Source organism: Neophocaena asiaeorientalis, unplaced genomic scaffold (genome assembly GCF_003031525.2).
Source record: "Neophocaena asiaeorientalis asiaeorientalis breed wild unplaced genomic scaffold, Neophocaena_asiaeorientalis_V1.1 scaffold124, whole genome shotgun sequence".
NCBI classification, from domain to species: Eukaryota; Metazoa; Chordata; class Mammalia; order Artiodactyla; family Phocoenidae; genus Neophocaena; species Neophocaena asiaeorientalis.
This window is the reverse complement of record NW_020174135.1, coordinates 6,115,664-6,187,752: the sequence shown is the minus strand read 5'-3', so window position 1 is coordinate 6,187,752 and position 72,089 is coordinate 6,115,664.

Below are 72,089 nucleotides of genomic sequence, written 5' to 3'. Positions count from 1 at the left end.
TTTTCATCTAAAATGACAATTTGCATGTCACAAAATCCTCTTCCAGATACTTCCTGTGCCATAGTTCAGCTAGAAATATTTAAGCTTAATGATTCTGTCTGTTCTGGGAACTGGTAGATTTTCTATCCTGAGTTAAATAATACTGCTAATAATGAAAGTAACAGCTAGTGTTTGTTGACTGTAAACATGTAAACCAGACAAGGAGATACTTGTGTGGATTATCTCATTTAATTCCCATAATAACCCTGTGAGGCAAGTGCAACTATTATCCCATTTCACAGATACCTTAAGGCAATACATGAGAAATCTTATAGCATTATTGTTAAATAAGGAGGGTTTGGTGTTAAACAAGCTACTTTTATGAGAAGGATATCCATTCAGGAATTGGTGAGCTCTGTGGCTGTGTGTTATTTTGTTTCCCCATCACCCGATGTTGGTTCCTAGCAAGTCTATGAATGAATGAATATGAAAGCCCAATATCCCTGCAATTACAGGTCTTCCTGGAGGACACATTTTATGTTAGGATATATCCTCTGTAAACAGTCAAACAGCATCACTTTGCTAATGAGTAGAAAATAGATCAAATCATCCTGCAGGCACTGTTTTAATAAAAGAGTATACTTTAAGGTTGATAAAATATCCATAACAATATAATTCCCCATTTTAACTTTCTTTAATTGTACCGTTCAGTGACATTAAGTACACTCACGTCGTTGATCAACCATCATCACAATCCATCTCCAGCACTTTTTGTCTTTCCAAGCTGAGACTCTGTACTCATTAAAAAGTAACTCCTCATTCTACCAAGATGGTGCTTTTTAAAAGAAGCCAATTTGGCAGAATATTAAAACTAAGGCGAATGAAATTACACTGTAATAAATAAGACCTAATCCTAAAGCCCAACACATTTGTATATGGTTTGTGAGGAGCTAACTGAAAATATTTTCCTTTTTATGCCATAATTTATAGATTAATTTTACTTTATTTCCATTCTCAAAAGTTTTTTTTACTATAATTTTATGTGTTCAGTTAATATTCTGATCAATGAGTGTTAGTACTAAAATCAAGAACGATTGTTAGGGTACATGTGGGAAAATAGGTTCTATTGTACTTTTATAAGTAAATAGGTATCATAGAGTGTTAAATAAAGGACATAAAAATAATGCTGTGTCATTTATATCGTGGAGGATATGATAGCATGGAAGAAGTACTATCCTTGATGATGAAAATGTACCTGTGGATAATTGAGCTGGTTTGGTGATAAAAGCAGCTCAACAAATCAGGAACAATACTGATTCTAGTGAGTTAAAGTCTTAAAATTACAGAGCAAAAGAAGGCCTAGAAATATATTGACTCAATTAAATAAAAAAACTTTATATCATTTGACATAACATTTTGTGTATTTTAATAGTACTTTGGATGTACCTTATAACTCTTTAGATAAATACTCCTGTTTTTAGAAATGTGGTTATGTACCTCTATTAGCTGGTCAAGGAAAGTCCTTGAACAAGCTGGGCGTCACTCAATTTAAATAGTTAAAATAGCAATAAAACGTCATTTGATACTGATTATGCAAGTTCCATATATAGAGAGCTGAGGATCTCTTTTAATGCTTGTTTCCACTTAACTAACTAAAGTGGAAAAAGGAATGAATCAGTTTATTTTGATTTATGGAATGTCATGACCTATTTGGATAAACATTATTGAGATCATTGCCTTGAATTTCTGAAAACCTCTTACAGCCTAGGCACTTTTTTTTTTTTTCTCTTGAGCTCCCCATCAAGCTCTTTTGCATTTCATTTAGGTAGTAAAAGCAGTGGAGCCGCATCATTTAGTAATTTATTTCACCCTCCATAAATTCTACTTTCTGCTTTCAAGGGTACAATAGCATTAGCTTTTTGTTTTTTTTGAGACTAAAATGTCTTAGGTTTGAGAACTAAGCAAGTTGTCTGTAAATGTATGTTGTAGTCCATTTGTTAAATCTGTAGTAATAAATGTCCACATTTGGTAATTCTCAGTAATAAAATGTGTAAGCACAGAAGACATTTAAATTAGTAGAAGGACTTTTTCACATGTTACAATATTGTTTATAAACTGTTGTCACTGTATGTGGTGTAGTATTAATGTACCCCAGGTCTTAATAGGTTTCGTTTATGGTCGTCCTGCCCTAAAAAGTTGCAAGAGAAATAAATGTGTTTTTTGTTTTATGGAGGTTCATATGGCCATTTTATTAGCTTCCCAGCCTTGGGGTCAGGTGTATTTTATAAGAGGAACAAGCATTCACAGTAACCTGTCATCTGCAACGCTGGTTTTAGCGTTTCTTCCTTTGGACTCCTTAGCATTTCTGTTAATACCCGGCTCTGACGACCCTGTTGTATTAAATGTGCCTTGCAGAGGGCTAGCCCCTGAAGATGGCCTGTTAATGAAATTTGCAAGGCATATTTTTTATAAATTGGTCTCAATTTTAGCATTTGTCTGAATTCATATTACACAAGCAAACAATCTGTGATTTTATTGAAATGTTGTCTGGGCGGCGACAGAATAAAAGCCCAATTTTATAAGTCTGGGGGAAGTATATTGACTTTGTCATTTAATTACTCTTTTTATGAACAATAACCTTCTAATCCTGCTTTCCTTGGCATACTGCTTCCTGATTAATTTTGTTGTCATGGGAAACTAGAGATCTTGACTTTTTAATCACTTAACTATTTCAGAGGGAAATGGTTGTTTTTATCTATATACGTGTGTGTATCTATAAGCAATATGAAAACAGTCAATTTGAACTAATTGCTATTAGGGGAATTCCATAATTTAAACATTTCTTTTAGATGCATGGAAAATAATATATCATGCTTCTTCCCTTGCAATTTCTTCGGAGGAAAGAGGTAATGCATGGGTATATTAATTTTTAACTCCAGAGAACTTTTAAATTGTTCGCATAAACATATGAGGAAATGCTAGGCTCTGCTTCCCACCTTTGTTGAGGAAGATTAAAGGAAAAGATTCAGATAAATGTTCTTTAATCCCTTCACAGCTCTAGAAAACCCCTACGTCCAGAAGTCTCTGGAGCTACTTGGTATGTTATCATAGAAGAGACAGTTTATTTAGGAATACATCACTGGAAAAGGATAAATTTTTCAATATTAATTATTAATAAAAATGATCATGGACAAAAGAAACTGAGAAAAAGTGTATGAGTTGAAAAGTGGTCATTTAAAGCTATTTTCTATAAGTTGACAAGGATAATGACCACAAATAACAATAATACTATTTATTGAATTCACCTCACATATGAAATAGCATTTTCTAATTTAATCCAGTATCTGAGTCCTGATGTGAATTTACCTCGTTAGAGTCAGTGTCACTCTGGTTCAACATGCTTTTATCTATTGGAGTCCAGGCAGGAAAAGAGAAATTACTCTAGATATTTCTAGTCAAGGGAAGTTCCATGTAGGAGTTGGTTATGGAAAGGCTAGAGGAGCAAAAGAGAAAAGAGAGATATTATCAAAGATCACAAAGCTTTTACTGCTAGGATGGAAACCTACAGCCCACAAGACCATTAAACTGCTGGACGTTCAGGTTTCCAGCATAGCTGCTGTTGGAAGAGTGTCACCAACGAACAGAAAGTGGGTGAGAATAGATTCGCCTTTTCCCCCAAATAGTATGCTGCAGATTAGGAATCTGCAAATTACTAGGATTTTAATTTTAGTAATTCCACTTATAATACTATGGGCAGTCCTGGACCTTTTGCCTCTATGGCCTTGATTTCCAACATTTATAAAATGAAATGGTTGGACTAGACCATTTTAAAGAATTGTTTCACATCTAAATTTGTACACCATCATAGGAACTCTTATTTTAAAAGAGCCAATTATGGTTTTGGGAGAAAAAAAAGTGTCCAGGGCCTTCCAATTTCTGATTTTGGTAGGGCAATGACTTCCATTTATAGTACTACTCTTAAAAAAATTTCATTGAGGTATGATTGACACATAAAATTTTGTACATATTTAATATAAACAACTGGGTGGATTTAGAGATAGATATATATAACCATAAAACCATCACCACAATCTGTGCCATAAACATATCCATCACCTCCAAAAGTTTCCTATTCTCTTTATTATGTTTCTCCTCCTCCTTAATATTATTATTATGTTGCATTAGAGGACTTAAGCTATATGCTCTTAATAAATTTTTAAGTATACAATTTATTGTTGCTAACTATAGGCACTATGCTATATATTAAATCTCTAGTTGTTACTCATCTTGTATAATTAAAATTTTGTAGCTTATGACTAATACCTCCCCATTTTTCCCTCCCCCTAGACTCCAACAACCACTGTTCTACGGAACTATATATATAGCATTTTCTTTATCAGTTCATTCGTCAGTAGATATCTAGGTTGCTTTCATGATTTGGCTATTGTGATTAATCCCGCAATGCATTTGGAAGTACAGATACCTTGTCAAGATCGTGATTTCAAATTCTTTGGATGTATACTCAGAGTGGGTATTCAGGTCCTTCACCCATTTTATAAATCTAATTATTTATTGTTGTTGAGTTGTATATATATATATTTTTGAGTTGTATATATTTTATATATAAACTCTTTATTAGATGTATGGTTTGCAAGTGTTTTCTCTCATTCTGTAGCTAGCCTTTTCACATTGTTGATTATTTCCTTCACTGTACAGAAGCTTTTTAGTTTGATATGATTTGTCTGTTTTGCATTTGTTGCCTATATTTTTGGTGTCATATCCAAAAGATCATTTTCAAGGCTAATGTCAGGAAACTTTTTGCCTTTGTTATATTCTAGTTGTTTTATGGTGTCAGGTCTTAAGTCTTTAATCCATTTTGAGTTGATTTTTGTGTGTGGTGTAAGATGGGTCCAATTTCAGTTCTTTGCATATAGATGAACAGTTTCCCACACCATTATTGAAGACTATCTTTAGCATATTGCATATTCTTGGCAGCCTTATCAAAGAACAGTTGACCACACATGCTTGGGTTTATTTCTTCGCTCTCTCTTCTGCTCCACTGATTTACATGTGTTTTTATGTCAGTACCATACTGTTTTGATTACTGTAGCTTTGTAATATATTTTGAAATCAGAAAGTGTGAGGACTGCTACTTTTTCTTCTTGCTCAATATTGCTTTGGCTATATGGGGTCTTTTGTAGTTCCATAAAAATTTTAGGATTTTTGGTTTCTGTAAAAAAAAAAAAAAAAGTATTGGTGTTGTAATAGTGATTGCATTGAATCTGTAAATCACTTTGGGTAATATGGACATATTAACAATAAGAATTTTCCCAATCCATGAACACAGGATGGATATCTTTCTATTTATTTTTGTCTGCTTTAATTTCTTTTCTCTACGTTTTATAATTTTCAGTATATTTCTTTCACTTCCTTGGTTAAGTTTATCAGTAAGTATTTTATTATTTTTATGCTATTGTAATTGGGATCTTTTCCTTAATTTCCTTTTCAGATTTCTTTTTCCTTAGTGTATAGAATCATATCTAATATTATGATAATTTTTTGTCCTGAAACATTGCTGAATTTATTTATTAGTTCTGAGAGGTTTTGTGTGTGTGTGTGTGTGTATGTATCCGAAATCCTTAGAGTTTTCCACATAAAAGATCATGTCATGAGCAAACAGATCGATTTACTTTTCCCTTTTCAGTTTAGATGTTCTTTTATTTCTTTCTCTTACCTAATTGCTCAGGCTGAAACTTCCAGTATTATGTTGCCTAGAAGTGATAAGAGTAGGCGTCCTTGTCTTGTTCCAGATCATAAAGGAAAACCTTTCAGTTTTTCATCACTGAGTATGAGGTTAGCTGTATGATTTTTTATCTGTGACCTTTATTGTGTTGAGGTAAATTCCTTCTGTTCCTTATTTGTGGAGAATTTTTATCATGAAAGGGTATTAAATGTTGCAAATGCTTTTTCTGCATCTTTTGAGATGATTGTGTGATTTTTTTTTTTTATCCTTTATTCTGTTAATATGGTGTATCACATCGATTGATTTACATATGATGAACTATTCTTTTTTTCTCTCTCTCTTTTTTTTCTCTCTTTTTTTTACGGGCCCAGCCGCTCCGCGGCATGTGGGATCCTCCCAGACCGGGGCACGAACCCACGTCCCCTGCGTCGGCAGGCGGACTCCCAACCACCGCGCCACCAGGGAAGCCTGATGAACTATTCTTGATTCCAGTTAGGATAATTCCACTTGGTCATGGTATATAATTCTTTTGATGTGCTGTTGAATTTGGCTTACTAGTATTTTGTTGAGTATGTTTTCATCTACATTTATTAGTTACTGGCCTGTAGTTTTCTTTTCTTGTAGTGTTCTTGTCTGGCATTGATATTAAAATAACACTAGCCTCATAAAAAAGTTTTCAGGGGGTCTCTATTTTTCTTTTTTTGAACAAGTTTAGAAGGATAGGTATTAATTCTCCTTTAAATATTTGGTAGAATTCCATTGTGAAACTATTTGATCTGGAGCTTTTCATTGTCAGGAAGTTTTTGGTTACTGATTTAATCTCCTTATTTGACATTGGTCCATTTAAACTTTCTGCTGGTATTTCTTCATGATTCAGTACTGGTAGGTGGTATGTTTCTAATAATTTATCCATTTCTTCTAGGTTGATCACTTTGTTGGCATATAATCATTCATAATACTTGCTCATGATTTTTTTAAAGTTTCTGTGGCATTATTGTAATGTTTACTCTTCCATATCTGATTTTATTTCATTCTTTTTTCTTTTTTGGAAAAAAATATTTATTCATTTATTTAAAATTAATTTTTAATTGAACAAAAGATTCTTTAAATTCTATAGTGCTTTAAAAACTTCAGAAGTTTCACACACATGATTTTATATAATCCCATAATAACCATTTTTTCCCCTCTACCCTTAATATTACCCCTCTCCCCTTCCTTTTCCCCACTGGTAACCACTAGTTTGTTCTCTATATCTGTGAGTCCACTTTTTTTGTTCTGTTTTATTCACTAGTTTGTTGTATTTTTTGGATTACACATATAAGAAATATCATACACTATTTGTCTTCCTTTGACTTATTTCACTTAGCATAATGCCCTCTAAGTCCATTCATGTTGCTGCAGATGGCAAAATTTCCTTCTTTTTTATGGCTGAGTAGCATTCCATTGTGTGTGTGTGTGTGTACACACACACACACACACACACACACACACAATATCTTCTTTATCCATTCATCTGTTGATTTACATTTAGGTTGCTTCCATACCTTGGCAATTGTAAATGATGCTGCTATGAACATTGAGGTGCAGATATCTTTTTGAATTAGTGTTTTTGTTTATTTGTTTGTTTTGGATACATACCCAAAAGTGGAATTGCTGGGTCATATGGTAGTTCAATTTTTAGCTTTTTTGAGAAAACTCCATACTGTTTTCCACAGTGGTTGCACCAATTTACATTTCTACCAACAGTGCACAAGGGTTCCCTTTGCTCCACATCTTCACCAGCATTTGTTATTTGTGTTCTTTTTGATGATAGCCATTCTGACAGGTGTGAGGTGATATTTCATTGTGGTTTTGATTTGCATTTTTCTGATAATTAGCAATGTTGAGCATCTTTTCATATACCTTGAGCTATCTGCATTTCCTGTTTCAAAAAAGTCTATTCAGTTCTGTCAATTTTTTAATTGGGTTGTTTTTGATGTTGAGTTGTACGAGCTGTTTATATATGTTGGATATTAACCCCTTATTTGTCGTATAATTTGCAGATATCTTCTCCCGTTCATTAGATTGTCTTTTTGTGTTGTTGATGGTTTCCTTTGCTTTGCAAAAGCTTTTAAGTTTAATTAGGTTCCATTTGTTTATTTTTGCTTTTGTTTCCTTTGCTTTTCCTTTTATTTTTTCTATTTTGTCTCAGTTATTTTAGCTAAGGATTTCTTGATTTTGTTGATATTTTCAAAAATAAACTTCTAATTTCATTGACCTTTTTTATTGTTTCTATTCTCTATTTCATTTATTTCTCCTCTAATCTTTATGATTTTTTTCCTTCTCTTAACTTTGAGCTTAGTTTATCCTTTTCTAGTTCTTTGAGGTATGAAATTTGGTTGTTTATTTGAAGTCTTTCTTCTTTTTAATGTAGGTTTTTATCGTTAAAACTTCCCTCTTGCTGCTGCTTTTGCATCCTGTAAGATTTGGTGTGTTGTGTTTTAATTTTTGTTTGTCTTGAGATATGTTCGAATTTCCCTTTTGATTTCTTCTTTAGCCCTATATTTGCTCAAGGGTGTGTTTTTAAATTTCCAAGCATTTGTGAATTTTCCAGTTTTCCTTTTGTTATTGATTTCTAGTTTCATTCCACTGTGGTTGGGAAAGATACTTGGAATAATTCTAGTCTTCTGAAATTTGTTGAGTCGGTTTGTGACCTGACATTTGATCAATCACAGACAATGTTCTCTATATACTTGAGAAGAATGAATATTCTGCTGCTGTTGAATAGAATGTTCTGTACACATCTGTTATGGCCATTTGCTTTATAGTTTGTTCAAGTCTGCTGTTTCTTTATTGATTTTCTGTCTGGATGATCTACGATTGAATGTGGGATATTGAAGTCTTCTACTGCTACTGTATTGATGTCTATTTCTCCCTTCAGTTATATCAGTGCTTGTTTTATATATTCAGGTGCTCTGATGCTGAGTGTATATATATTTATAACTGTTGTATCTTCCTGATTAATTGACCCTTTTATCATTATGTAATGTCCCTTTAGTCTTGTGACGATTTTTGACTAAAAGTTCATTTTGTCTGACATAAGTACTGCCATTTGCTTTTCCTTTTGTTTACCATTGCATGGAATATCATTTTAAATCCGTTCACTTTCAGTCCACGTATGTCCTTAAATCTAAAATAAGTCTCTTGTAGACAACTTAGAGTTGGATCTTTGTTTTGCTCTTGTTTTTGTTTTTCATCCAATAACCACTCTATACATTATGGTTGGTGAATTTCGTCCAGTATATTTAAAGTAATTATTATAGGTGAGGGATTGCTTTGGCCATTCTGTTAAATTTTTTTCTGTCAGTTTTGTTTTCCTTTGCTGTCTTCCTTTTTGATTTTCTTTGCTGTCTTAGTCCATTCAGGCTGTTATAACAAAAATACCATAAACTGGATGGCTGATAACAAACATTTATTTTTCACATTTTTTGAGGCTGGGATGTCCAAGTCACTGCCAGGTTCAATGTCTAGTGAGGGCCCACATTCTGGTTTAGAAACAGCACCTTCTAGTTGTAACTGCAATGGCAGAAGGGTCTAGGGAGCTCTGTATGGTCTTTTATAAGGTCTCTAATCCCACTCATGAGGACTCCATCCTCACGGTCTAGGCACTTCCCAGAGATCTCCCTTCTTAGTACTATCACACTGGGCATTAGGTTGCAACATAAGATTTTGGGGGACACAAACATTTGGGGCATAGCAGATTTGATCTTGTTCTTTGTAGTGATATATTTGATCCTTTTGTCTTTCTCTCTTTTTAAAATCTGTTGTAGAATTTTTTTCTTTGTGGCTACCATGTGATTTTTAATAAAAATTCTGTCTTTGGGGAGTTTAAGTATAATTCAGATATAACGTGTCAAGACTTTTTTAGTTCACTGATTACTACCATTATAATCTATAAATTTTTTGGACTTTCTACAACCTTAATCATGACATCACAAAAATATATTTTATTTCTTTCCTGCACTTATTCTTCTGTTTCTTTTTTAGGTTAAGAAAAATATTATACTTAAAAAATTATTGAGGAGACACATATTTCTTTTTTATCACAGACCAGGATATCCAATAAAATGCTAAATAGAAATAATAATAGTGTGAATTGATTTTTTCCTCTGTCTGGGGGAAAATGATCTAAATAATCCTTCATTATATATGATCACTGACTTAATGATTCTTTTTCTTTTCTCAGACCCCTATTGATTAAAGAAGTTTCCTGCAATGACTACTAACAGCAGTACTTCTACTGAGGTAAGGTTATTATTTTTTTTTCATTTATTTGCGTTAACGTGGTGAATTATATCTGTTGATTCTCAAATGTTAAATTTTTTACTTTTACTGTTGCTGCATTGCACTCCAGTTTCTCATGATGGGTTCGATTTTCTGTATTGCTGGACTTGATTTGCTGATATTTTGGTCAAGATTTTCCCATCTGTATTTATAACAAGGGTGGATCTGCATTTTGTTGTTATTGTTGAAATGTCCTTGTCAGAACTTGATATTAAGTTTAAAACTGTGACACAGAATGAGTTGGAAAATGTTTTCCTCTTTTGCTCTCCTCTTCAAATATTTGTATGGTATTGGTGTTGTTACTTTTAAAAATATTTAGTAGAATTTACTGATGAAGTTGTTTGGACTTGAACTTTTCAATGTAGGACAGGTTTCAATAATCAATTTACTTTCATTAACAGATACTGAATTATTTAGGATTCTATTGTCAAGTTATGTTATGGTTTTCAAGGCATTTATTCACATCATTTTTACTTTCAAACTTGATGATTCAAGGTTGGTTATAATTTTTGTTGGTGTCTGTAGTGATGCTCCTTTTTTGGGGGGGTTTCTTTGTTTAAAGACTCTTATGCTTTTCCAACTGAGCTAGCTGAGTGCCCCTGGCTTTCTTTCTATTTTAAATTTAAACAGTATTGCTTGGGTTTTTCACGTTAACTGCTAATACAAAAACTATTCTTGGCTAGTGTTTTGTTCTCTATTTTATGATTTTAATTTTATTGATTTCTTTTGCTTTATTGTTTGGATGTTGCTTTCCTGTTCTTTTTTTGTGCTTTCTGAAATGAAATTTGAAATCATTGCTTTTAAAACTTTCTCATGATGTCTATAAATTCCCCTCTAAGCAGCTCTTTAGCTGCATGTAACAGGTTTTAATATATTTTCATTAACATTCAGATTAAAATCTTTTCTAATTTTACTTGTGATTCCTTTTTTATTATGTTCTGTTGGTTATTTGGAAATAACTTCATTTCCAAATTGTCGGAGATCCTTCCTCCTACCCCCTGCTTTTTAATTGATTTCCTGTTTTTTCACCAATGTCAGAGAGCATCCATTGAATGATACCAACCCTTTGTAATTTATTGAGGCTTGCTCTATAAACCAACACAAGGCCAGTTGTGGAAAAAATGTATATGTTTTTGAAAATTATATGTACTCCATTTTAAAAATGATTCTGCTAATCATAGGGATTATATGTAGGGCTACATTGTCCATGTTATTGTTATATTAAATGTTTCATATATGTTTCATGTATTTTATGTTTCTTGCTATCTATTAATCATTTTTATTTATTTTCCAATATACTAATTTAATAGATATAAATACATTTACCATTGTTTAATAGTTTATAAAATATACTCTTGGCTTACTTAGCTTGGTCTTCTGGGGATGGAGAATATTTTTCTTTATGCATATTAAATTATGATTCTAGTAGCTTAACTTAGAACTGCTCTAAGTTTTTCAATGCTATCTCACAAAATGCATTGCCTGAATCTTGCAGATTTTGTTCACAGCTATCAAATTAAATTCTTGATTTGGGACTTTTGTTGTCTTTAAGTAATGATTTCCTAAATTGTGTGAAGTTAGCTGCAAATAATAGAAACCCACACTTACTGCCTGAATCTAAAAGGGCAGTGATGGTGAGAGGTAGGTAAAGGATCTGATGAATTTCTAGGCAGTGGCTCTCACATGGCTACTTCTCTGCTTATGTTTTTCGAGTCTGATTATTTTATGAGCATCTCTCTGAAGGCTCATGTGGCTTGCTATACTTGGAAGGTGTGCAGTGGCTGGAGTGTATTGCAGTGAAAATGACCAAAACTGGCCCAAAGTCCTGATGACATTTCAGGTCCAGTGCTCACCAGCAACTAGTCAGATTGGTGTGTGTAACCTTTAATTTAGTCTCTGGTTAGCTCCACATGGCTCTCAGTCCATTCTTGAAATAATCAGCTCTGACGGGAGGCCCAGTTCACCTGGGGCGTGTAAGGTTATCGAGACTGTACAGTAGGGTGGGTGATATTTCAGAATCTTAGAACAAATTGTGAAGAGGGAGAAAATGAGCACATTGTACTTGACTCTGTTAAATGTTATATCATATTTGATTTAAGATTATTTTCACACTAATTTAAAGGTTTAGAGTATCTTTCTTTTGGCTGTCATCTCGTTTACATTATATATATTTGAGCGTTATGATACCTGCAAATTTGATACAGAAAATTATATTTGCTAAGTAATGAAATAGTATTTAACATAAAATAATGTATTTCCACAGTCAACAAAAGGTTCCATTTTATTCATAAATGAGAAGATAAATTTGCGAAGTATCCTGTAAATGAAAATGAATTCCTCTGATATTTTTAATATCTCCTGTATTTTCTTTCTCTGAGGGCACTCACTTTATTACCTTATGTCTTGCTATTAGTATCATCCAGTTAAGGGACTAGAAACATTTATTTGATATAAATTGTTATATATGTAATAGATACCTATGAATATTAATGATTAAGAATGTCATATTCATTATTGACATTCTTCTTTGGAATGTGAGAAATGAATGGTTTTAGAGGCATCTCAAGTACATGATTTTTTATATAAATTAAAATACACCTTGAACGGTATATAACCTGTCATTTTTTAGGTCAGACATAAAACTGCTAATCTTTAAATTCAGTTCATGTATTCTGACTCTTTTATACTTCACTATAATGAGACAAGCATTTCAGAGAAGGCAAATAATAACATTACTATGAAAATGTTTGCTGATAGAGCCTATTGTGTTCAAGTAAATTAGCATAAGTAATTATTCTCCAAAAGAGTCAGTTTCATTTTCATTGTTCCCAGTTGTATATTCAACATAGCTCTCATTTTCTTCAGGCATTAGAAAATTTCAACAGCTGGGTAAATTTTAATAAACATAATTAACACTTGTTCACAAGTGGTTTTGACTAGGCTTATGATTATTTGTATAAGTATCTGGGTAGAGAAATGCATTCAGTGCAATCCCGGGTCCCAGGCAAAGTATAAAGTTGGCAAAGTTTGTCTTCAGTATTTTATCCACCTTATTTTATAGATAAGTATATCTTTTTCAGAATTTCTACTTCAAAAAGCCCAGTTATTATTTACTTTCCTTCTAGTTTCTCTCTCTGTAAGTTACAGTAGGATCAGACTAGGGTTAGGTAGCATAGGATGCAAAAGTAAGGCTGCCTAGCCTTAATTAGTTAACTATACTAAACCCAGTGTCCTCAACTGTGTAACCTCGGAAAAACATTCCAGTTCTCTAATTCCCATCTGTAAAATGGACATTATAATAGTACCAAATGCAAACTTTGCGATGAGAATGGAATGAGATAAAGCATATCAAGATTTTAACATAGCACCTGGAGAAAAGTAATTATTGATTGAATGTTAACTGCTGTATTATTACAGCGACTAACCGTGCTCAAACAGTCTCCAACAGTGTAACTCCTCACACATAAAATAAGTGGGTCCTTCTCTCAAATGGCAGTGCCTGTTGGATGTTATCATTTGAAAAGTAGGCTTTGCTTCTTGCAGTCTTTCAGTGAACCAGCCTTTTTCCGCATCTTCCTTCTTCCCTAATGATGATGCTAATGGTAGTGATGAGGGTGATGATCTCTTTTTAGAGGTTTATTATAAATGACTCTTTGAAGTCTCTCTTGCTCCCATAATGCCATCTCATTAGTGCACAACTAATTTGGTAATGTTGTCAAACTAATTTAGGCTGGCTGCATGATAGTTCCATGTCCTTTCTTTCAGTATTCACCTTTTAAATGAAGTTTAATTATCTTTATATCAGTGAATAAGAAATAAGGTTGAGTATCACCTGAGAAGTGCCAGCTAGAAAGGTGTGTCACAAGAAAGAGGTTCTCCTAGTCATATCCTTTCAGCAAGTACCTATCGGTCTGGTACTATATTCTCTGGTTCTGCTTTTTCTAGAAACAAATGCAACTTTTCAGTCATTCTTCGCTATGCTTAAGTGATTATCCTAATAAAACATGAAGATTTGCAGCAAATTTTAGTTAACTTGTTAAGAAAGCTCTCAAAAGAATAATCGGTATTTCGTTCATTATTTGTTACTTCATTTACTAAGTGTTATTTCATTTGGAAAAAAAAAAAAAACTGAAACAATCAGAAACCACCCTGCACAGGTTTTTAACCTAGTCACGTATTTACCCACATATTCTGCCTTCTGAATGTATTGTAATCCCATCTAAGGACTCTTCCAATTGGAATCTAACCTGCTTCTGAGGAAGAGATGTGCTCATGTGATCTTGCATCCCTTTTGTGTACATGTGTTTGTAATATGTGGTGTTCTTCAAGGCGTGGAGCTCAGGGCAGGGGTTCCCTGCCCAAGTACCCAAGGGGGAGGGACTGTTCGCAAAATCAGATTGTTTTGACTCGATTGAATCCGTTTCATCAGCATAGAAAATAGCTTCTTAACTCATAGTAAAATCAACCCTTTCTTTTACGTTTCAATTTGGATACATTCTTTCTTGTCTTTTTCTTGTTGTTGTCGTTGTTTGTTATTTTAGTATAAATACCAAAAAGTATTTATATTTTGCTTTTTGAGAAAATTTTTACACATCTTTAAAATCTACATCTGGCTTTACAGAAATTCCCTGAATGATGTCTGCTATTTGCAAATTAAAAACTGGGGAAATAGTTATATTTCCTTAGATTGTGTCAAGTAGTTTCACTAACACGTTTTCTCTTCTGCAATGTAAGGTCACATCAAAATAACATGTGATCCTAAGAATTGTACTTTCAGGTATACAGTCTATGAGCACAGTGGCTAGCATGTAAAAGATATTTCAAAAATGTTATTTCTCTTTGATCAAGTTTCTACAGTTAACAATTTTTTATGACTAGATTAAATCCTAAAGCTTCTGCTATTTCAGGGCTCTTTCAAATATATTTTAGGGTATTTGTTCACTTTCTATGGATTATTTACGCAAGATAAAACGGAAGAAGTAGCAAATCAAATTCTACCTACAGTCTTGGTCCTGAAATACCATGTATACAAAACAATCTGTCAGCAATGTTTTATTTCTTAATAAAATAGAAGATTATGAAAGTACCTTCCAAAGAGCAGTGATGTAGCAGAAACCATGCCATTGGATCCCTTATTAAATAACAGCTAGAATATTTAATCGTTAGAAAAATGTTTGTCTTCAGGTGTGAGAACTGTTAGTAGAAATATATATCCCTAGTATGGCCGGATTAATATTTTCCCTGATACAGTAGAATTTAATCTGATAGAACACGCTCTGTAGAAGATTTTATATCTCTCACAGTGAGCCGTTCTCACGTTTCTCAGGTAGAGGATCTATTCATTTCTCTGTCCAGATACAGAAAGATCTTACATCAAGGCAGTTCATCCAAATTCCCATTTGTACTATTAGAGTGGGATTAAAAGTCCTAAAACTAGAATAGAATTAGATGGCCAGATGCTTAAGTGAGTTGCCCCTCCTCAGGTAGGTGTGTTTCAGCTCCCAACCAGTGTCTATAAATCAGTCATTTAAAGAAATATTTCAAAATGTAATGCCCCTACAGTAATCTTTAAAGAGTGTTAATTAAGCCTTTTATACTAGGAAGCAAAAGTCTAATCAGAGTTGTGCTCAGGCATTTATTCTCTGTATACCAGTTATTATTTTAGACAATATCTATATGATATTTCAGAGTAAAATAAAACAGTATATACTGTTATAGGAGGCGAAGTTGTACTAATACTTTCATTTAAAGCTGATTAATTTTTATAATACTCTAAAGGGTATTGTTAATAAAGCAGCACTAATAAAAACTTCTGAATTGTTAGTATGTGAAGTCCTTATTCAAATCGTATTTAACAGCTTTTCTGGCTCTCTGTTGATGAATGATATAAGAGGGGAAAGTGTTCATAAGAAAATATCTTTTCTCTTTTGTTTTCCTTCCTCCCTTTCTCTCTTTCCTTCTCTCCTTTCCCTCCTTCCTTCCTTCTTTCTTTTTTCTCATTCAACTAGCTCCTTACCCATTTCTAGCCTTTGGCTGTGAAAATGTATTTGCTTATTACTGGTATCCCTTTTGGCAGATACTAACTATTCAGTTTTACCCAATGTCTAATTATCCTTTTGCCAGAATATTTTAATCTTTCATTAATGTGTTTCCTCGGCCTTTGTGAACTTTTATATTCCTTTTTGAAACATCTTAATGGTGTTTTCACAAGGAGAGGTGATAAATATGTGTGTTCAAATCATTATGTTTTAACTGAAGTTTATTTCATTCCAGTTGAATTAGATTTTATTTTCATCCCTTTTGTTTGTTTTGTTTTGATGATGTTGGTGAGTGTAACGTAGAATAAGCCCAACGTATTTAAAAATGAGATCTCATTTCTCTTGACCCCATGATGAAATAAGATAGTATGACCCACGTATTGAGATGGAACGAGGGAGTGGAATGTCCACAGTCTGTGCAATGTTAACTTCACAGAAATGACATGTTTTTAAAAATAATCTCCATTCAAACCTCAGATAAATGCACTGATACTGTTTGACAGCTTGTATCTATAAATATTGCTGTTGAATTTTATTGGTATTCAGCCCTACTCCATGAGAGCTTGGAAGGTGGGAACTATGACCGAGGATCTTACAGCGTTCGTTGGTACTTAGAAGAATAGGAAGTAGTAGTACAACAGCAACATGATCTTTTCTCCAACGACCCAAGCATGTTTCTCTTCAGGAACAGAGTGTGCTGATAGCAGCAGGGCTTCTCGGCACGACTTTGCATCGATGCTCCTGAACTGTATGATAGAGTGGAAATTTGGAATATCAAGGGTTCTTGTTCTTCTTCTCTAAGAAACATACAACCTCAAAAAAGTACTAATTTTTCCTACATCTGAATTGTCTCGTTATTATATAATGGAGAAAGCGTAATATTTTATTTTCTTTCTACTCTTATAACCTTCACTGAAGAGAATGGAAAAAGCATACTTGAATCCTGAGTTCTAGGTAAAAATATAAGCTTTCTGTTAACTCTGAGAATCATGTAAAATCAGGGGATCTTTTTCAAAGTTTTAAATAAATTTATGAGAGGCATTTCCATCACTGATAGCAAATTTCTTTGTTTTTAGGACAGCTAATTATGTCTTTTAGGTTGGCAAAATTAAAGCTGTGGCATGAGAATTTTGTAACTATGAATAAGAAAGACTAGATTTTGGGAGGAAGTCATTTGGGAAAGATAGTGTTGCTTTCAGAGATACGGGCTGGGAATTAAGTGGGAAGAAGATGGTGAAGGGAAGAGCACGGCATCCGTCCAACATCTACCCATTGGCTCTTTGGTGATTCTATCCAGTATCATGGATTTAAACACCATTTAAATCCATAATTACCAAATTTATATCACCAACCCAGATCCCCTTCCTGTACTTTGGACTCATCTCCATTTCCTTCTTGATATTTCCATGTGCATGTCTAATATACATCTTATTACTAATATGTCCACAGTTGAATTCCAGATACACCTTTTATACTAATGCCCTACCTGTTTAGTTTATCAGATAATGGCAACTCTAACCTTTTATTCGCTTAGGGGGAAAAATAAACTTTGAGTCATCCCTGATTCCTTACTTTTTCCGTAAACCACAACTCAAATCATTTGGACAATCTTTTTGGCTCTCGTTTCAAGACCTATCCATAGCCAGATCACATATCTCTATCATGTATCTATCTCTGCTCTCACCACCATCCAATCCACTGTCAGCAATTACCTTCATTTGTGCGATTGCATGCTAACTTCTGCAACTTCTAACGGTGTCCCCAAGTGTTTATTTAAAATAGGAACCATAGAGGTCATTTTAAAAAGTAAGTTACAGGTACAGAGAATGTGGAATAGCCTTGTTTTGCTCCCTTCTCCACCCTAGTGCAATTATGAACCCTAGACATGATGCAGGAAACATCTGAAGGTTAAAAGTGAAAAGCTGAAAGAGACAGGAAGAACCTCTAACTTCAAGGTGTCTTACAACCCAGTCCCCAACAGTGGATGGCAACCCAGGTCTAGCATTTTCAGACTGTTAGTCTAGCAAACGTAGGCAGTATAGGTAGGTTCATTTCTCCCCAGGATCAAAGAGAGGGAATATGGCAGCCCTGTTGGCAAACGCTCTCCTCCACTAGGTCTAAGAATCCCCTCCATGTTGAGAGATGCCAGGTGTCAGGGCTTCCCCAGTGAAGAGGCTCCTGCCAGGGACCAAGCACCTGCCCAGGGAAGCCTCTTTGTAAGGACCAGCTAAAGAGTCTCTTCTTTCAGTGGACCCACCAGAATGAATGCTAATGGATATGAAGACATTTTGAGGGTTGGCTAAAATGCTCTAAAGTCAGAGTGTGGTGTTTTTGTGCAACTCTGTGAATATACTAAAAGCCATTGAATTGTATACTTGAACAAATTTTATGGTGTGTGAATTATATCTCAATAACCCTTTTTTGTTTTTGAAAAACCAATGGGATATTACTATACACCTATCAGAATGGATAAAATTTTAAAAAATGCGTAACACTAAAAGCTGCTGAGAAACTCTTTCACTCGTACATTGACAATGGAAATGTGAAGTGGTAGAGCCTCTTTGGAAGCAGTTTGGTCACTTCTTACAAAATAAACATACATTTAACCATATGTCTAAGCCATTGCACTCTTGGGCCTCGATAACAGAGAAATGAAAATTCATGTTCACACAGAAAGTTGTAAATGAATATGAAAAGCAGCTCTATTCATAATAGGTCCAAGTTGGAAACCACCCAGATATCCTGTAACAGGTGGACGATTAAACAAACTGGATACAGCCGGGGTATGGAATGCTACTTATCAGTAAAAAAGAACGGACTCTGTATGCGTGCAACAACTTGGATGGACCTCAAGAAAACGACACTGAGTGAAATAAGCCATCTCAGTTTACTGAATATGTGATTCCACTTCTACAACATTTTTGAAATGAGAAAGCTAAAGAAATGTAGAACAGATTAGGTAGCGGTTGCCGTGAGTTAGGGAGAGGGACAGGTGGGGAGTACGGAAGATTAGTCTGGTTATAAAAGGGCAGTATAAGGAAGCCTTGTGCTGATGGAACTGTTCTGTATATCGACTGTGGTCCTGGTTACACAAACCTACACAAGTCATAAAATTGTATAGAACTAAATGCACAGATAAGCACACACATAAGTGACTGTAATTAAACTGGGGAAATATGGGGAAATAGGATCAGTGAATATTCTGGACACTATCCCAGTTGTGATATTTTATTAAATTTTTACAGAATATGAATATTTGAGGAACTAGGTAAGGGTGGACAAGATCTCTGTATTATTACTAACAACTGCATGTGAATATTATTTCAAAATACAATTTTAATTTTAAATAAGTCAAATCCATGTTATGTTTTGTCTGAAAAAGGCTTCAGTGGTTTTTTATTCCACACTGAATAAAAATCTAAACTCTTAGAGTAGCCTCACAGAGCCCTCTGTGATCTGGCCCTATCAGCTCTCAGGTTCAACAAGTCACCCACTCATTCGCACACGTTCAACCTCCCTAGACTCTGCAGGTGCTCAAAAATTGTAAAGCATTTGCACAGCCTTTTGTCTCTGATTGGAATGTTCTTCCTCCATACATTCATATAACTTCCCCTCTTACCTAACGAAAGCCTTTGTGTATTGGCCACGCCCTCAGATTGCCTCGTCCCCTTCTCTTACTCTAGCTATTGCCGTGGCAACCAACTCTGCGCAGCTGTATCCTGACAGCACCGTGTGTCTGTAACATGCGCTCTGGTGTTTGTCTTCCACTTCATGAGATGCCAGCAGGACACATCTCAGTTGCGCTGATGCACTGCAGACTTGCAAGTGTAGGACATTACATCTCACGGAACCTCCCTTTCCAGTGTGTGATGGGAGCTGGTGTCTAAGCATTGCCTCAATTGATCCCTTGGGCAGAGAATGCTGAGACACACTCCGCATGACTTTTCAGAGGATTCCTGGCAGTTGGGTTGGATTTCCTCCCTTCCTTTCCTTCCCATTGCTGTTTCTTGCATCATTTGCCGAAGTAAATTGCTTGCAAACATCTAATTTGTCTGATTATCCAGTCTGGAGTACAAAAACTTAGAAATCTTTGCTCTCTGAAGCCTTACTCAGATCTGTTTTTTTCTTTTTCTCCTCTACAATACTTTCCATATTCTAAGATAATATATAATTGCCTGATGTATCCTTTCGAACCTTAGTTATCTGCCTTTTCCTGCTAGAAGGTAAGTTCCATGGGAGAACAGAACTTTGTTTTATTCAATAATATATCTTAAGCACGTACAAAAGTTCCTGGCATTTCGTATTATTTTACAAGTATTTGTTTAATAGGGTAACTTGTTTGAACCTCTCTTTTCTAAAGAGAGAGAACAGGTTTTTCATGAACATCTTAAGAGAATCATACATGATTCTGTGCATAAACAGTACTACGTTGAGGCCACAATTTAAAGGGAGGTACGGAGTAGGGAAGGTTGACGTAGTTCATCTTCAGCTCCTCTCTGGCCCCATTGTTAGAACACCTGGAGACAGATACATTTTGCATGGGTTTTGGCATTCTCCTAGTAGATGCTGGAAGATGTGGTCTCAAAGGGAGTGAGTAAAAGATAAGTGGGAGTTGGCACAAAAGGGAAGAACAGGCACCATCAGATGTAATTGAGAGACGAAATCCAGTAAACAACCAGCATAGAAGCTCAAGACAGTGAAAACGGTAAGCTGTTGTTCTCATTCAGGTGAATTACAACTGCCTGAGGTTCTGTGGCAATTTCAGAAGGTTGCACCACATTTTTCATTTTAAAGAAAGTGAAACCACTTGTAAAATAGCATCCATCAACTCAAACCACCCCAAACCTGGAAATAACTAAAAAGCTCCCTATTCCACGGAGAGGAAGAGATCTAATCCAAGGCTCAAAAATTACAGCAAAGTCTAGCTTCTCTATGAATAGACATCTAATATAGTTTGGCTTAATGTAGGAAAAAAAAAGCCAAAATTAAAACTTCTTAAGATTAAAGAGATGGCCTAAAGGGAAAAAATTGGAAAAAGAAACAAATTTCTTTTCTCTTATTAAACACACAGTTAAAACTAGTTGATACTTCAACAGACACTAAAATCACACATTCAAAAAAGAAACTGTTTCTTGAGATCCACATATTTCCAGGTTGACAATTTATGCAATTTCACATCATTTTATAAGCTATATAATTTATATATATGTAAAATTACATAATTAAGTATAATTTAGGTTTCATTATTATGTTCAAATGTAAGAATTTAAAAAATTTGTTAAACAGGAAAGAATTATTAAAACACTCACTTGCTTTCTGTTATGAGGTCAGAAAAGTGTGTGACTAAGGTAAACATTTTCAGACAATAACGTTGCCTTTCGATAGGTGCAGTTGTAAGCTTGAGTGAAAGACTGTTGTGGTTTTCTGTTTTATTTTGTTGTTTAATTAAAACAACAGACTCTCAGCATATTTGTAACTGAATGGGAATATCAGTTAATATAATACAAAGGGAAAGACCATCCTAGGATCGTCCAGAAGATATTGTATAGTTAGTACGTTCCCTATCTACTTACTGTTGATTAAGCATACCAGGTTTAGTGACATTACAATTCAACTTACATATATCTTTTTCAGTAGTGATGCAAATATTTTCAGTGTAGAGGGACAAGTAACTCCAGAAATTATGGCTTGTAGCCCTGTTGACGTCAATTAGCTTCTTTTTTTCTTCAATCAAACCCAGCAATCTTGTCCTTCTGTTAATACCCTAGATTCTATGATGCTCTTTGAACTGATTATACCATTTTACTGGTTCCCTTATCCATCATCAATTACTGAGCTCATGGAAATTTTGTTTCTTGGTTTGAGCCTTTGATGATTTCCAAAGTCAGATGAATGATGGAGATTTATTCTCTAGTGGGTGAGGCACAACAGAGAATCTGATTTGCTAGTTCTTTGTTTATCTCTCTTCTGCACTCAAATCAATTAAGAGATCTATCCCAGTTGGGAAAGAGAACAGATCGTTTGAGATTTGAACCAGTACTCTGGATTTCTTTTATTAATTTATGCATTTTTTACTAAGATGTTATATGTATTGAATAAAATACACTCATTTAAAAGTATAGGTTGTTGAGTTTTAATAATCGTACGGAATCACCCAGCCATAATGATAATCAGGATATATATATATTTTTCTTATTCTAAAATGTTTCTTAGTTCCATTTTGCAATCAATCTACTATTCGTACCCCTGGATCCAGGACACAGCTGATCTACTTTCTTTTATTATAAATTTTCCTTTTCTAGGATTCAGTATAAATTGAATCATACTGTACACGATGTTTTATGTTTAGCTTTTTCCCATTAGCATGGTGTTGCTCTATGTATTAACATTTCACTGATTTGTATTTCTGAGTAAAATATTACTGAATATATTGGGGACCTGAATGGTTGGCTAAACTGTCACTAGTTTATACATTAGACAGTTGGGCATTTGTGGTTTTTTTCCCCCACTTTGTGGCAATGTATAACAATGTTGCCATAGATGTTTACCTACTCATCTTCATATGAGAACACAGTTTCTTTTCTCTTGGGTGAAAACTTAAAAGTGGAATCGCTGGGTCAGATAGTAAGTGCATATTAAACTTTATGGCACTGCTGTATTGTTTCCAAAGTGGCTGTACCATTCTCGTTTCGTCCCAGTGCTATATGACAGCCCCAAGCTCTGCATTCTTACCAATACTTGGTATTGTTAATCTTTTGAACTTCAGCAATTCCAGTAGGTAAATAGTATATCTCATTGTGTTTTTAGTTTGTATATCTCAGAGAACAAATCACGTGACTAATGGTGTTTAACATCTGTTCATATATATGCTTATTGGCATTTCTGGAGTGTTTACTCAAATATATATTTTTAATCCTTTTTTTTCAAATGAAGTAAAATTGACATAACATTACATTAGCTTCAGGTGTAAAATGTAATGATCGACTATTTGTATATATTGCAAAACGACCACCAAAATTAGTCCAGTTAAAATCCATCACCATATATAGTTACCAACATTTTTCTTGTTACGAGAACATTCAGATTCATTCTTCTAAGTACTTTCAAATATACCATAAAGTTTTAACTATAGTCACCACAGTGTATATTGCATCCCCATGACTTAATTTATTTTATATTGGAAATTTTTACCCTTTGACTTCCTTCACCCACACTTTTACTCTGCCACCTCAGGCAACCACCATTCTGTTCTCTTTATCCATGAGATCTTTTGTCGTTGTTGTTGTTTTTTAGATTCCACATATAAATGAGATCATATGGTATTTTCTCTTATTTTACATAGCAGAGTGCCCTCAGGGTCTATTCATGTTGTTACAAGTGGCAAGGTTGCCTTCTTTTTTTATGGCTGAATGATATTCCTTTGTATGTATATAACATGTTTTCTTTATCCATTCATCCCTAGATGGACATGTAGGTTGTTTCCATGTATCGACTATTGTAAACAACGCTACAATAAACGTATGGGTGCATACATCTATTCAAATCAGTGTTATCATTTTCTTTTGACAAATACCCAAACATGGAATTGATGGATCATACAGTAGTTCTGTTTTCATTTTTTGAGATACTTCCACAGGGCTTTCCATAGTGGCTACACCAACGTACCTTCTCACCAACAATGCACGTGGGTTCCTTTTTCTCCACGTCTTCGCCAATACTTGTTATTTCTTGTGTTTTTTTGATAATAAGCATTCTATCAGACAGAGGTGTATCTCATTGTGGTTTTGATTTGCATTTCCTTGATGTTTAGTGATGTCGAGCACCCTTACATGTACTTATTGGCCATATGTATGTCTTCTTTGGAAAAATGTCTATTCAGATCCTTCATTGTTTAATCCCATAGTGAGGGTTTTGTTGTTGTCGTTGTTGTTAAGTTGTATGAGGTCTCTAGATTTCGGATATTAACCCTTTATCAGGTATATGATTGGCAAATATTTTCTCTTATCCAGTATTGCCTTTTCACTTTTTATTGATAGTTTCCTTCGATGTGCAGAAACTTTTTAGTTTGATGTAGTCCCACTTGTTTATTTTTGCTTTTGTTGCCTTTGCCTTGGTGTCAGATCCAAAAAATCATCACCAAGATTTATGCACAAATACTCTGGACATTGTCTTTTATGGGTTATTTGTTTTATTACTTAATTGTAAATGTTCTTTATATCTACTAGATAGTCTTTTGACATTTTACATTAAGCCTGTCTTTTGCTTATGAATTTTTCTTAACTATGTTATCAAAAAGAAAAGTTTGCTTTAAAGTTTTATGAACCATATTGTAAACATTTTTCTCTTACAGTTGTATTCTTTTGTCCTTTATAAGAAAGCATTGCCTGGCCCAATGTTAGGTAAAGTTTAATAGATTAGCTATTACAACTAGTACTGTGAACCATTTTAAGTTACTTTATGTGCATGTTTACATGTATAATGTAAGGTCAGTGTTTTTGTTTGTTTGCCTTGAAAACACTGTTGGTTCAGGAATATTTGACTAAAAGAATACATTTCCCCATTTAATTACTTTGGACTATCTGTGAAAAATCTAATGACCATACAAATGTGGGTTGATTTTTGGAATATCTAATTTGCTCCATTGATCCTTATGTTATTAACACTTTAATGTTATTGAAAATGGAATATCATTTTAAAATTTCATTTTCTGAGTGTTTTGTTTTAGAAGATAAAAATATAACTGAGCTTTGCATTTTGACTTTGAATGCTGTATCCTTGCAAAATTCACTTATTATTTCTAGCAGCTTTTTTCTTTTTTAGATTCTTCACATTTTTCTAAGTACACAATCATGTTGTCTATAAATGAGGATATTCCTTTCCGGTTGGTTTTTAGTTTGTTTTTTATTGCCTGATTACATTGGCTAGAACTTCTACTACAATGTTAAATACCAGTAGTGTTAAATCATATTAATTTTCTTGCTTGTTTAGATAGAAATCATTGAGAATTTCACATTGTACTTATTCTGCATCTATTGAGATGATCGTGTGCATTTCTCCTTTATTCTACCATCAGTAGATGAGTGGATAAGGAAAATGTGGTATGTTACATTCAATGGAATTTTATTCAGCCTCAGAAAAGAAGGGAACCCTGTCATATGTTACATATGAATCTTGAGGACATTAGACTAATTGAAATAAACCAATCACAAAAGACAGATATTTTATGATCCCACTTATATGAGATATCTAAAATAGTCAAACTCTTAGAAACAAGAGTAGAATGCTGTGTGTGCGGGGAAGGGGGGAATTATTGGTCGATGGATACAGAGTTTTCATCTTGCATAATGACAGAGTTCGAGGTTTGTTGCCCAACAATGTGCATACAGCTGATTTTAGATAGTAAATTTAATGTTATGTGTTCTTAACAACAATAGAAAAAATCACGTGATATAATTCTGCTAGGCCTTTTCCAAGACAGGTGACTACTCTAGAATTTTTGCATTGCTACATAACATGTAAAATTGACTTGTCAATTTGTCAAAAATATCCTGGTATTTTGATTGGAATTGCAATGAATTTATAGATTATAGTACATCTCTTTATCTAGGTCTTTAAAATCTCTCAGCAGTGTTTAGCAGTTTTTCATGTAAAGACCTTGTGTAACTTATATTAATTTTATTCTGAAAGTAATTATTTTTATGCTATTGTAGAATTTGATAGCCTAAATGTATCACATTTTAAAGCAGATTGTATATTTAGCATATAATCAGTACATTTTGGTATTTTATATACAGAAATAAACAAACTACAATTATGTGTATATATGTATACACATGTATATAATATACATACATAATACATAATACACGTGACATGTATGTTATGCATGTGTATACGTATTTATAATATTTTGTATAGAATATTGTGCTGTATTGTTGCTTTGTTTTGTTCCTTCCTTCTGAGTGAATTGAAGTTATTTCCTAAATTACTGTATTTGGCAATAAAAATAGGAGGTGATTATTTATTTCACCAATCCTGAGTGGGACCAGCCTATTTCTTTGATAAGATTGTTTACCTATGTTTTCCAATGCCCAATGCACCAAGGACTGGTGCATCTCTTGCTGAAGGCTGATCTCTTTGATTATATCAGATTTTGTGTTCAGAGAGGATAAGACTGCTTTCACATTTAGATTCAACCACTGCAGGTTCAGGATCTAGGAACCAAAAGAATGAATAAGACAGTCTTTCCTGTATTTCCATACTGCTTTACTTGTATTTCTCACATCCATTGTGTGTGTGTGTGTGTGTATGTGTGTATTTGGGGGAATGGTGATGGCAGAGGGAATTGTCAAACTGAGGAGACTGTAGATGCATTTAGGAAACTTGCAAATTCCAGTCCATCCTGCCATCCAAACAGTGGTCCATAGTGTGGCTGGCCTGTTCTTAATTGGCCAATCTCCAGTCTTGGGTGGTCTTCTCCTCAGCCTTGCACATACAGGCATCTGATCCCAAGACACTTGTTCATATATAAAGCTCTCTCTCTGGAAATCTGTTCACTTAGGCTTCCTTTCATCCTTTTCTCTTTAACAGGTCCATAGGTAAATATGATATTTATTGCATCCTTATTTTTATTGGTACTAATCAGAAGAAAGAAATTCTACATTCTTTCACATCTATTTGGAAGACTATCCTATTTATTTGTAAGGTTTTTTATACCTAGGTCTTATTATTTTTATTTGAATAAGTAGAGAATCATAAATGGAAGGAACTGAGAAAATGTCTAAAAGTTCAAGTGTTAAATTTTTCCACATTCCCAAAAGTCATTTGGTTTCTAAGAAAGTACTTTTGCTGTGCTTCTTTGTATCTTACAGACATTGGTTTTTATAATACAGAAGCTCTATAAAGTTATTTCTTCTCTTTCAATAGTTTATCCTTTTGGTCATGAAACATACAATACATGTAAACATCAAAATTGAGTCCACCTTGATCTCTAGATAAGCATTATTGATTCCTGTCCTTCGACTTAAAATATCATTAATTTTAGTCTATCATTAACAGATTCTCAGTTTATTGTAAACAATATCTCCTTTCAGTTTTGATATTCTGAATGAAAATTGTCAAACCATAGGTTATGATATTCTTCAGTTGTTTGTAACACGTTACAGAAGGTCAGTGATAGATTTATCTAATGTATTCATTTTCTGTGTGCTTCAAAATTTTCATTTATGGGATGATATTAATATTTCCAAATTTGGAGAAGATAAAGCACTATTCACATGGTCAGTCTGAGAAGTAAGAAGATTTACTGAAAATACTTGCTTAGGTTTTAGTAGTGAGACTGATAGAACCAGGTGTTACTATTCTATATCTAAGGCTTTCGCTAACAAAGCACTTCAACAAGATGACAGCTGCATTGTTGACAAGGTCCTGTCAGCAAACATTACTGGACACTGTTAAAGGTAAAAATCATCCGTAGCATTGATTTATCATGATAACGTTCAGGGCAGCAAATGTTAAGTACTATTGAATAAAATAATGCCAACAAAGTAACCAAAGTTATTGCAGCCCACAGAGTCAGGACATTACATTTGTCATTGAATTAAGGCCACATATTGGAAGGTGGTCTGCTGCTTCTCTACATGTATAGCATACTTTTTTTATGAATTAAATAGAATTGTGTACTTGGTTTGATTTTCGCCAATGTATTCAGGAACTTGTCTTTCACACAATAGAAAAGCCATTCATTTTCTCCTCTAAAGCATTTATTTAATGCTAGGTAATCACTGTACCACTGTGGTGAGCTTTGTCTCAAGAGTATCCATTATTGATATATTACTCACAGGAGCAAAGTACGTTGAAAGGAGCATAAATCAAAGACACGTACACAAATATTTCAAAAGATTGAATTCTTTGTTCTGTATTTTTAAAAATTTTAATCTACCAATATACTGTCACCAACTGTGTCAGAGGTAGAAACACACCTGGAAATGACTTCAGCCTACAAATGGATGCACAGTTGAATTTGCAAAAGATGCTTTTTCCTATTTTAACATAGAGAAACAATTCCCATTTTTGTGGAATGTATAAATTGGGGATCTAGAGATACAACGTTAGTCATATCTAAAGGTATTCAAAAATCAAGGCTTTGAATTCCTGTTGTGTATTTGAAAAATAGTTTATGTTACTTCGATGTATAATTGAATACTAGATAAGATTTTACAAGTTAAGTATTTCATAGTTTGAAATTTGTGTCACTAATAGATAAAAAATTCACTAATTTTTGTCTAAATTTTGTTTTTCTCCTAAAAGTTGAATTGCTTTTTAACATTTATATATATTTTTAGTAACAAAGTTAATTATCTTACTAGAAATAATTTATTAATGTTATGAGAAAGTTTGCTATATTTTCCCAGAATTAATTACAAACTCTGGCTATTATAATAATTAATTGTAGACTCTACTATAATTTACTTTAATATTTCAATTGTAATTTAATATTTAATGGAGTTTCTGTATGATATAGTACAATACCTTGATGCCCTTTATACTATTTATTTATTAACATTTATTGGAGTATAATTGCTTTAAAATGTTGTGTTAGTTTCTGCTGTATAACAAAGTGAATCAGCTGTATGTGTACATATATCCCCATATCCCTTCCCTCTTGCATCTCTCTCCTACCCTCCCTATTCTCCCCTCTAGGTGGTCACAAAGCACCGAGCTGATCTCCCTGTGCTATGCGGCTGCTTCCCACTAGCTATTTTACATTTGGTAGTGTATATATGTCCATGCCACTCTCTCACTTTGTCCCAGCTTACCCTTCCCCCTCCCTGTGTCCTCAAATACTTTCTCTACGGGTGTCTTTATTCCTGTCCTGCCCCTAGGTTCATCAGAAACATTTTTTTTAAGGTTCCATGTATATGTGTTAGCATAGGGTATTTGTTTTTCTCTTTATGACTTACTTCACTCTGTATGACAGACTATAGGTCCGTCTACCTCACCACAAATAATTCAATTTCATTATTTTTTTCTTTTTATTTTAATGAATATACTTTTTTCTTTAATAGACCTTTACTGGAGTATAATTGTTTCACAATACCATGTTAGTTTCTGTTGTACACCAAAGTGAATCAGCCATATGCATACACGTGTCCCCATATCCCCTCCCTCTTGAGCCTCCCTCCCATCCTCGCTACCCCACCCCTCTAGGTGGTCACAAAGCACCGAGCTGATCTCCCTGTGCTATGCGGCTGCTTCCCACTAGCTATTTTACATTTGGTAGTGTATATATGTCCATGCCACTCTCTCACTTTGTCCCAGCTTACCCTTCCCCCTCCCTGTGTCCTCAAATACTTTCTCTACGGGTGTCTTTATTCCTGTCCTGCCCCTAGGTTCATCAGAAACATTTTTTTTAAGGTTCCATGTATATGTGTTAGCATAGGGTATTTGTTTTTCTCTTTATGACTTACTTCACTCTGTATGACAGACTATAGGTCCGTCTACCTCACCACAAATAATTCAATTTCATTATTTTTTTCTTTTTATTTTAATGAATATACTTTTTTCTTTAATAGACCTTTACTGGAGTATAATTGTTTCACAATACCATGTTAGTTTCTGTTGTACACCAAAGTGAATCAGCCATATGCATACACGTGTCCCCATATCCCCTCCCTCTTGAGCCTCCCTCCCATCCTCGCTACCCCACCCCTCTAGGTCATCACAGAGCACCGAGCTGATCTCCCTGTGCTATGCGGCTGCTTCCCACCAGCCAATTATTTTACATTTGGTAGTGTATATGCGTAGATGCTACTCTCACTTCGCTCCAGCTTCACCCCTCCACCCCATGTCACCAAGTCCATTGATGAACCTGCAACTAGGTTCATCAATACCTTTTTTTTTATAGATTCCCTGTATATGCGATAGCATATGGTATTTGTTTTTCTCTTTCTGATTTATTCACTCTGTATAACAGACTCCAGGTCCATCCACCTCACTACAAATAACTCAATTTCATTTCTTTTTATGGCTGAGTAATATTCCATTGTATATATGTGCCACATCTTCTTTATCCATTCATCTGTTGATGGGCACTTAGGTTGCTTCCATGTCCTGGCTATTGTAAATAGAGCTGCAATGAACATTGGGGTGCATGTGTCTTTTTGAATTATGGTTTTCTCAGGGTATATGCTCAGTAGTGGGATTGCTGGGCCATATGGTAATTCTATTTTTGGTTTTTTAAGGAACCTCCATACTGTTCTCCATAGTGGCTGTATCAATTTACACTCTCACCAGCAGTGCAAGAGGGTTCCCTTTTCTCCACACCCTCTCCAGCATTTATTGTTTCTAGATTTTTTGATGATGGCCATTCTGACTGGTGTGAGGTGATACCTCATTGTAGTTTTGATTTGCATTTCTCTAATGATTAGCGATGTTGAGCATCCTTTCATGTGTTTGTTGGCAATCTGTATGTCTTCTTTGGAGAAATGTCTATTTAGATCTTCTGCCCATTTTTGGGTTGGGTTGTTTGTTTTTTTGATATTGAGCTGCATGAGCTGCTTGTATAGTTTGGAGATTAATCCTTTGTCAGTTGCTTCGTCTGCAAATATTTTCATATTTTCTCCCATTCTGAGGGTTGTCTTTTGGTCTTGTTTATGGTTTTCTTTGCTGTGCAAAAAGCTCTGAAGTTTCATTAGGTCCCATTTGTTTATTTTTGTTTTTATTTCCATTTCTCTAGGAGGTGGGTCAAAAAGGATCTTGCTGTGATTTATGTTATAGAGTGTTCTGCCTATGTTTTCCTCTAAGAGTTTTATAGTGTCTGGCCTTGCATTTAGGTCTCTAAACCATTTTGAGTATATTTTTGTGTATGGTGTTAGGAAGTGTTTTAACTTCATTCTTTTACATGTAGCTGTCCAGTTTTCCCAGCACCATTTAATGTCATTGCCTTATCTATTATTCCTAGTTATATACCCTTGTATGAAAAAATTCATACTATGTGTCCCCTCTTTCCGTGATACAATTATTTCTTGAAGTTTTAAATACTTTTTATTCTACAGTATCATGCTCAATGGGTACGTTGCTCTCAGAAATTAATTTCCTTTTCGAGAGTTAAAAAATTTTTTTATTTTTTGATATTTTTGAGAGTTTATTTTTTGTCCTGGCCATTGTAACCAGAGAATATTTTCACTGAAAAGTCATGGCTGGGATTGAAGTGACAGGAAGTAAGTACTTTTTGAAAATCCAAGATTGAAAAGCATGACTCACAGTTTGATACTTTTTACAGGAGAAAAATTGTTTTGTAAGAAAGATGATGTGAAAATTGAGTGGCGGTGATAGTGTGGGAAGCAGAGACTAGATGATTTAAAGCCTTTTTTTATTTTGAAATTTGTATTAAGGGCATAAATTTCCAATTTGTGTCCTAAAAATAGAAGTAGTCTGAAACCACAAAACTGAGAGCAACATAATATGGTGAGTATATGAATATACAAATAAAAAGGAGTAGTGGATAGTTTTTCAAAAATATTGTGTCTTTAAATTGAAAGCCATATAATATTTTAAAAAGACATCAAATCGTGTTGTCTCTAAAATGTCCATATTCACATATAGATGTGTGCCTCCAAAAATTATTTATAACTTTCATCATCTAAAAACTATTATGACTGTTGTTGCTGTTTTTACTGCTTCCGGTGCTGCTGTTTGCTGTTTTTAATCCCACCTCTATTTAGGGGCCAATGAAGCCTCTCATCGGTGATTTTTTGTGCTCAAACTCACAGTAATTCAAATTTCGCCTTTTTCTGATATTGTCTTCTGTTCGTATATTTTTCTGAAGACCTTCTCAGCAGGACACAGGCAGAGCATGAGAAAACATATAGGATTTTATATATATATTTGCTCTTTTGTCAGCCTTCATTCATTATAGCTACACTTGGCACTTTACATACACGTTCTGAGTTAATCCTCTCAACGGTGGTATGAGGTGGTCTTTCCTCCTTTTGAAAAAGGTGAAATTTTCACTAATGAGATTTTGTAAAGATACATGTTTTATCCTCACAATGTTAGCAGGTAGATTGAATATGGGGAGTTTGTTCATTTCTACTGCCTTAAGTTATATTTGAAAGTTTCCTTTACCCTACGGTGAACATCATCCCTGCTGTGTCTTAGTCAAATTTCATCCCTTCCCACTTTGATTGTTTAACTTTTTCAATCTGCATTCTTCTATGATTACTCACTGACCTATATGAAATTGGGTGAGTCAACAATACATGTAAAATAACTGAAATTAATAAACTATTTCAACGTTTTCTTCAATGGACCTAGATATATTTTAAGGTAGGAATCATTTAGGTATCTTATTTTTCTCTTATTTGGGCTTCTAAGTTCCCCTGTTTATTCTTCAAATGAGACGTGGTGATAATTCTTTTGAAATATAGGTGGGCAAGTATGAACAGAAACTACATTTGAAAATAATAGGACGGAATTAAATGACTGGAAGACTTAGGAAATTTACATTAAGAGACACAAGTACAGTATTTCACTCCCAGAGACTCACTATATATTTAAGAACTTTATATATGTTGAATTTTACTTTTTCTGTTAGGCAAAATAGACTTTAAAATAGCTGTATTTATAATATATTTTATTACTTGTAAGGTTTGTTCAAAATAATAAAATGCATAATTATATGACCAGAATATTCTTCCTACTCAGTATCCAGAAAGCTTATGGGACTTATCATTTACTCTTTAGGGAATGTACAGACATTATTTTTCTCTGCATTAAATGCTATGTCCTGTGACACCAAAAGGAAATAGTTGACCTGTGGTAAATAATTTTCATGAATATAGAATTTTTTTTGCGGTACGCGGACCTCTCACTGTTGTGGCCTCTCCCATTGCGGAGCACAGGCTCCGGACGCACAGGCTCAGCGGCCATGGCTCACGGGCCCAGCTGCTCCGCGGCATGTGGGATCTTCCTGGACCGGGGCATGAACCCGTGTCCCCTGCATCGGCAGGCGGACTCTCAACCACTGCGCCACCAGGGAAGCCCTAGGATATTTTTATTACATGCATCTATCACTCCTTTACTTATTTTAGTGTTAAAAGCTAAGTTTCTAAATAAGTATACTTGATATGCTAAGGAAGGAAAGGACATTGGCTCGTATAAAATGCTCAATTAAAAACAGGGGAGCCAGAAGGAGAGAGCAAGAAATATAATTAACAAAAATAAGTGTAGCAAAGTGAAAATAATTGCAAATATGGTAGCTATTAGTCTAATGATATATATATATATATAAGCACTCTAGCTAAGTATTATCTAGAGAAAAAATTATAAATATATTCATACCAATAAGGCACCTAAAAATTATACAGGATATCTCATCACCATAGAAATAACACCTGTTTGGCTTTGGAGGCACAGGAATCTAATTATAAATTAAGTCATATCATTGTACAATTAATATACTGATATAAAGACCCACCTTAGAGAACTAAGGTAAACTAGACTGATAGATGGCTTTTTACTTTAGTAGTAAATATACAATTGGACTGCATTATTTAGGATGAACCTGAAGTAAGTTTTCGTTAGATACTAAGATTTCCAATTCTTCCCTGTTTCCCTTATTGTAAAAGCAGTTTGTCATTAAAAAGTGTCTTCTCACATCACCTTTAATCATTTTCAGTACACAAAATTCTTCTTTAGCTGTTCCTTTGTCTAAATGTTACATTTACATATGCCAAAAATAAAATATACTGTTTTCATACACATACTTTGTTTCCTTCCCTCAGTTTAAAGAAGCATATGTCTATATCATTTATCTATCCATCTATCTATCTACTGACTTCATGCTATTAGAATTTGTTTTGCTATAATTAGTGATTATTAAATAACATAATCATTTGGGGACTTCTCTGGTGGCACAGTGGTTAAGAATCCACCTGCTAATGCAGGGGACACGGGTTCGAGCCCTGGTCCGGGAAGATTCCACATGCCGCAGAACAGCTAAGCCCACGCGCCACAACTACTGAGCCCACATGCCGCAACTACTGAAGCCTGCGTGCCTAGAGCCCGTGCTCTGCAGCAAGAGAAGCCACCGCATTGAGAAGCCCACACTCCGCAATAAAGAGTAGCCCCTGCTTGCCACAACTAGAGAAAGCCTGCGTGCAGCAACGAGGACCCAGTGCAGCCAAAAATAAGTGAATAAATAAATAAAAATTAAAACAATAAATTTTAAAAAATTATCATTTGGAAATATTATAATTTCCTATATAAGATACATGTGATTAATAAATTTTGAGAATGTGTAGAACATGGGAGTATGGATAATCCATTTGTCAATTAGCTCATATTATTAAGATACATCTTAAAGAACCTTTAGCACATATACAGTAGACAATTCATGGCTTCTACATTAATTCTGCATTTTTTGTACTGTAGCACGTGGGTGGGGGAGGGCATAAGAGACTGCCCAGTCTGCTTGATGTGGGTCAGTCTGCTTCGTGGTCTCTGGGTGGGAGCCAGGGGTCTCAAGCCCTGTCGATGAATAGACTGCTTCCTCCACCACTTGTTGCTGTGGGTTCTCTGTTGCTGTCCTTGTTTGCAGGGCCAGGCCCTCCTGATGTCTTAGCGACTCAATTCAGGGGAGGAATAAGCCTACCAGGGCTGACTTCTGTGGCTAGGTTGAACCCAGAACCCAGATGTTGGGCGGGGAAGTAGGATGGCCTGCCACTGTGGTGTTCCTTCTGTTCTGGGTCCTAAAGCGATTTGCATTCTCTTTACCGCCGTGCAGAGCCCTCTTTTGGTCGCCTCCTGCATCATTTCCAGGGGTTATAGCTGTGCTTAGAGTGAGCATCGAGAAAAGGATTATGCCCTCTTGTCTGGACCCAAATCTGTTATCTCTTTGTTGTGATATTCTCTCTCTGAAAAAAAAAAAAACAAACCCTGTTTTGAAGCATACACAGTTTGTGAGCACCTATTCATGTGTGTATGTATGTATGTGCATGTGTGCATGAACATTTATAACGGGGCATTTTATGCTAAATCACCCGTTACTATTGCGTTTATAGATTTTCTCATGTTATTTCCAATAGTTTTAGACCTACCTGTGTTGATGAAATGGTATTTGGATCATAAAGGTTTACAACAGTTTTATCTTTGTGAATGGAAACTTTTAACAAAATATTCTCCTTTCACGCTCAACACTTTAGCTTTGAAAATCACTTTTCTTTTTTGGATCCTGCTAAGTTCAACTTCCATCAGTTGTTTTGCCATAGATGTTGAACAGTTCGTTCAGTCTCTCACTGCTTCAGTTTATAACACGGTATAAAGTCCAGGCTTTGGGACCCGTGACACCTGGGTAAAGATGCTACAGTCTTTCCATGCTGACTGTGGAAGGCTGGGCAGTAGGAGTTACCTCTCCTCATCTCCATCTGTCATATTTAAATAGAAATTATCATGAAACCTACTGCATAGATTTTTAGGATGAGTGAATACGTGAACATACCAGTCATATGGTGAACTTTATATATATGTTATGTGAATTATATATTAATATATAAAGTTATATATTATAGCATACACATAAAATTACATATTAAGATATATTACGTAATATATATCAATTATACATCATATATATTTTGACAGTGTAATTATATTATTGTTAACAGAAAATAATTACTATTAATTTTTTTAAGCTTTGTTTTACAGTATCTCTGATTAATTATGATTTGTTGGTCATTACGTTTTATTTGTTGATGTATTTATATGAATCTACATACGAATTTATTCCATAAATGTTACTAAAAGAGGGGTTCATGCTTTCTTTTCACTCGGCTCTAATGCTCCTAATTCACAATCTGCTCTTTTGTAACCTCTTCATTCTTTATATAATTTTAGCAATAAAACCTTTTGGCCTTTCAGTTTAATAGGCTCAGCCTCTGTGAAGGTTTGAAATAAGAGACCTATGTATTCTGGTGCTCAGATTGGAATCAACCTTGAACAGGAAATTTATCTCCAGGGAGCTGCAGGGAAAAATGAGCACATTTCAAATTGTAATTCAGAAAACTGAGTACTAAACTACTAATATGTAGTAGGCATTTTGTTAATACATTATTTTATGTATTTCTCAGAAAACTTGCATAGTCAGTAATATTGTTACTCTTTGTAGAGCACTTATTCTCTTTACCTTCTCTGTAAATTCCCAGAGAAGCTTGTATAAAGTCCATCTTTGAAACTAATAGTAATGTTTTTCTTTAGTGCTTTCTCCCCCATTTTTCTGAGCTTCTTGAGAGCGGGATCCTTATCATTTTGAGTTTTCCATCCTGGGGGCGTAGCACACTGCCCAGCACATATTTGGTTATATGAGGAAATGAACAAATTGTCTCTTAAAAATTAGGGAGACTCTATCAGTAGCCTTCGTAGTGGGAATTCCTCACAGAGGTCATATTTTATACTCTATAAAATCACGCTGTGATTGGTGAGACTTCGTTTAAATGGAGAGTCAACTTGTATTTGAAAATCATAAGCACTGAGCTGCTGTATCCAGGAGGATGGTAATTCAGTCAATTGAGATTGCAGTTTAAGTGACTAATATATTGACGTTTGTAGTTTTCACTATTAAGGAAAACAGTTACATGATGCAAAGGGGGAAAAACTACTGTGTGCATTTGAGAATGAGTGTGTGTATGTGTTGGTGTGTGTGTGTGTGCTGGTGTGTCAAATGAGATTGCGGTGGGATTTGATTGAGGATGGAGGTGGTGACTCTGTGAACATATGTCAACCCTATACTTCGTACCGGTGCCCTGTCTTAAATTCTCTTGCCGCACGATTAAATTGTGCCTTTGAGGTTCTGTTTTCTGACATCATAAATTGTATGAAAATTTAACTAAAACTCCTTTGTAGTTAGTTTTCACTTCACTATTACGTACAGTAGGGTGATTTCGGAAAGTAGCATTTAATTCATCCAGACTGACATATTTCATTGGGCAAGTTTTCTAACAACATCAGAGCATGTATGAACAATACTTTTATTAATTACCAATATGTTTACTTTCCAAATGTCTGTGATGTGTTATGTTAAATATAAGTACCGGAAATGTCGACGTACAGAGGTATTTTTGAAACACAGCACTTGATGAACATTTCTTTTACCAACAACAAAAAAAAATCAGTCTAAATTTGTGCTTCAGATAAGGGAGTCCCACATTAATAACCTCTCATTTACTCAGAGAATACATAGCAGTATATTTTTTAAGAAATGATACACTTTGTATTAATAAAGCTTTTTTAGTTCTTAAATTTTCATCTCAAGAATATATTTGTTTCATTTAAGGTTGTGTTTGCTGCTTTAAAAGCTGTTAATTTTGCTTGGAAATTATGGCTTTTGTGATGTATGAAACTTATAAAGCTGTCAATCACATTGGAAAAAAATGTAATAAAAAAAAAAAAAAAAAAAAAAAAAAAAAAAAAAAAAAAAAATGTAAGGATCATGGAAAGCTTGATGTCGACCGTGCACAGTGTAGGAAAATTAGCAATCTGGGGGGCTCTGTGTAGATGTTCGTCAGTCCATAGAATAAACAATAAACTATATTCCTGCTTTGCTATTGACAGATAAATCTAGAGAGACAATCATTTTTGTACGTTTATAATGGGTTCCATTGCTGAATAATAAACACAGGTAACTTCATTTCTGATCTTAGAAATGGCAGAGCTTATCTGGGGGAAAAGTTATCTGAAGCCATTTTATTAGCAATGCATACTTTAAAAATCTTCCCACTGGTACTTGTTTCTACTTATTTAAACATAGAAGGATGTTCTCATGTAGCTGGGGATTGATATTACTACAGATGCAAACAATAATTTACTTGGCCCTGCATTCTTCAGAGTCACCTGAGAAAATGTATTTAACATTAGGTAGCAGTTAAGCTGTGTGTTTTGAACTTTCCTTCCCTACTGCATACCTTATTTCAACAGCTAAAAAGCATACTTCTACTATTTATCCAGTTGCTTTTAGAGTTTGCCTACTATTATAAATGCTAAGTCATAATGTGGAGTGACTTATTATTACTATTTTGGTAAGCATTCCTCGAAAGGCATTGTCACTTTAGGAAAAAACAGAAAAGAAATATGCCACTGATGTATTTTGTAACTTTCTGGAAATATGAGCTATGAATAAGTATGATTATGATGAAAATGTTAAACTCCCTTTAAATTCATCATGTTAGGTGCAGATAGCTGTTTTGAACAAAGCAAAAAACAATGAGGAAAATTTGAGAAAATGAAGTTTAGCCTATGGATGTATCTGAAGTAGAAAGTATGCCCTCTATTAGATAAAGAATATATGGCTAACACTTATGAATGAAAGAATTCTGTTAGAAACTTCTATAGGAAAAATGGATTTCTACTCAATGTTCATATTTTCCAACTTAATTTTTTTATTTTAATAATAAAATATTAATAAATGAATTGATTAATGATAAATTATATATGTATATATATATATAAATACCAGGCTCTAATCCATGATCTGCAGTACCTAAGAGACATTTTTATTTCCCCATTTCTACCTATACATTTTGCAATCTATAAAAATTAAAAAGAATAAAAGATATGTATGCTATATACGTATCTATATATTTTATTTTTAAAAACTAAGCTATCTTTGATCATTATAGGTTTGCCAAGGGTTTTAAAAATCAAAATATAAACACATAATTCTTAAATATTTGTGTTGAAGGCAGAATAAAAGTTTACTGAAAGGTGAATTTATCTCTTACAAGATTACAAAAATGATTCTTTTCTTTTCCCTAGAGTATGATGAATCTTATATTTCAGCTAAAAGGTAACACGCCTCCATAGTACTATACAACTTGTCTATTTTCCCAAATATAGTGAAGCCCCCCTAAATGTTGTGTTTGGAGCTCAATCTCTATGTTTGATGGAAAGTTTTCCTGGAGGACAGAGAAAAACTGCTCCCATGCAGACTGCAGACAAGTGATTAAAGGTCTAGCTATCCTCTCAAAACACGGAAGGAATTGATGTTTCAACGTGTTTCTCATGAAATTGTGGGACATGTGTAAACAGCACATACAGTTCAGGATACAAGTCACAGGCACTGGAGGCTATGATCTCACCTCCTGTCCAGGGTTTTTTCCAGCTTAACCCTGGGCAACACCTCCCTTGGGATAAGGTGGCGATCTGTCTGGTCGGCTCATTGGGATCTCAGCAATCTTGTGGGCTTCCTTGAAGAAGTCTGCACAAAACAAGGTTCTGCCTGTGTCTTCAAGCTCAGGTAGCAGAGATGGGCTGAGCCTGTCCAGTTTGGGGAAGTCACAGAGGCACAAAGCACTCAATGTGGAGATAAAAAGCAAACCTTAACCAAAAGCTCTGGGGCACTGCCGCATCTGCTGGGAAACTCTTGGTGTTTGCTTAGACTGCAACACATAACAGAAACCATCTACAGTGGCTCAGCCAAAAAGGAATCTGTCTTTCCCACTTTCCCTCAAAGCAGCTTATCAACTTCAGCAGCCTCTGTTATCACCATCCCAGGATCCATCTATATTTTTACGTTTCTATAATCTGCTTGTGACTTTCATCCTCTATCTCAAGGTGAAAAGGCAAAAATTAAACACACACACACACACACAGAGAAACAAACACAAACATGTTGGCAAGATTTTCGAAGCTCTTCTGTGACTTTCAGTTACTTTTTAGCAGCCAGAACCTCTTCTTAGGTACAAGTGATTCTGGAAGCATTTTTTCCAGAGACAATGCTGCCCAAAATAAAACTGGGAAGCTGTTACTCAGAAAGAAAGGGGAATCGACATCTGGTCGGCACCAGGAGTGCCAATCATTTCAAGAGGCTAGCATCCATCTCTTTAGTCAAAGTAAAACTAGTTTACCAATTTGAATTAATTTGAATCTGACCATAACCCTAGTCTGCTCTATACCGAGGGAATGTTCCTTTATTGTCTCATCCACATTGGAGATGGAGAAGTTTTTATATAAGATATAATCTCATTATAGTAGGAAAAACGTCTCAACATCAACTGGTATTTTATATTCAGTAATATAATATTAGTAAAAATCAGTTTCATATACCGGACAATTATGTTTTTACCATATAATAATTGATTGGAATGACTATTAAAGGAGCGCCCATTATTTTAAAAATCTAAAATTTTAATGCACTAAGAGGCTTAGTAATGGCCTGTGGTTTGAGAAGATTTCAATTTTCCGATGTTCCCGTTTTTCTTTCTTCCAGTGATAGAATATTGGTAGGGTATGATTCACCAGAGACTCAATGTCTGAACGTATTAAGATGTTCGCTCACATTTAAAGCAACTGTGACAGCTGTCTGGCAATCATGAGGAATAATGATGTGGAAGACTTTCAGAAAAGGCTTGGGCATCGACTGGTGTCACTTGTCATCTAGAGATTGCATTCCTGCTAAAATGCCCACGAAAATTATAGGAATCAATTTATTTTGCTTGGAGTTATATATAGAGATAATTTCATACTTAGGAAAATGATATAAATATGTTGAACATCTGTCAGAGAAAATGTACTTGATTAAGGAAGCTATGAGAAAAAATCATTTGATTAAGAAAACTATCAGTTATACAATATGGCAACTATTATAAAGTACGTTTTATTTGTCATTTATAATCTCACTCTACTTGCACCCATTTTTTGGACGATGTATTAAACATTTTGGACTGTAATTATTTTGGTTTGGATCCATTAAATTTGAAGAGGCTCTGGTCGTTAAGCCTTCCCAGATTTTTTTTTAAGAAGTCGTTATTTGTATTTTCTCAATTTAAGCCAAACCAATAAGACTGACATTTAGCTCATTAACAGTTCTGAGAATTTACTGAGCATAAAGTTTAAATGACTTCCCTTATTTAATTATTCAGATTATTATTCAGTGAAAACTATTTTTACTTTGCCTAAAAGCTCTTTCTTTGACAACATGATACCATGAAAACGCTTTTGTTGTTAAAATGATTGTTAGTTTCCAGGGAGGGATAAATAAGTGGCATTCTTTTGGCACTGTTCATCTAACCACACATTGGCATGGGTGCTTAAATGCCAGATCGTATCTTGGGAGTTCTCTTGTGGAGAAGGATGCTGTCTAAAACCTCACCAGCTCCAGAAATATTTTCACCTAAGGGGCAAACCATGGCTAAAACCAAGGATCTGGTTCTCTGTCTTCCATTTGTTTGAAATTGTTCTGTTTTCAAAGGGAAGGGATTCATGCTGCAGGGACCACAACAGAGAAAGTTTTGCAGATTCCAGGTTATCTAAATTCTTAACCTCAACTTTTGGGATCCTCTAAACTTCTGTGAGGGGATTTTTAAGATACTATATCTGTAAACTCTGACAAGTACAACCCATTTTTGACACTTACGGTCTTTTGAGTAAAATTTCTATATTTGTAATCAGATTCTGAAAGGACTCTGACCAATAACAATTAAGAATGACAGATACAGGCAAACCCCCTCCATCAGAAAGAGGCAGGGCCAGGACTCGAAAGCAGATCTTCTGAGTTTCTGTTCAGGGCATTCCCTATTAACCACACTACCTCTGATTTGAAGGTAACCTTCCTTTCTCTGGCGAAGGAATATCAGTTTCCTTTTTCCCTGAGATGTAGTGAATATCTGTGGTTTTTAGACAAGTTTGCAAGTTTGTGCTACATATAATAAAGGAAAAAAAATATCTTGGAGAGAGGAAGAACAAGGCCAATGAAAATCATATGTTAGCACAGTGTGTGTTTGTGACACCTGTTGTGTAAAAACGGTGCTAGGCATACTTTCCATATTTTCTTGAGTGAAACTTTTGCTCTGTTCCCCAGGGATCTTTAGTCATCAGGCTGACCAACACTCCCAATGACAGGTAATTTTCCAAGGGAACAAATGAGAGCCTTGCCCATTAATGTCCCCTAGTGGTTTGGAAATCATCAAGAAAGCAAAAGATGTTCTATGCACAGAAAATATCCCAAACTCCTATCCTCCATGTTTGCTGTGGATTGTCTCTCTCACTTTCCGACAGAAAGTGAGGCCAAAACCAATGTTTATGTGAATGTCTAAATAGATCTTAGCACCTTGATCTTATAAACCACGCCGTGTGCATTTCCATCCAGCCCTCTAAACCTTTTATGCAGCTTGATTTGCAGTCAGCATTCATTTCATTCAAGTAGAGAAAACAAATAAATGGATAGACACACACATTGAAGCCTACTCACTGGCAGTATAAGTCACTTGTTATTTTACATTTTAATGCATAAACCATCCCTTAAAGCTAGTTTTCCCAAATAATTATCGACTCCACTTGAGTTGTATATCCTGAAAAGAAATGCTTTTTCGGAGCCATTCCCACTTGGGCTTGTGTGAAAAGCACCAGAAAATCCTGTTCATAATTGCTTTACAATGGTGTGTTAGTTTCTGCTTTATAACAAAGTGAACAGGAGGCTTATTGCCTCGATTCCTTTTCCTGTGATTCCAGTTACTCATGCACTGTTTTCCACTTCTTTGCCTTTTCAATCTGCAGCTGACAGGACTGTGCAGAGGAGCTATTTTCCTGTGCAGCACACGCGTGCCTTTTTAGAGAGCGCTGCATGTGGCTTTCTGGAGGGAAATTAAGTCCCTCATTTACTTTCACATTCTTGATATATGCAGGGAAAATGCATTGAACATAAATTGCTCTATAAAGCATAACTACCTTTTTTAATTTTAAAAAAGTTTTAGGGAAAATGGTTCAGATCTACTGCTTTATATTATGTAATAGCTAAAATTCAGTTCATCAATCTATATACAAACAGTGAAGAGATTTTTAACCCGAATTTGGTAATACAGAAGAAAAAAACACAGGCTCTGTGTTAGTGAGCTCGGGCTGCCGTAACAAAATACCGTAGATTGGATGGCTTAAAAGACAGATGTTTATTTCTCACAGTTCTGGAGGCTGGGAAGTCCTAAATCAAGGTGCTGGTAGATTTGTTTCCTAGTGAGAGCCCTTTTCTTGACTCAGAGGAGGAAACTTTCTTGATGTATCTCCACATGGCAGAGAGCAAGAGAGCCCTGCTCTGTCTTCCTCTTCTTATAAGGACACTAACTGCATGCTGGGGGCCCCACTCTTCTGACCTCATCTAAACCTAATTACTTCCCAACCTTCACATAGCAACATGTTGGGGGTTAAAACTTCAACATAGGAATGGGTTGAGGTGTGATATACAAATATCAGGCTGTTACCGAATTTTCAAGTCAATTTATCACTTTCTTCAGGTAGTTTACATTAAATAATGATAACATTCATCATTAAATGCTTCTCTTTTCAAGGGGAGAATTAAAGTCCTCTTTCCCACCACCTGTGCTCCCTTATAATCTTATACTGAACAATTATTTCATATATGACATCTGTCCAGCTCTCCATCACAACCCTAGTAGGCATGTATGTCACTCTATAGGCGTACAGACTTCAATATGGCCTCCCTGTGTTCACACTGTCTTCTCAGGTGTGGGTAGAACCTGTGACTTGCTTCTCGTCAATAGAATAGGGTAAAGTGATGGGAGGGAAGTAAGTTGCTGTTGTGAGCAGACCTATTTTCTTTTCCTCTCTGGTTTTGAAGAAGTGAACTGCCATGTATCTTACATCCCATGGAGATAACTTCCGCCAACAACCTGAGGGAACTTGGACGTGAATCCTACCACAGCTGAGCCCCTCATCCTCCCAGCCATGGCTGCGACTTGGACGCACCTTAGTGAGATGCGAGCCCAGCTAAGCCAGCTTAGATTCCTGACCCATGCAGACCGCTAAGTAGGAAATGTATGTTGTTTTAAGCTGTTGAGTTTGTGGTGACGGTTATGCAGCAATAAGAAACTAATTCATAGCGGTTTCATCGTACCCATTGTCAGCTGAAGAAGCCACCACCAAGCAGCTAGATGGCAGACCTAAGAAAAAGATGAGTAAATTGATTTTAAAAAAAAAGATTAAAAAAATCTCCATCCAACCACAGACTAAAACACAGTGGGTCTCGGTTACTCTTTTCCTTCAACCCTGCTTGCCTCCAGGTGGCAGAAAACTGCTCTTTCTGGGCAGCATATTCTTTAATTCGCTGCGGGGCGGGGGAGGGCAGAGGTTGTCTTATATTTTCAGCAGCATAGATACGTGCTTTCTGAGAGGAAGCCCTGCCTCTGCGGAAAAGGGTAAAAGAAGCAAACTCAAGAATCCCAAGGGGCTCCCCAGAGCAGCAGTCAGCTGTAATCCAGGTACTGGTCCCTCTCCCTCAGCCTGGCCTCACCTCCTCCACCTTCATCTCCACCCACACCCACACTCCTGCCCACCCTCCAAAAAGAGCTTAGCTTTGCTCAGGAACAAATCCTTAGTAATAGTAACCGCGTATTAATATTTAATAGTATAAATATATTTAGAAAACACAATAACCCACATACATATTTATAAACGTAAGACAAGTGTTTTGTTCTGGACCTCCTGTGAAGGAGGGCGGGCCACTGGGTGACTTTATGTCATAAATGGAATGGCACTGGTGCTGCAGTTTCCAGATAAGACGCCTCCTTGCGATTCGACACTTCTTAGAGAAAAAGGGTCAACCTGCAGAGAGTGTAATCTGTCATCTGGTTTTCAACAAAAAAATTATAATGCTTCAAACGGGTCCCTCATACTGATCAGTATAGCAAGTTTTAATATATGAGGTTCTTGCCAAAGCAAAAATAAAGTGTTTTGTCCCCCCTTTCCTTAAATACCATTTCCCTTCTTGTGCTGAACTGCTACTTAATTTCTTGGTTAAATTTCTATATTATTCCTCCTGGGCAAGGCATTAGAATCCGGCGGGGGGTGGGGGTGAAGGGAATTCTTCAGTTCCTGATTGCCTTCAGGTCAGCCAGGAGCTCTAGAAGGAAGGGCATTGTAAAAGCAACAACTTCAGTAATTCAAGATATTTGACAACCTATTGCATAATTATGTCTTCAAATATTTACAAAGACCAGAATCATTGCTATAAAACATACACAGGGATGATTTATGACTCTGCTTTCACATCACTGCTGAGGACAAAAGCAAGGCCCTTCGTTGTAGACGGCTGGTGTTCATTATCAATCACAAAACTATCAAGCAAGCTGAGGATAAGGGTGGAAAGGAAGGAGAGAAAGCAAAGGGAAGAGAAAAGCTTGTTCCGCTCGCCTCTTCCCTGCCAGGTCCATATATTCTTTCAACATCTATCTCACTAAATCCAAGGTGACAGGTGCAGTAGGAAATTAACTTGCGTCTCTTTGGGTCACACTGGGGAAGGCTCTGGTTCTTTCTAACAAAAACTTGGCAACTCGCTGTTACTCCTGCTCTCCTACTCATCTTCCCAGGAATCTGTTCTGCATAATAACTGTGTGCAAAAATCAGAACATATGGCACAGCAAACTAATTACTATATCAATATTTCACTCTGTTGTCAGTGATGGAATCTTCGTGGCAATTCTACAAGTGTAGCTAAGGAGCAGTGCCAGCATGTTAAATACTGTCGCTAGTGGTACGCCTCCTATACCTAGCTTAGTCTTAAGTCATGTCTTACGGAGTTGGTCACTTGCTGTGTTTATGAAGTAGTGTAACCTCTAGAGGGGGGCTCACTGACCTCTTAAACAGTCATTCTCCATTATGATCTCGCCTAATTAGGAGCCATATGCCCTCAGGATTTGCACACCGTGGATATACCACTTAAAAGAAAACCTGCTCAGCATCCGGATTCTAAATGAAAAATATTACTCGGCAATGTAAGAGTTCATTCATCACTCAAACAAAGCTGTTAGGTGGACAGACAGTTGGGGTGCGGGTACAGATGAATACTGAGTGGTGATGATGATACGGTGAAGGTAGCAGTGAGCATTTATCGCGGGCTCATTATGTACTAGACAGTGTTCTAAACATTTTTGGCAAAGATGACCTCATTAAACAGTCATTAAAGAACCTACTAGACAAGTGTTTTTACAAGCATCTATTTAACAGGTGTGGAGACTCAGGGAAGGGGATTTAAATGTCTGCAAGTCTGTTCACCACCGAATTAAAACTGGGGGATTTAAATACATTGACCAGATCCAGTGATTGTACTGCCTTCACCCGACTTGTGTGACCGTATTTATCTGCAATGTGCCACATCTTACCCCGGGGAGAAAACTTTTCATAGGTCCTAGCTGGCATCATTTGGAGGGAATAATGAAAATACACTTAAATTTTGATCCAGAAATTCTGTTGGTGGACATTATCCCAGCTGATGTATGGATGCATGTGTACGTGAGTCCTTGTGGCATAATCATAGTAAATCATTGGAGACAACGTAAAATTCTCTCCGTGCTTTGGCAGGTAGATAATTATGATAAATCAGTCTAATGAAGTACAACACAGCCATTCAGAAGAATAAGATAAACTTATCGATTCAGATATGGTGAGATTGCTATGAATCGCTATTATTTGAAGTCAAGATGTAAAACAATGTTTACGTACTTATAAGATAGAGAGGGAGATTAAAAACAATACTGGATGGATAAGATCTTAGTATAGGAATTCAGGGTTTTAGAGTCTAGGGTAGAAGGGAGACTGATCTTCATATTTAATTTGAATTTTTGAATTTCTTGTCTAAGCAAAATGTAGCATCATGAAAATAAAGTAATGAGGTAAAAGGTAGATTTGAAAACAAAGGTAACAGAGCAGGTGCCAGATTGACTTTCAGTGAATTATTTGCCCAAGTGTGGGCTCTACCTCCTTACCTTGAAGCTCGTGGTGTTCCGTTAGAATAGAGGCTGGCAGGACATATTTGAGGAAGTTGTTACAGGATGGCCGGCTGAAAAGCTAGCTTGGTAGAATTCTGCCAATCAGCCAGTTCCTCATGGAACACTGCATCCTTCACAGATTTTCTGCTGCAGCTCTTAGAACTGACTCTCAATTCTATTTCACTCCAAGGACTGACGTACTTCATAGGCATGTCAAGGGCAGAAAATGAAGGAAGTTGTCTGATACATGACACCACCGCTGGATAGTGGCAGAGGTGGAATAAAACCGTGGGTTTCCTGATGTCAAATCGGTTCTTTTTGACCCCTTATATAGGAGAAGGGAGGTTTCACTTCCCTGAATAGCATGAGCGGAGAACAGGGAGGGAGATGGGAGCACAGGGCACATTGTACACAAGCAAATAAAGCTCTGGGCCGGATGTGATGCCTGTGGTGCATGTTCCCCGTGGAATCTTCTGGACATAAAACTGCTTTCACAGAAAACACAACCCTAGCTAAAGGTGCCCTGGGCCTTTTTTGGTACTTGATGCTCTTTGAAGGTGCATGAATAAAATGTGTTAGGTTTCCCAGTGCACAGAGGCCATCTACCACAGTGACAGGCTCCAGCGTTGATTGTTGGAAGCCAGCTGGGGCACCCTTTTTCAAGCTTTTGCTCAGCTGCCCCAGAAAGATGGCCACATACTTCGACTTCTATAATGAGCTTTCTAACCCGGATTGACAGGTTTCCTTTTGGGAACTGTGTGAGGTACATAACTGGGACTTCGTGCTTTCGAAAGGCAGGATGTGACTAAAATTGCCCCATACAGACAGTCACCTCTGCCTCGTCTTCCTCTAACACTGAAAGCGGATCACATATCACATACACGTGCGTGCATGCACCCATATATGTATTCCTATATTTGTAACTATGTATTTACAGTTAAAGAAACATTGAGTCTTGAGTCATAAGACTCAATGTCATAAGACTCAATTTCCTTTCTCGTTTCTAACATCTTTCATCACAAAAAAGTTACTGAACATTCGAACAGTTTCAGTAAACCTAGAAAAACGTTACCTGTATTTGAGGATTTGGGGGAAGTTACATATGTTCTTAGCACTGCTGGTAGCTCTTCAGTGAATGTTATATACTTTTGTTTCTCTCTTCCCTTCCTTCCCGATGCCTTAAGGATACACTACGTACCGTAATTAACTTTGTACTTGGGTACCATTGAATGGTGTGGGAAACCTGACCATGTTGCTATAATATGCTGTTGAGGATGACACTTTTATAAATACTGTAAGGAATCTAGAAAAGAGAAAGTAACAAAAAAGTGTGAATCGAAATGTGACTTTAGGCCCGTACTATGAACAGGAAGAAAAAATCAAATTAAGTGAAAGAGAAAGGAAGCTTCTCTATTGCTTTTGTGTCTCCCTGTGCTGTACTCTTTTATATGCCACCTGCTTCCAGGGTCCAAAGTCAGACTAATAAAATTCATGCTTTTAAACTACATTATAGGTTAAATGGACTGGCCTGGAAATATCTCTACCATTTGTAAAAAATATGTCTGGATGAAAACGTGATCTAAATACTAAACAACTGAAGGATCTTTTGAACTAGAAACTACTGACCATTTAGGACTGCCTGCACTTATTTTTTTTTAACCATTTAAACCCCACTTTCCAGGTTTGTTATTTCTTGGTGCTTTGACATATTATAATATGGATAATACAGTATATAAAATCACCAGCTAAAGTCCATAATATTTCCTTTCTAGATATCTCCAATTCTGTTTCTCCTTTTCTGTCTAATATAGAATCGTGAAGTTATTTCTGTAAGAGTCTTAGAATGAAATATTATGCCATTTAATTTAACTTGGAAAAAAAATCTTATAAAATGAATTGGGTTTTTAAAAATATATTTTATATAATTTATCATTGATATTTAATGCATCTTATTTAATAAGATGTTATTCTGACCGGAGGGACTTTGCTAGTATATTTTTGCCCCTTTTGTATTTGATAGAACTGCCAATTTTCAAAAAGATGTGCACACACACACACGATTAGGGAGACTAAAATTTTTATTAAAATTATTGGGTCTGACATGAGAAGCATTCTGTTTTAATAAAACAGTGTTCAGACTAGCAGCTGCTTCAGGCTAAATCAATATTAAATCTTTCAAAAGAATCAGTTCAGTAACAATTTAAGTTTGCAATCAACCTCTTTCTATGCTGATAGAAACCAAAGCAACCAGCTATATCTTATCAAAGGTAACTTTCTAAATTACCCAGGTCATGAGCTTTGCTTGAATGCATTTTTCCCTGTACGTAGCTAAATCATCTCCTATTTGGATTAATTATCACTGATAATGAATTCTTAGCTTCTTCTTCCCTGAAGAATTTAAAGAGGTTATAAGAACAGCAGAAATATCTATACATAGATCATATCCTGCTTAAAAAGATACTGTTTTCCTCCTGAGCTGTGCTGGGTAGAGGCACTGGCTCTATTAAACAAACAGTATTGTGGATGTAAGTGTTTTATTCTTTACCACATTTGTCAATATAGCAATGAAACATAGAGAATTTATAAAGTGGCAAGAATTGGATCTCAAAGGTCCCTAATATCTAACCTCTCTCTGCCTTAGGATATAAAGGTATAGCAGTGACACTTCTTCTAGGTTTTCACCTTCTCCTTTTCAAGCTTAGCTAATATGTAGAAGTTACAAGCTTTTGCCACTTGTGAAAATTATACGTATTTGGTTTCTTCAACCCCACTTTTCCCATTAAACTTCCAAATTTAAAACTGGAAAATTTAGTATATCTCAAATATTGCATTTGAAAGGCATCTTCAAGGGACTATGAACTGGGTCCCCTAAAGCAAATGGAGTTTTAAATTTTCCCTAGAGAATCAAGAGATAAAGTTGCCTGAGTTATACAAAAACTCTATGAATTCTTTTCAACAAATAATCTCCTTGCATTTTGCAAAGCGATGTGTTTTCATTTCTGTTGGTTCTTCCATGGAAACCTCACAGAAACTGTTTCCCTTTCTCTTACCAGTGCCTTCCTTATTTCACACCTGGAGGATGGTTATCTTTCTCCTAGCCTCCTCCCACTTTTTAGTCTCTTCTCTCGCCAAGTTATTAATGAATTAATTTTCTCTAAAATTCTGATTTATTTTGTTTTCTATTTTAGAGGAAACCTTTAAGCCTCATTATCTAGAGAGAGCCTCTGAGCCACTGGAATTTGTTATTAAAATATTTACAAAACTTATTTCTCATCTGATCTCCTTCCTTCTGTCCGGCTCTTCAGTTCATTTCAACTTTTTTTAGTAAATATGTGTGAGGCCATACTTGGAGACAGGTATTGAGAATTCAGAAATAAGTAAGGCAAGTTCCTTGTCCTTGAGAAACATGAAGTCTGGACCAGGAATCACATTTGAAATAGAAATTCAGACGCTCGTGGAAGCACAGAAGAGGGGCATGACGCTTCTGAAATAGACCCATGCCGTCACATCTTTGATGACCTGATCAGGTTCTCTGATTGGAAGATCTGGACATGGGGGAAGGGAAGTTGGAGGCAGCTAACTAGATGCAGGGTATCCTGGGTGACTGATCTGGGGCGCATGTTTTGCTTTCTCTGGTTGGTCGTCAGTTGGAAGCAGGGGAGGCAGGGAGGGGGAAGAAAGGGGGTTTCAAAATAGGGAAGCTGGCCATCATTAATCAAACCCTGACCAAGTCCTGGTCTTTCCAGGACAGGTGCTGCCAAAGTTGTGGTTTGGTTTGCCAGGCTAGTTGCTGCTGAAGTTGTGGTCACGGGTCTGTTTGTCATGTACGACCTGCCCGTTGTCCATTTGTATATTCGCTGTCTGAGACTTGAGCTTAAGGACCTTGTCAATTTCATACCTATTGTGCATTCCTCTCATCACATAGTAACTATTTAACAACGACAGAAAATACCGAATGAACTCATTATGCACAGTTCTTTAATTGTCTGACTACGTGAGTATTGGGTCCTTATCAAACGTATCATCCTAATTAATGTTTCCAGGAGAGTCACAAATTAATGTCTGCATTGAAGAACAATAATACTTTGTCAGGTTAAATATGGAAATGTTTTCAATTTTACGGGGTGTATGCGTGAAATTGTAATAATTTAAAGGACATTTGTTTTAACCTGATCCCTGAAGAATGCTGCTGATGTGGAAGGGGTTATATGATGGGTCTGTAATGGCTCCCCAGCTGGATCATCTTAATAACAGGTCTTCAGTATGGGTAGCTTATGGTGCAGGCTTATGTTATTCACATATAATTATAGGAATAATTAAAAAACTGAAGTGTAAATGTGTGTTCAGCATAGAAGTATTGCTCTTTTCAATATTTACTGGACCTTCATGTACCGGCTCTGTCTCTCTTCCTGCAAGAAGTCAAATTAAGTCAAAATAAAATCAGAGGTTGCTTTGAGAACATGTCACTAGATCCCATATGTCCCAAATACCTGTTTCATGGCTTTCAGGTAGTCTGATGAACTAAAAGGACAATAGTTTCCTTCAGACAGGATATACTTCCTCCTGGGCTGTGCTTTTAAGTTCGACATTTGCTTAAATGATTTTTTTTTCTTTTACACGTTACTCACATTACAACTTATTTTTGTCAAAATATTTCTTAGGGTTTTTAAAAAAATGTTTCTTAGCTTAAATGTGTTGAGATTGATCCCAATCATTCAGGTTGAAATGAGCACTTTTCTGCAAGTTCTGTACATCCGCTCTGAGTTTCTCCACTTCACTACTTCATTTCCATGTTTCAGTCTACCATGCTAATTCCTTTTACAGAGTGTTACAGATAAACTTCTTGAAAATGTCTAAATTACCTCTTTCTACTGCCAGCAGCTTTTGCTCTGCCAGTTCCATGCCAGTTATATTCTGTCGCTGCTAAGGTCACAAAAGAATTCTTCATGGCTCTCTCTCTCCATGAGTCAGATTTGGTCCAGATTTTGCTTGACCTTGCTGATCAACTTGTTACTCAGAAGACCTTTACCCCTGTGTGCTGCATGACGGTGGGGAGTTTCACATAAGAAAAAGAGGTTTATTCTTTAAATTACAGCAACTAAAATGAGTAAAGACTTTGTATCTTTTCCACATAAATATCAGCACATGTACTTAAAGAACCATGTGTTTATAGTAGCAAATGGAATGAAATTAATACCCATCATAGCGGAATAGCTGAATACATCTAGTGATGTTCAAAATATAAAAACAAAGGAATGTAGATTTATGTAAATATATCAAAATTAAATGTATGCATTTTTATTAAATTAAAAGAACTTTATGACAAAACTGCTTATCAAGTAATGTTAGTGCAAATCATTCATCAAGTCATTCTACTAATCTCTAAATCACTTGTAGATTTTCAAAATAAATTGTTTACATATTTATTCGAGATAAATGTCCCTAATTAAATGCTTCCCTGCCTTGGGATACAATTTGATACATGAAACTGTGCTCACTCTTTTAATGATTCAAGAGTAAATTTTCCTCAAAATCAGCGGTGCTTCTCTCATCTTTTGTTAACCTAGCAATTGTATTGAAACAGTTTGACCTTTGATGTAACTTTTACGTTGAATACGTACATTATCAACCTTATTCACAAACAGTAATGGAAATCTGCATTTAACTGGATAAATCATTAAGCACATACATGGTGAAATGTGAGACAGAGCAAACTCTCTTGCCAAGCTGCACCTCTGCCCCTAGCTTTGAGTAACCTTTGTGCGCTTTTATTTCTTCATATGCAAGATAAAGACCATGATAGCCTGCTTTCCTAGTTCTCAAATATAAGGTAGTTTAACTGCAGCCTGGCTGAGAACAGTGTCCACATTAATTTAATATGAATGCTTGTGTCTGGCGGGCTATCTCTAGCTGTTAGCCGCCTAGACGTCTTCAATGGAGAATGGAATTTAATAGGGAGAAGAATTCTCTGGCTTCCATGGCAACCTCCAAATACAGGAGGGGCCACCCTGCCAGAAGGACCTGTAGCACCCACTCACTTGCTTCACTTTTCCCTGCCAGCTTTCTTAGAGTCCAGAGGCACCCAATCATGTGTGACTGCAGGGAACACTGAGCCGTGGTGGTGCCAGTTTATGGGGCTACTTGGGCACTGCTCACTGTGGTGCCAGCGCCTCCGCCAGTCTCACTGTCTCCAGACCTGAGGCCTTGACCCATTCTGCTCAGAGGGAACTTGGGGACTCAAGTGGGTGCATGAGGCGTGTGGTTGGTGGACTTTCAGGTGCTGAATCTTGAAGGGAAGCCAAGTGTTCACTAGAGGTGTGGGAGAACTGAGGACCTATCAGACCAAAGTTAAATATCGTAACTGACTTTTAAGCTGCATTGAAGGTCTCTGCTGGATAGATCCGTAGCATAGTTACAAATAATTTGGAAATTACATTTGATATCTATATCTCCTTCCTATCTATCAATCTATCTATGTGTACACTTGTAGATGTGCATTAACAATAGATGTGAAAGGGGACCATTAATTCAAGAGAGATTTCAAGTGATTTTCATTTTCTTTTAAAAACTTTCAGAAAATTTATTTCTTTTAAATAAGCATGGATGGTTTGTGTGGGGTAAAATATCAAAGAATGGAACAGTTACTGTTGAAGTACAGAAATCAAAAGCCCAGTCCCCATTTTTCCTGGAGAGAATGAAAGTGTCCATTCTTGGATGGACCGTGTGGCTCCATACGGTGAGTGCCTCAGAGGCCGTATTGAGCTTTGATGAAGCAGTTGCGTGTCCAGGCACTGTTACCAGGGTCTCATGCACAGGTTTGGTCATTTAATTCTTAAAACATCTCTAATGCTTTGAAATTCCCCCTATTTCTCAAATTCTCCTATGTTATCCCCAAGAACCCATGATTGCTATATTTTTCATAGTTAAATTGATGATCTATCTGGAAATAATTTTTATAGAGAGCATGATATAGTATTCTTTTCTTCCATTTCTCCTTTTTCTCCTTCTTTTGAGTATGGACATGCAGCTGATCAAGCATCATTTAGTGAAAAGGGCCTCCTTTCCACATTGCTTTGTACCATAAAACATGACTGTGCCCATGTGTGCCTTGTTCTAAGGTCTTTTGCTCCGTTTGACTCTTTGTTTATCCTGGTTCCAATTCCTCACGGTGTTAATTATTGTAGATTAGAGCACCCTGGCATCTGGTGAAGCAAAATCTTTTGTTTTTGTGGCCCCCTTAGTTATCCTTGGCTATTCTTGGGGGAGATTCCAGTATGCCTCCAATTAGCCATTTTAAAACTCTGTAAAGCTTATCAAAATAGCATATCCGCAATTGTACTGGCTTGAAGGTGAAAATTCGTCTGTATTCCCTGGCTGAAAATCTCTGTAGGTAATTAGTTGGATTTTATAGCTGTCCAAGTCAGCATTTTTCTCCCTTAGCAGTTATACTCTCTTCTTTGTGTCAAATTAACATTTGAGTGCAATTGTGGTTCCACAAATATTTTGACAGAGCCAATACTTTTCTTTTATGTTACAAAAGGTTTTAAGACTTTCATGAAACACATATATTCTTTTTCATTTGTGATATTTCCACAAATATTGTCTTTTCTAGTCCATCAGGCAGATTTGGAGGAGGGTGGGGTTCGTAAGTGGTGTTCTATTCAAGGGAGCAGGAAGTATTTCAGAGTTGTCCTTCAGAAGAGGCGGCTTATTCTGGTTAAAACATTGTAAGATATAGAAATAAGAATATATGACTAGGTCCAGAATGTTATTTATCTCAAACTACATTTAACGGACCAAACTAGTCCCGTGCTCATTGAAGCATTCAGCTGTGCATCTCTTGGTAACTAATTAGCACAACTTCTTCCTTTTCTTCTCCCCTTACGCTATTCCTTAGGCAACCCTGTATTTCCCTTCAAAATTTAATTCAATAGTAAAATAAATAAAACGTTTTAATTCTCCAAAGAATTACATGATACAATAGAGTTAAAATAAGAAAAATTAATAAAGAGTACACATCATAATATGATTCATAACTGAACGCTTTTTTAGTATTGTGATTTAATGGAGACACATTTTTACTGAAATAGAATTGCAGAACTTGTACCTTTAACATGTTACTAATAGTATCAAATTATCTACTGACATTATAAATATGAAAGAAATGATACGGTTGTTTCATTCCCCAATCAATTATCTAAAATGGAAACCTGTGTCCCCTCCCTGCGCCTGCTTCCAGGGCCCTGAATCCTCCCTCACCTGTTCTATATTTCATTTCCATTGAGTAGTCCCATTTTAACATTCTGTAAGATTTACTTTTTTACAATACTTGTTCTTTGTTGTCCACCCAGGTCACCCCACCTCCCTATCTGAGTTCTGAGAAAGCAGCCATCCAGAGCTATTCCCTTCATTCACATATTGCCAGTGCCTAGGAGGGAGGGTCTTCCTTGTTGCACTTCTATACACCACGCTCAGGGTTGGCCTTACTTAGAAGGTGATATCTGGTAAATTGCTTGATAGAAGCAAGAAGGCTAGTCATGCAGATATTAAATATAGGGAATAGGAATCAAAAACTGCAGACTTTAGGCGGGGGGCTTGTATGTTGGAATGATGGCAAGGATTTCAGTTACCCTGGGATATAGTTAGTGAGGGGCTGGGCACAGAGGGAAGGTGGCACGTAGCAGAGGGTCTCGTGGGCCCATATCATGGTTCTGTTGTTGTCTCTGAGTGAAATGAGAAATATTGATGTGTTTTGAACAGAGGAATGACATGAGCTGACTTACGCTTTCAAGCAGGCACTCAGTAAATATCGAGTTGAATTGAACTGAATTGATTTTGAGGGAAAAAAGCTACAGCTCTTGCAAGTTCTGCAAGTTATCAGACACTGATATATGACAAAAATCAAAAAAGAGGTTATTGGGAAATATGTCTAGAACAATGGGAATAAACTGAATTTATATGAAATAGTGACCGCAGGTTAGAATGTTGACTTTTCCTTAATGATCTAAAAGTGATTTCTCAAGAGAACTTCAGTGGAAAAGTGCACACAGCTTTACATGGAAGGTTACAGTAGGTGATATTTTAAAAGGCAATTTGCAGTGGGAGTTCAACTACCTAAGAATAGACCCACGTTTACAGTAATGCTTAAAGGATTATTCTTTTTCTTTTGGGATATCTTAAAGTAGATACTAATAGATGCGAGCTGTTGATGACAATACAGAAAAGGTTTGAGAATTCCAAGAATAGTTACAAGAAGTCAAAATCTGTGCCTCCTTTTTGTGCTAAAATTCTTATCACATGGTGACGTATCAGAATTATACTTAGAAATTTAACATTCAACAGATTTTATTTACTCACAGGATGTTTTCTACTGACAGAAACAAAATATAGTGTGTTCACTAATTTGGATAGGAAGTTGGGATTTTCCTGTGATGAAAAATTGTCATTTGTTCTGTGATACCTACTTTTAATGCATTTTTAGGAAACAGATTCTAGACTCCAGCCAGCCTCCCTGCTGTCTGCTCTGGCAGCTGCCAGCTATTCCCAGAAAAGTGCTGCAATTTTCGGTGACACTAGCACGTATATCAACAAGGAAGTAGACCAAAACAGAAGCATGCTTCTATAAGGAAGGCTGGGGTGGTAAATCAATGTTTTCCTAAAGGGAAAGAAAAAAGAAAACATGACAGTGGAGGAAGAGTGTTTTCTTTTCAAGCTTCTCAGAGAGCATTTAGCCAGAAGCTGAAATAGAGGTGTCAATACAAAAGCTTAAGCATTTTAAATGTAATCTATGAAGGACCAGTGGAAGAAAGTAACAAAAAACACGCAAGAGGAATCTGAATTATCAGAGACAAATGGATATATTATCTTGTATGTTATTTTGAGGTTACCAAGACATTCTTAAGGAAAATTGACAAACACTGATTTTAATGATAGTGAAGGAATTTGGAGATAGTTGGAGAATTTTGTGATTTCACTCACTCACTCAGAAATTTATATTAATAGGACATGTTAGACCTTTACTTCTATTAATAGTATATATAGGAACCTGGAGCAACTCTCTTACTGAGGACAAATAGAGATGTCTGATATATATTTTTTGATAAAAATCTGATATAACACGTATATAATTCATCAAGAACATTCTCATATTAAAGGAAATTCTAGACGCCCTCTCTCAGAGACCCATTTCACATAATATATGGCTATAACAGCATGTGTATTATTATCATAGAGGTAAATATATATAAAGAGTTCTAAAGTCTTTTTACTGGACAGGGACAGATAAAAGTAAAACTTTATATTAGTCTTTGACTATTAATGAAGTATGTTGTAATCTTGGGTGACCATTAAAACAATCTTAAATGTTTAGCTATGCCAGGGAAATAGAACAATAAAAAACACACAGTCAGATCATAAAGGAAGCCATGACAGGAGGTTAAAGAAAAGATAATAACATATCTGGAATAATTGCAAAGAGTAACATGGAATTTTTAAAAATCTGAGTAATTATATTACATGTCATTGGAATAGCTCTAGAAATAAAAGCAAGATTGTCAGGCTTGAGTATAAAAAAAAAACCAAATGCTGCTTATAAGAGACACATAACGTATAAATTTTTGGACAGTTTGCCCACGGCTGGAAAAAATTAACACGCATATAAGGACCAGAATATACCTGATATCACTCTACGAGTACCAAATAATATTTAATGGCAGGTAGGATTACTAATGATAAGAGAGCGAGTTCATTATGATAATAATTTCAATTCACAGGGAAACAATAGCATTATCTATCTATATGAAATTAATAACATTTCCACTCAGTATAATAAAATAAAAATGAGAGTCAAATCCTAAATCATCTACATACATGTAAGCATACTTCTCTCAAAACTGACTGAACATGAAAAGAATTACAGAGCAGGGAAACAACTCAAATGACATTTTTGACATACGTAAAACACCACAAAGAACAGCACAATATACAGACCCTTTTTGAGAACCTAAGGGTTATAAAGAAAACCTGTTAATATGCTGGTCTCATGAAGCAAGTTTCAACAAAATTCAAACGATTGAATTATACAGAAAATATCCTCTGACCCTAGTAGAGGTAAGTTAGAAATTAATAATAAAAATACAATCTTAAATGTTTAGAAATTTTAAAAACACACTTTAAGTAATAAGCCAAAGAAGAAAATGTAATGGTAATTAGAATATTTGTTAATTTAAAAATAATAAAATATTATATTTGTAGGATGATGCTAAAGCAGTCCCTAGAGGAAAATATTTAGCTTTAAAATCATATAAAAGGAGAAATGCTAAGCATTAATGATCTTAGATTCCATCTCAAGAAAATAGAGGAAGAACATAATTACACTCAAACTAAATCGAAGACAGGGAATTGTAAAGATAACAAATTAATTGAATAAGCAATAGTACTAATGGTATTTCAATTTCCTCATTGGCTATGAGTACTAGATAGTGAATCTGGATTCTCTGGCTGCTACAACAGCTGGTTATGAGATAAAACAAAATATTTAATAATAACTAAGATTTTAACATAATAAAAATATGATGAGACCTCAAAGAAGAAAGAAAGAAGATAGCCCTGTATACATTGTAGGGTGCCACTGAACAAAGTTGGGGTAATTAGAACATCGAAAATAGAAATGCCTGCAATTTGTTTAAACATGGCCAATATATGATGCATGAGGTCATACTTTTGCATTAGTACAAATTGTTCAGCTTTAGAAGATTCCATGAAAAGAAGTCACTATCTGAAAATCACAAAGGAAAGTACTTTGTCGTTTCTGCGTGACCTTTACCCCAGACCTACCAGATAGTCAATGAAAAATGTCAGAATTATAACTTCACTATTTTATAATGCCCAACTAAATAATATTTCAAGGAAATGATCACAAATGTCTGTTAAAATCAATGGGTAATAAAAGAAAAAATGAGAGTGAATTTTATAATGGATGTGTTAGTCTCCAAATGCCTGAAAATACTGGCTAATCTTCATATCAAAAAATAGGGACAACCCAACATTCTGTGTTTACAATGTATTATATCAGGGCTTAAAAAACAGCGACCACTAATTATTCTTGCCAAATTAAGACACTGAATCTGATCAAGACTCCAGATATAAATCGTACTTTACAATAAATATGTGGGTCAGAAAAACATGTAAAGTACCACTGAGGAAGCAATCAGCAAAATCCAAAATGTGTAAAGTTGATCCTAGTGCCTTCATGAACTAAATTAAGCAAAATAAAAATGTGAGGGTGGGTATAGACTAAGGGCTGTGTTTGGATTACAATTCAAATGAATCAGTCATCATAGATAAGTAAGTATATATTTATTGGAGGAAATATATTGGGGAAAACTGAGGGAAACTGAATAGCAGATTTGTATAATATTAGATCTCACTACTATTAATTTATTCAGGTGTAAAACTGGAATTGGGTGGTACTTCAAAATAGTCACTGGAAGGGGTGGGGGGAGTATACATAAAATAACATTGGCTACGTGTTGCTAATTGGTGAACCTGATACATATATGGGGATACACTGAACTGTTATTTTTACTTTTGTAAATATTTAAAATTCTTTAAAGTTTCGGAATCAACGTAATTCACTAGATTAACAAAAAAAAGGAAAACCATATGATGATCTTGATAGTTGCAAGAAAATTTATGGTATTAAAATTCTAACAGTGAAAAAGGTGGAAATCATGAATCTGCAAAATATTATGTACAAAACACTGCAGAAAATGACTTGCCAAATATTGAACTATTGACAAGATGCTCACTATTTGTATTTAAATTTACTGGTGTTTCTGGAGAGTGAAGTAAGTCAAAAGAAAGAATACAAAATTAACAACAGAAAGACAAAAAAATGTTAATTATTTGAAGGCATTTTATTTGATTATATGGAAAGTTCAAAATATTCTATGAACTCTTAGTTAATAAGTGAGCTGATCAAGGTTCCCAGATGCGAAATTATTATATAGAAATCATTTACATTTTTATACTAGAATTAGCTAATGAGAAAATACAATTTTACCATTTACAACGCCATAAAAAACCAAATTTCTAGGAAAAAACACCTTAAAAAATGTACAAGATTTCTTCTCAGAAAATGACTCAGTTGTGTAGGGAGAAAAAGACAGCTAAGTGGAGGAATGTATTATGCTCATGGATTGGAAGGCTCCATGTTTAATTTAAAGAACCAACTGTCACACAAGAAATACTCTACAGATTTAGTGTTATACCAAACACCAAAGATAAATCCCAGGAAGTCATTTTCCCCCAAGCAGAGCGCAATGTTTCCATGGCAGTGAAAGGAACCGACATTAGGTCACACAGTTAAAGAAGTACAACAAGTGGAAGACATTTTTTTCTAGATATCAAAAGTGATGATGAACCTGAGCAACTTGCAGACTATGATATTGATGCAAGGATACAGGAGCAGTAATGAAGCACAGGAGAAACTGCAAGGACACACACACACACACACACACACACACACACACGTACTTAATCTTGACAAGTGCAGCTCCATGGACAGTGAGGAAAGAGCACTCTTTTCATTAACTGGTTCTGATTAATTGTAAAAATATAATTTCTGATGCTTCCTTCATACCATACCTAACCTTAATTCCAAGCTGACTATAGATTTAAATTGTAAAAGACCTCTAAAAAATAACAAAGGAGAGTAACTTTTTGTCCTCGGAGTAAGATTTTTTTTAATTGTCCATTACTAGTACAAGGGAAATAAATGATCATTTGGAGCACATTAAAATAAAGAACTTTTGTTCATTAAAAGAGACGGTCAAGAGAGTGGTAAAGCAAGCCATTCTTTGGAAAGATAAATATATATATATATATTTTTAAAAAAATTATTTTATTGAAGTGTAATTGATTTACAATGTTGTGTTAATTTCTGCTGTACAGCAAAGTGATTCATATATGTGTGTGTATATATATATGTGTGTATATATATATATACACACACTCATGTACGTAACTAAAGCTGTTGCCCAGAGTATATAAAGATTTCCTAAAAATTAGTAAAAAAAAAAATCTTTTCAATATAAATGGACGCAATCATCAACAAAGTACATTAAAAAGACAGTGTCTAAATGGCAAAGGACTCAATCTCATTAATAATCAGGTAAATTAAAATTAAAGTTAAAAGGACACCTGTTGAAGAACCATGCTATGAATAGCCCAGAGTAGAACTGTTTTTTCTATTAGGGATCTTAAAATGTACCCTATAGCATCTGGGTTCATTGAAGTTTTTATAAACAGGTGAATGATATTTTCGTTATGGATGGCTTATTCTGCATCAGTGCGAAGTACAGATTTGAAGATGACACAGTTAGATGAAGAAGAAAATAGAATGCTGACTGCTGTAGATGATAATCTGAATGAAAGATGAGGAAGGTCTTAACCCGGTGAGGAAGGCGATTTGGAGTTAACAGAATAAATATTTAGCTCAGGGTTCATATACTCCCTTTCTCCTTCCTAAAGGGAAGCGTCTGACACTTTCCCATCACGAGGCTGAACCTTATCTATGGGGAGAAAAAAGACATCAGACACATGGAGTAAAAGACCCACAGGGACAAAAGTTAATTCGAGGCCACCTGGCTATGAAAGGAAATATACATTAGAAGTGAAGGGGGAGGGTACATATATAGCTTTCTAGGTAAAGAGCAAGTGTCTCTGTTACAGCTTCATTTGTTTCACCTTTCAGTTTCATGGTTGGGATTAACTGCTTAACCTATTTCTATAAGACAGATGACCCTTCTGTTTCTGTAGGATGCATGCTGTCTTTCTATGCATTTTCTGCCAGCAGTGTCTAAATTCTGTGTGACTCCCATTTTCTCTTTCTTTTCCCACAGTATACCTTTCCTACCAGGATGAAATTTTTATCAGGATAATAAACTGTAAAATTGAGGTTTAAGCTAAAATAACAACAATAATATGCTAAATCTCTTCTGACCATGCATGTTGTAAGAGGGTCAGACATTCTGTTTCCTCTTCATGTTGTGGTTCAAGGCTCTGTGTTTGTCTAGTTTCCTCGCACTCTCAAAACTCCTGTCCAAAGGCACTTCAGGAAGCAAGCACATGGCCAACCAAAAAATTGCAATTAATTTGGTGTCTTTGGAGCAGAGGAGAGCGTGAGGAAGTACAACAAAGACCCTCACGCTCTGGGCTGGTGGGCAGTGCAGGAAGGTGTTTATTTCATTTTTTTCCAATCACGAATGCTTCCTTCCCTTATATAGCACTATGTTATCTAGACCTTTGTGCTCTATGGTATGCATTTTGTGACTTTAGTCCTATTTTTCAAATCAATGTCAGGAATAAATGTCACTTTCTCACAGAGACATCCAAAATTAGGGAATTAAGGAGAAAGTGTTTTACTTTAGATTTGGTATCAAGATGCTATAAAAATAGAATAGTGGTGAGTAAGTATCGTTTTATAGATACTACTCAATTTCTTCAAAATTGAATCACGAATGTTTAAAGTCATAGATAAAACCATATCAATTTATGGCCTAAAGCATGCATAAAAGATAAGTAAAAATTACGCTGGCTTTTCAAATTTAAAAAAAGGGTCTGTATTTCACTCTCCTCTGAGGTGTTGTTGTTTTATTTTTTTCTTGTTTTATCTCTGATTTCATTTCAATGGCAAGATGAAACTTTTGCGATGTTTCTTTTCCTCCTTCTACTTCACGAAGAGTGCATTCTCTTTAATCCGCCATTTCCCTGTGTTGTTTGTTTGCTTTTTAGTATATAGTGGGCATGTGTGCCCCTCCCTTTCAGAGGGATGCCAGAAACATTTTTCAAAGAAGACAAAGAAAGCATTTTTTTAAAAAAAGACGGTAAGCCTGAATTATTGATAGGGCTCGCTCATTCAAAAGGGTTTGACCAGGGTGACTGTGGCTCCTGTCTGCTTTCCTCTGGGTTCTGCCTTAGGGCACACCTTCTGCCAGTGGCTCTGTACCCTGCCGGGAACACCAGGCTTGTTCTTTGCTCCTTTTCCCTGCCGGGTGATTTTTGAAAGCTTGACTGTTTACTGGTACAAAGCAATGACCCAAACAGAGCACAAAACCCGATGAAGATAGTCTATGAGGAGGACTGCCGGTACATGATCGCTGGCTGCAGTTAGGACATGGAGAAAAGAAAACAAAGCATCTATTAAGAAGTAGCCACAGGAAGAGCTGCAGAACTTTCTACGAATTATTTTCCCGCGATAAACAAAGGAATGAAATAGATGTCCGCAAACTCCATGTTGGTTTTCTTTTCCTTTTTTTATTCTGCACCAAAAATAATTAAGTAATGATGAGAGAGGGCGAGGGAGAGAGAGGGTTTGTGTATTTAAGGAAAGAGACTTTTCTCTCTTTAAGGTTTGAGTGCTGTGTGTTGGGTGAGGAACATGTAAGGAAGGGGGCGGGCAGGGAGGGAATACATAGGCACACAACCTCAGTTTTTGTTTGTTTGTTTGTTTGTTTTTGCGGTACGCGGGCCTCTCACTGTTGTGGCCTCTCCCGTTGCGGAGCACAGGCTCCGGACGCGCAGGCTCAGCGGGCCTGGCTCACGGGCCCAGCTGCTCCGCGACATGTGGGATCTTCCTGGACCGGGGCACGAACCCGTGTCCCCTGCATCGGCAGGCGGGTTCTCAACCACTGCGCCACCAGGGAAGCCATCAACCTCAGTTTTTAAAAGAGATTTTGGCAGAAAAATTTTCTGAGATTCTGGTCTATTTTTGCCTCGTGGATGAAGTTAAAGGCTGGGAGAGGATAAAACACTCCCTGTCACTGTTTTCCCTAACGTTCATAAATAGGGTGTTCGTATTTTTCTCTTACCAATCATGGAGCAGGGAGGCAGGCATCCTGGCCATAGGTCACAGGATGGGTCATATAATGACCCAGAATCTGTCTTTTCTCTAAGCCCATGAGGCTGAGGGAAAGAAAAATATGCTAAGATTAATATTTGCCAGATAGAATCAAATTTGATTCTTAGTGTACTTCCAAAGGTGCATAGAAATAGTTAACCATTTCTATGGCCATGAAGCTATGCCAACGACAATACTGTCATTTGTTTTCCTAATATCATCTTATCCTTACCTGCCTGAGATGAAGTACATTCAACAAGTAGCACTATTCTTGGAAAATGAATATATTGTTGCATCTGATTTGCTATTTTTCACTTGAGGATTTTGGGATCAAGGTTAATATATTAAGTGGAAATATATTAAACAAATTGAAGTTAGAGAATTCCCAAGGAATTCCAATTCCATAAGTGTTAACTAAGCATAAAAATAAATGAAACTCTAGTTTATAACATACAGGATGGAGAGGTAAAGTATGAGTATCTTAAAAGTAAGAAGCATTAATAGATGGATACAGGATTGGGTAGGTATACATGCAATAAACAGGACTGCACAAACTGGTTCTTGCAGAAGTTAGGTAGTGCCCCATATCCGCATTCACTGTATACTTGCAAATTTTCTACATTTCAAGGTTTTTATAAAGAAATACAGGAAATTAAAGTATAATGTGTACTGAATAATACACTCTGCTTCATTATAGATTCTTACAAGTGAAACAATAAATTTTTTTGAATCCGCATAAATGAATGGCTTTCTATAACCTCTTTTAATAATATTTCATCCAACAGTTGTTAAAAAGAAACCCACTAAGATCGTGGATTCTCTAATGACCGCTTTGGAGATTAAAAGCATGCCACATTGTGTCAGGTGAATTCTTAATGGCAACAACTTTCCATAAACAGAGAAACTCAATTAAGGGGGATGCCATTCTGAGGAGATTTCTTGAGAGTATTTGGGAGGAAAGTACTTGGCTGGGCACTTGTGCACTCTGATTCATAAAACGTTCCCAGGATTCCTGGTTCCAACCCAGTTTGGCAAGCAAAGTGGAAAAGTAGTGAACTCAAACGATCTTTCAACATGTTTCGGTAAAGTTGCATTAGTAATCTAAAAAGAGAATATTTCTTTCAAATATTTCCTCTATCTGTCACCCACTAAACATGGAACTTTGATAGAATTTTAAACTATTTTAAAATATGATTTCCAAAGATTTGATAAGTAAAAATGTGGAAAATGTGTATTTTGGTAACAGAAACAAGGTATAATTGGGAAATCTTAAATTTCTTAAATATGGTTTAAGGTTTATATGTTTTACTATTTTATAAACCCGCATGATAATTTACAAAAATATGTAGAATGAACGTTCAAAAAGTGAATGAGTGCAATGACCAGGTTTTAAAGCAGTTTCGTAAAGTAATGGCTAGGAAAAGGTATCCCACCCAAGTTCTGTGAATATATAAACTATCTTCCTTAAAGATAATGTAGTGGAAATGGTTACAGCTTCTGTGCAACCTTGCAGAAGGCTGAAAAGAAATGCGCTGGCTTCAGGAGCCGTTTGTATTGTGTGAGATGCCCGCCAACAACTTGCATTGCCATTTCTGGGGGCTTTCAAGAGAAATGTCACTCCTCACAGCAAGTGATGAGATTTGACATATGGCATCAAAGCATCATTAAAACCACACCTGCTGCAGAAGAGGCTGTGCCTTTCAAGACATTTTCAAGCAGGAAAGGTTACACTGAATATCCGAAAGGCTAAGGCTCATTTCTTTTCTTTGCAGACAATTAAATGCTCTAAAGAAGAAAGTAAATTTCACAAATTCATGTAAGAAAAAAATCTACTCTTGCAGTATACCTTTTTTAAAACAACTTTATGAAGGTAACACTTTTTTTTTTTTTTTTGCATCACTAGAACATACAATATAACCTAATAAGTATTGATTTCTGTGAGAAAAGTTTTGTCAGGAATCATAGCACACAGGGGCCTGAAAATGTCATGGTTTTGCTCTTTGGGAACAAGTCTACTTTTTAAGAACTTTTCACCTCCACTCTATATATTCAACTCCGGAAAGGAAGGTGGTGTGATTTATTGAGCATTAATTCTATGGCAATGGTTTACATATTTTATTCTCTAGTCTCACCTGGTGATGTATATAGATAAAGAAGCTATGTCAGGGTGGTTAAATAATTTTTTCAAGCTCATACAACCAAAGCGGCAGAGTTGGATTTTAAGTCCGAGTTGGTCAAATGTAAAAAGTTTGTATTCTCGTTTCTTTAGGCTAATGATATCCTCTGTGTTCCAGACTGGATTGTATGTATCTGGCAAAGGAAAATAAGTGTTGGTCTCTGAGCTCACATATTTTATGATTAGTTTGTGAGGTAGGGCATATTCATAAAAGAAAAAAAAGAAACATGGTGTGGCATCTGTTCAGCGTTAAACAACTAGTACAGACAATATGCACCACCGCATCCAATATAGCGCAATGAACAGGCACTCGGGAAAGGCTCCTGTGGGGCGTGGAACTGACATGGGATCAGACGAATCGGAAAGAGTTAAGTCAAAAGCTTGAGGGACACGTATCAATAGGAATACTGTGAGCAGTATATATGCGGCATTTTTTTTTTTTCTTTTTGCGGTACGCGGGCCTCTCACTGTTGCGGCCTCTCCCGTTGCGGAGCACAGGCTCCGGACGCGCAGGCTCAGCGGCCATGGCTCACCGGCCCAGCCGCTCCGCGGCATGTGGGATCTTCCCGGACCGGGGCAGGAACCCGCGTCCCCTGCATCGGCAGGCGGACTCTCAACCACTGCGCCACCAGGGAAGCCCTATATGCAGCATTTTTAATCTTAATGGGAACAGTCAACTGAGACCTTGAGTTGGCTTCTGTTTCTGCTACATAGACTGACATATATTTAGTCTCTCTTTGTATCTCCAATGCTGGTGAATTGTCCTCATAATCAGCCTCTCTCATCTCAACACATGATTTACAGACACGACAAATATTTTTACAGTAAAATTTTCGTACTGTTATCATGCTTTCATCACTGGGAAGAAATGTTCATATGTCATTAAGGAAACATATTGTGTTTCCTACAAATAAAAAGTCACATAATTTTCCATGTGAAATCAAATTTTAGTTTTCCTACATCCAAGAAAGAAGGAAGGATGCCTTTAAAAATATGTCCAAAAGAGCAAATGGCAGACTGTGTAATGAAGGGTCAAGTGAAAGATCAGTATGATGAAATGCATATCCCAAACTCTGTATTTCAGAACCAATGTGGAAGAAACACTATCTGTGAATCATTTAAAGTATTGGGTTGGCCAAAAATTTGTTCACGTTTTTTGTAAGATGTTACAGAGAAACCTGAATGAACTTTTTGGCCAACCCAATACTTTATTTGAGGATACACACAGTTGAATTTTAGTATGTATTCCATCACTTAAAAATATGTCTGGAATATTTACTATATACAGATAACATGCTAAGTACTAGACACAAAGTGAGTGAAAATAGTCAGATTTTCTGCTGAGTGGAAACAAAGGTGAGTGACAGTAAATGTAAACTTTAAAACGGAAAGGTTTTTGGAAGCATACAAGAGAGGGTTCTATAACCAACAGGGACCTACTGTATAGCACAGAGAACTATACTCAGTATTTTATAATAACCTAGAAGGGAAAAGAATCTGAAAAAGAATATATACATAAAATGTGTGTGGGGCATGTGTGTATATATACATATACATATATATAACTGAATCACTTTTCTGTATACCTGAAACTAACACAACATTGTAAGTCAACTATGTGTCTATTAAAAAAAAAAGAGGTCTGATTGGATTTAAATAAACTAAAATTCAAGAAAAATGATAAAAAGCACTCTGGGAGAGAAGACAAACATCAGTTTCCCAGTTCACGATGGAGAACAGGATATTTAGAGAAATGCAAGACAATCATTGGGGAAGAAGAGAGAGTGGTGGGAAAAGTGCAGGGTTCTTGGGCTCCAGAGGCTGCAGGGCCAGGTCGTGAACACCCTGATCAGGAAGGGTGGACATGCTGGGATTACAATTCCTTTTCAGTGGGTGGCTAATTTAGTCACATTTTATTTTATCTTTGCAAGCAATCCCTCTGGCTTCAGTGTGGACGGTGGGCGGGGTGGAGGTAACACACGGTGACTGTGGTCCCGGTGTCAGACCTGAGAGCTGATTGGACGTCCGGGACGGGGATGCGGAGAGGGTGGTGGGTTCGGGAGCCGGAAAGGAAGGGGCTTGTGCTTCCCTAGCTGCCGCCCTGGAAGTGAGAGGGAACGAGACGGCACGTGGAGAAACCCTGGGGGGATAAACAGAAAGTGACTCGCGTGGGAAGGTCATGGCAGGTTGGGGCAGAGGAGGTTCAGGGCCACATCAAGGAGATGGGGTTGAGGAGAGAGTCTGCCCAGCTAGTGTTTTTATTCCCTGCCCTCCACAGTGACCCGGCTGGAACTTTGTCTGTCTTGTCACCAATGAGAACAGGAAAAACAATGCACACTTTAGGTTTTTTGGGTTTTTTTTTTTTTTTTTGCGGTACGCGGGCCTCTCCCGTTGCGGAGCACAGGCTCCGGACGTGCAGGCTCAGCAGCCATGGCTCACGGGCCCAGCCGCTCCACGGTCCCTCCCGGACTGGGGCACGAACCCGTGTCCCCTGCATCGGCAGGCGGACTCTCAACCACTGCGACACCAGGGAAGCCCCACACCCTAGGTTTTAACAAGACAGCAGCCCCCCGTGCCTCCAGGAACCTCTGCACAGCAGACAGTAAACAAGGCACAGTTTCAGCGCAGGAGCCGGTGTGCACCATGCAGGGCTGCAGTCAGAGCCAGTGCGTGGGGAACTTCTCTGGCTGCAGGGGCTCCAGGGACGAGGACTGGAAATCAAGAATCGCCATATCTCTGCTGTGGGGCAATAGGCTTCTCCCCCGCCCTCCTCGGGACACCGTTCCTAGGCTCCTGAATTCGTAAAGAATGACAAAACAGAGAAAATGCAATTTGGCTTTCCCCATCTCCCCAGCCTCTCCTGCCACCCTGTGAGTATATCATCGGCCAGTATGCCTGACTCCTGAAAGGGAAAAATAAGATCACAGGCACACACGTCTTCAAAGTCTAATTAAAGGGGGTAATCTGTTGTAAACTCTGACAGTTTAGCTGAAATTTAGTTGAAGACATTACCCAATTTATATTTATTTATCTTGGCTACACCAGGTCTTAGTTGTGGCACATGGGATCGTCCTTGTGGCATGTTTAGTTGAGGCTTGTGGAAAACAGGACCTTATTAATGCAAAAAATGCAGATAGGTAATTTTTCTGAAAGTAAATCATGGAAAAAAATAAAGTTCATGGAACCAACATTGGCAGTATTCAGGGAGGAAGTATTTGGGATACAGACTGGAGCTGTCTGGTTGCTGAGATCAATTTGTTTTTCTTGGAGTCCAAGATATTTGGTTATTTGAGCCTGAGGCCTGTACATATGTGAATTGTGTGCTTACGCCCTCACCCCTTGCCCCACTTCTCTGCTTAAAGTCGGTAGAGAAAACTCTGTACTCTCTCTACATATGTAGATTTTTAGGGAGAGAACATGCTAGAGGAATAGTGTGACTGGTTTATTGTTGGGTCTGTTTATCTTTGTAACAGAGAAAGGCATTTTCAATTCAGACATCAGTCTCAGAGTCATGGCTAAAGTGACTCTCTTCTGACTCAATCAGGTTCCCCAGCTCTCTGAAAAAAAGGCCAGATTTTGTAGATCTCCACAAATTAATTTAGGTAATTAGCTCGTTGCCATTCTCCTGGGAGACAAGCGTTACTTTTTCCTCGCCTCTCTTGGTTGACGTCCACTGGCATTGGGCGATGCAACATATTTTTTCCCATCTTCATGCAGGAGGTAATGACTGAACACTACTTTATGGGACAAATATTTCTTCTAACGAAGTTATCCACCTTAAATTATCTAGAATATTGCAGCCGATATCATTTGGGGAGAATCATGAAAGTAAAATGAGGTTAACTAACTTGATTAATCTTTTATAAGTTAATTGCTCTACTGGAAAGAAAAGAGCTTTGAGTTCACTAATATTTTTTTATCATTAAGACATATTGACGAATTATGCTTCTGGCCAAGATGGAGTAATAGAGACTGGATTTACTCTTCTGCCTGGAACAACCTAGAACATATTTTTTTTAATGTATAAAATAAATAAAGCAGCCATCTGCAACACATTGGACCTTAGGCAACAAAGGATAGCTATCCCTGAGAAGCAGAAAATAAAGACGACAAGACCTAGTTGGCTGCCCCAGAGTTTCCCAGTGTAAGGGCAGAGGGGGCATTAGTTTGCTGTGGCTGGTGGAACACATTTCCACAGAATTAATGGCTTAAAACAACTCAAAGTTTTAATCTTACAGTTCAAAATGTTAGAAGGCCAATGTGAGTCTAATGAGCTATAATCACAGTGGCAGCAGAGCTGCATTCCTTTCTGGAGACTCTGGAGGAGAATGTGTGTCTTTCCCGGTCCTGCTTCTAGAAATTTCCCGTGTTCTTTGGCTTATGCCTCTTTCTGTCTTCATTGTCAGGTCCCCATAATGCTTCACTATATCCCTCTTTTCTACCTTTATCTTCTCCCAAGAATCTTGTCATTACATTGGTCCCACCCAAATAATCCAGAATCATGTCACAATTATAAGGCCAGATGTTTGGCAAGCTTTCTTCTAACTGCAGACCTTAATCTGTTTATGTGAATAATGGCAAATGTATAGGTAAAAAAATGCGTTGTCTTATTATTTAAATTTTGTTAAAAAGTAATTGACCATTTTAACAAAATTGATATTAACAGTGTAGTGAGGCTTTTAGAATGTGTAAAATTAGAATGTATTTGTGACGATATTGGATTGGGACTGGACAAATGGAAGTGTTAAGATATCTAGTAGACTGTCCACAATCCTTTTTCTCCAGTAGCTTTATACTTTTCCTTTCCCTTCTTTTCCTCCTTCTTCATGTTATTATTTCTATTATTATTATATATAGGACATCTCTACTGCTACAGAACATCATCTGGGCAGGACTGTATCTATTTTGTTCGTTGCTATATCCCCACATCCACCATAACTGTGCCTCTCTTATAATAGTCTTTTGATAAATGGTTGAATTGGCTTTTATGCCTGCATTTTATTACTTCCAGAGTAACAACTTAGTAAACTTTTATTTATTTGTTGCAGTACACGGGCTTCTCAGTGTTGTGGCCTCTCCCGTTGCGGAGCACAGGCTCCGGACGCGCAGGCTCAGCGGCCATGGCTCACGGGCCCAGCCGCTCCGCGGCATGTGGGATCTTCCCGGACCGGGGCACGAACCCGCGTCCCCTGCATCGGCAGGCAGACTCTCAACCGCTGCGCTGCCAGGGAAGCCCCAAGCTTTTATTTTTTTAATATGAGTATCTAATTAATTTTTAAAAATGTGAAAGTCAGGGTGAGCAATTATATTTTGTCAGCCACTTAGCTTCTTGTCATCTGTGTACATCCCTTCACTGATGAAGGTTTCCTCTTTTGCTTATGATGATGAAGTGTGGGGAAAGGATTTTCCATCTTTTATGAAGATGTGTGCATAACTGTTCCAAGAGATCATTTTGTCAAAGCTCAGCTGATAATTCCAGGCTTGTTGGTGGGAATTAAACAATCATATCTCTAGTTTAGCTGCCTCTCTCCTTTATTGCATCTCCGCCCAAATCTTCTAAATGATGCTTAGAGATGCTCCTTCTGTTTCTAAAGCTATTCTCTTCGCCTCTCTCCCCATGGTTCCTCTTTTCGCAGTTTTTCCTTTGCTGAGGTTTCTTTTTTGACTTGAAAACAGGAATCTAAAGTGGATCAAAGAAGCTCTCTTCAGTTTCAAGTGCAATCACTCTATTGAAGGGAGGTATGAGACTTGAAAGAAATGGAAAACAGGAGTTTAAAAAGAATATCCCATTCTGGGTATCCAGTACTTTCTTCTACAATATCTTAAAGTAATAGATGTATTTGTAATTTGATAGAATTGTTTTCATGCCTAAGTTTTATGTCTGTCTTTTCTCTGATGTTACTTTCCAGAAAACCAATTGTCCTACATTAGACTTTGAATAAAATAAAATTACAAAGTCCATGCCCATTAACTTGGTAATTAGGCTTAAAGCTCAGTCAGTCCTTAGTAATTTTTGGTTTGTCCTCGGATTGCAGGGGATAAGGTTAGAGAAAAGGGTGACCACAGAGAAGAGAAAGCGTTCTGACCCCCTGAATCATCTCCATTCGGTGATTTCAAATCTATTTTTCATTATTACTGGCAATCTTGTTTTCTTGGTTTTACT